Below are 60,752 nucleotides of genomic sequence, written 5' to 3'. Positions count from 1 at the left end.
GTTTCTACCGGTTAATGCGGTACCTTCGTGCATTTGGAAATTGCTCCCAAGGATGAACCAGACTTGTGGAGGTCTACATTTTTTATCCTGAGGTCTTGGCTGATTTCTTTTGATTTTCCCATGATGTCAAGCAAAGAGGCACTGAGTTTGAAGGTAGACCTTGAAATACATCCTTGAAATACATCCACAGGTACACCTGCAATTCTGCTACTCTCTGTTTATCATATATGCATAGTCACTTTAACTATACATTCATGTACATACTACCTCAATTGGGCCGACCAACCAGTGCTCCCGCACATTGGCTAACCGGGCTATTTGCATTGTGTCCCGCCACCCACCACCCGCCACCCGCCAACACCTCTTTTACGCTACTGCTACTCTCTGTTCACCATATATGCACAGTCACTTTCACCATATCTACATGTACATACTACCTCAATCAGCCTGACTAACTGGTGTCTGTATGTAGCCTCACTACATTTATAGCCTCGCTGTTGTATATAGCCTGTCTTTTTACTGTTGTTTTATTTCTTTACCTACCTATTGTTCATCTAATATCTTTTTTTGCACTATTGGTTAGAGCCTGTAAGTAAGCATTTCACTGTAAGGTTGTAAAACCTGTTGTATTCGGCGCACGTGACAAATAAACTTTGATTTGATTTGATTTGACTCAAATGATGTCATTTAGCCTAACAGAAGCTTCTAAAGCCATGACATCATTTTCTGGAATTTTCCAAGCTGTTTATAGGCACAGTCAACTTAGTGTATGTAAACTTCTGACCCACTGGAATTGTGATACAGTGAATTATAAGTGAAATAATCTGTTTGTAAACAATTGTTGGACAAATCACTTGTGTCATGCACAAAGTAGATGTCCTAACCAACTTCAAAAACTATAGTTTGGCAAGTTATCAGCCGCAATTGTTGCAACCCCTATTACTATCCTGTTCAACCTCTCTTTCGTATCGTCTGAGATCCCCAATGATTGGAAAGCTGCTGCGGTCATCCCCCTCTTCAAAGTGGGAGACACTCAAGACCCAAACTGTTACAGACCGCAGCAGTTTTCCTACCCTGCCTTTCTAAGGTCTTCGAAAGCTAAGTTAACAAACAGATCACCGCCCATTTCGAATCACACTGTACCTTCTCCGCTATGCAATCTGGTTTCCGAGCTTGTCATGGTTTGCACCTCAGCCACGCTCAAGGTCCGAAACAATATCACAACCACCATCAATAAAAGACAGTACTGTGCAGCACTATTCATCAACCTGGCCAAGGCTTTCGTCTCTGTCAATCACTGCATTCTTATCGGCAGACTCAACAGCTTTTGTTTCTAAAATGACTGCCTCGCCTGGTTCACCAACTACTTCTCAGACAGAGTTCAGTATGTCAAATTGGAGGGCCTGTTGTCCGGACCTCTGGCAGTGTCTATGGGGGTACCTCAGGGTTCAATTCTTGGGCCGACTCTTTTCTCTGTATGCATCAATGATGTCGCTCTTGCTGCTGCTGATTCTCTGATCCACCTCTACGCAGACGACACCATTCTGTATACTTCTGGCCCTTCTTTGGACACTGTGTTAACTAACCTCCAGATGAGCTTCAATGCCATATACAACTTTCCTTCCATGGCCTCCAACTCCTCTTAAATGCAAGTAAAACTAAATGCATGCTCTTCAACCGATCGCTGCCCGCACCTGCCCGCCCGTCCAGCATCACTACTTTGGACGGTTCTGACTTAGAATATATGGACAATTCAAATACCTAGGTGTCTGGTTAGACTATAAACTCTCCTTCCAGACTCACATTAAGCATCTCCAATCCAAAATTAAATCTAGAATCGGCTTCCTATTTCGCAACAAAGCATCCTTTACTCATGCTGCCAAACATACCCTCGTAAAACTGACTATCCTACCGATCCTTGACTTCGGTGATGTCATTTACAAAATAGCCTCCAACACTCTGCTCAGCAAATTGGATGCAGTCTATCACAGAGCCATCCATTTTGTCACCAAAGCCCCACATACTACCCACCACTGCGACCAGTATGCTCTCGTTGGCTGGCCCTCGCTTAATATTTGTCGCCAAACCCACTGGCTCCAGGTCATCTTTAAGTCTTTGCTAGGTAAAGCCCCGCCTTATCTCAGCTCACTGGTCACCATAGCAGCACCCACCCATAGCACGTGCTCCAGCAGGTATATTTCACTGGTCACCCCCAAAGCCAATTCCTATTTTGGCCGCCTTTCCTTCCAGTTCTCTGCTGCCAATGACTGAAACGAATTGCAAAAATCACTCAAGCTGGAGACTCATATCTCCCTCACTAACTTTAAGCATCAGCTGTCAGAGCAGCTTACACATCATTGCACCTGTACATAGCCCATATGTAAATAGCCCACCCAACTACCTCATCCCCGTATTGTTTTGTTTTTTTGCTCCTTTGCACCCCAGTATCTCTACTTGCACATTCATCGTCTGCACATCTATCACTGCAGTATTTAATTGCTAAATTGTAGTTATTTAACCACTATGGCCTATTTTTTGCCTTGCCTCCCTAATCTTACTTCATTTGCACACACTGTATATAGACTTTTCTATTGTGTTATTGATTTTACGTTTGTTTATTCCATGTGTTACTCTGTGTTGTTGTTTGTGTCGCACTGCTTTGCTTTATCTTGGCCAGGTCACAGTTGTAAATGAGAACTTGTTCTCAACTGGCCTACCTGGTTAAGTAAAGGTGAAATAAAAATTAAAATAAAATAGTTTTTTTAGAAAATATTTGTGGAGGGGTTGAAAAACAAGTTTTATTGACTCCAACCTAAGTGTGTGTAAACATACAACTTCAACTGTAGGGTGTACATTGTGTAACATTGTCTTGGTAGTTTCATAACTTGAATATTTCAATTCTTATGGCAGGCCCTGATTCGTTATGGGGGTGCTTAGCCACTCCTAGCCCCCGTAATCAAATGAAATTGTTCTCACTCTCTATATACATTGGTCAGCTACATTGTCAGCATGCATTTTATATGATTATAAACACCAAAAAGTGAATCCAGTACTAAGCAGGTAAGGGTATGACTTTACTTTCTTTGGATTTTATCATTATTCCCACTTTCCAAGTTACACCAGATGTAAATTTGGGAGATTCATCCTCACAATAGGTAACCAAAACAAAAAAATGTAATCGTCAACCTCAAAGGATAATAAGAGGATGAGGTGACATTAAAATCACAAATGATAAGAAAAAGGTCACAGGTCAGGAAGAACAGGCAAGGTATGGTAAATTTACACAATACACTAGATGGCGCTATATTCTTACCGTCATACATCAGTCCCGTCTTTCATCTTCCTGTCCAGTGTGTCGCACAGTTTCCGTTATGGCGGCGTCTATCAAGATGTTTTGCTTGTACATCTCGGCATGATTCTTGTATTATTTTTGATAAACACACTCCCATGTGTAACGTTACAGGTTTCTTCGCTCTGCAACAGCCCAGATTGGATGTATATTATCTCTAAATAAACGGGGCATTTTGAAGGATGGTTTCACTGAAAAATCAGCCCAAGATCAACTTCCTCAGCTACTGTAGTCTTGTTGCCAGACCGGGTACTGCGGATTCGACCCCACGGCAGACAGCCTTCATGTGGGTAATTTACTCGCCATCATCGGGCTGAATTTTCAAAGCGCAGGACACCTGGCGTCGCTCTAATCGGTGGTGCAACAGCACTGGTAGGAGACCCAAGCGAGAGAGAGCGTGCAGCGAATCTTCACCAACCATGAACTGACTTTTCCACAACGACTCTAATACGTTTGGCACTGTAACTGTATTGAACAAGTTAACTTTGTACAAAGACTGGAATGCTTGCTTTTCTGGCAGAAGTTGGCAGACATTTCCGAATGGGGAATCTGCTCAGTAGGCATGCAGTGTCCAGTCCAGGTTGAAGAGTGCAGAAGGCATGAGCCTTTACTGAGTTCTCTTACCAGCTGTTTCAAGCCTATGACTCCTACCACCTGAACCAGAATCACAGCTGGGAGGGACAGACCAGCTGGGCAACTTGATGTCTGGGCACAAGTTCATACACAAGTAATGTTGCGTCATTCATTGGGGACACACACATTTCCAAATATGTTGACCAATTATCACATTGATTCCGGATATTGTAGCCAAGCCTCTAAAGGATGCATCAGACACTAAAGTGATGCATCATGCCCATTAATAACCTATAATAATAATAACACAAATGAATATAATAAACATGCACATACTTGCCTCAACATTAACTGACCAGTGATGGTCTCTTTGATGTCCATTGTAATCAATTTCTCCATGACAGGGTGACTGGACAGGAGGTGTATGGGCTTACCCTCCCACTGGTGGTCAGCTCTGTGTTGAACAAACTGGGGGAGACGGCAGGCGATGCAGTGTGACTGGACAGGAGGTGTATGGGCTTACCCTCCCACTGGTGGTCAGCTCTGTGTTGAACAAACTGGGGGAGACGGCAGGCGATGCAGTGTGACTGGACAGGAGGTGTATGGGCTTACCCTCCCACTGGTGGCCAGCTCTGTGTTGAACAAACTGGGGGAGACGGCAGGCGATGCAGTGTGACTGGACAGGAGGTGTATGGGCTTACCCTCCCACTGGTGGCCAGCTCTGTGTTGAACAAACTGGGGGAGACGGCAGGCGATGCAGTGTGGCTGAACAGGAGGTGTATGGGCTTACCCTCCCACTGGTGGCCAGCTCTGTGTTGAACAAACTGGGGGAGACGGCAGGCGATGCAGTGTGACTGGACAGGAGGTGTATGGGCTTACCCTCCCACTGGTGGCCAGCTCTGTGTTGAACAAACTGGGGGAGACGGCAGGCGATGCAGTGTGGCTGAACAGGGTCAAGACGTTTCCGTTTGTCCTTTGTCAGTTCTTCCTCAGGCAGCCTTGTCAGCAGTGTAGAATGGTAGGTGGCTGGAGAGCAGGGTTGCCAGGCGGCCCATGACCACTCAAAACCCACATACAGGCCTTAAAATTAGCCCCCTCAAAATGTTCATAGGAAGAGAGTAGTAGCCACATGAAGGGAGAAGTATGTAGCTAGCTAGTGCTGTGAGTTGCTCTCACATCACTTGGCATTACGTGTGTGCGTGCTGGTGCTGTTCTCACTCACTCAGCTGCCTGTGGCCTGCAACACAAAAATCACATCCTTCCGGCCCTCCCCACCACTCACTCAGCTGCCTGTGGCCTGCAACACTCTCAACTCACATCCTTCCGGCCCTCCCCACCACTCACTCAGCTGCCTGTGGCCTGCAACACTCGCCTCACACCATTCTGGCCCTCCCCACCACTCACTCAGCTGCCTGTGGCCTGCAACACAAAAATCACATCCTTCCGGCCCTCCCCACCACTCACTCAGCTGCCTGTGGCCTGCAACACTCTCAACTCACATCCTTCCGGCCCTCCCCACCACTCACTCAGCTGCCTGTGGCCTGCAACACTCGACTCACACCATTCTGGCCCTCCCCACCACTCACTCAGCTGCCTGTGGCCTGCAACACAAAAATCACATCCTTCCGGCCCTCCCCACCACTCACTCAGCTGCCTGTGGCCTGCAACACAAAAATCACATCCTTCCGGCCCTCCCCACCACTCACTCAGCTGCCTGTGGCCTGCAACACAAAAATCACATCCTTCCGGCCCTCCCCACCACTCACTCAGCTGCCTGTGGCCTGCAACACAAAAATCACATCCTTCCGGCCCTCCCCACCACTCACTCAGCTGCCTGTGGCCTGCAACACAAAAATCACATCCTTCCGGCCCTCCCCACCACTCACTCAGCTGCCTGTGGCCTGCAACACAAAAAAATCACATCCTTCCGGCCCTCCCCACCACTCACTCAGCTGCCTGTGGCCTGCAACACAAAAATCACATCCTTCCGGCCCTCCCCACCACTCACTCAGCTGCCTGTGGCCTGCAACACAAAAATCACATTCTTCCGGCCCTCCCCACCACTCACTCAGCTGCCTGTGGCCTGCAACACAAAAATCACATCCTTCCGGCCCTCCCCACCACTCACTCAGCTGCCTGTGGCCTGCAACACAAAAATCACATCCTTCCGGCCCTCCCCACCACTCACTCAGCTGCCTGTGGCCTGCAACACAAAAATCACATCCTTCCGGCCCTCCCCACCACTCACTCAGCTGCCTGTGGCCTGCAACACTCTACTCACACCATTCTGGCCCTCCCCACCACTCACTCAGCTGCCTGTGGCCTGCAACACTCTCAACTCACACCATTCCGGCCCTCCCCACCACTCACTCAGCTGCCTGTGGCCTGCAACACTCTCAACTCACATCCTTCCGGCCCTCCCCACCACTCACTCAGCTGCCTGTGGCCTGCAACACAAAAATCACATCCTTCCGGCCCTCCCCACCACTCCCTCAGCTGCCTGTGGCCTGCAACACTCTCAACTCGCATCCTTCCGGCCCTCCCCACCACTCACTCAGCTGCCTGTGGCCTGCAACACTAAACTCACACCCTTCCGTCCCTCCCCACCACTCACTCAGCTGCCTGTGGCCTGCAACACTAAACTCACATCCTTCCGGCCCTCCCCACCACTCACTCAGCTGCCTGTGGCCTGCAACACTAAACTCACACCATTCCGGCCCTCCCCACCACTCACTCAGCTGCCTGCCTCACTGCCTGATAGTTTGCAGCAGCAGGTCACAGTGAAATCAATCATGTTTTTTTAAGAGAAATGCCATGGCAGCTGCGGTGCAATTTCGAAGTAGCCCAAAAAAATTTAACTAATACATTTTGACCCGCAACATCTTTTTTAAAATAGCCAACTTTAGCGGGAAACATGCGGACATGGAAACCCTGCTGGAGAATCCAGTGGAACTGGTCCTGCTTATCAGAGCCTTCTATTTAGAACTAAACAGAGGGGTGTCCTAGGTTTGAGGAGTTAGAGTTGACCAAAGTTACCTCGCTGAGTACAATTCGGGATATCCGGTTATACGAAAGTAACTCACCTTTTAGCCAGCAAAATTTCTATGGCAACAAATCCTTTAGAACTCACCTGCTCCGGGGCAGGCTAACTCCGCTTAACCTGAATAAAATTACTTTTCCGCGAGTTGAGGACCAATGAAATCAGATTCCCTGGAGGATTAAGTGCTTTGCTTAAGGAGATAGCGTTAGATTTTTTGGCTCCGGTATTCGAACCAGTGACCTTTCTGTTACTGGTCCAATGCTCTAACCTTGAGGATACCTGCCGCTGATCTAGGATCAGCTCTCCCCCTCTGATTTAAAAGGCCAACTCAATCCGCACACCTCTTAGGCTGATAAATCAGACTGTGATATAATTTTCTGGTGTACAGCCTGAAACTAAGTAGTGGAAAGTTTCCTTAACAAGCCAGACTGTTCAATAGAATTACATTACCATCTAACAGTTTGTGTGTTTGGTTCTTCAGTGGGTCGAATTTGGTGACAAATTATCCACAAGAAAGTATTACTTACCTGACTTCAGAGCCCAGAAAGTATTACTTACCTGACTTCAGAGCCCAGAAAGTATTACTTACCTGACTTCAGAGCCCAGAAAGTATTACTTACCTGACTTTAGAGCCCAGAAAGTATTTCTTACCTGACTTCAGAGCCCAGAAAGTATTTCTTACCTGACTTCAGAGCCCAGAAAGTATTACTTACCTGACTTCAGAGCCCAGAAAGTATTACTTACCTGACTTCAGAGCCCAGAAAGTATTACTTACCTGACTTCAGAGCCCAGAAAGTATTACTTACCTGACTTCAGAGCCCAGAAATTATTACTTACCTGACTTCAGAGCCCAGAAAGTATTACTTACCTGACTTCAGAGCCCAGAAAGTATTACTTACCTGACTTTAGAGCCCAGAAAGTATTTCTTACCTGACTTCAGAGCCCAGAAAGTATTACTTACCTGACTTCAGAGCCCAGAAAGTATTACTTACCTGACTTCAGAGCCCAGAAAGTATTACTTACCTGACTTCAGAGCCCAGAAAGTATTACTTACCTGACTTCAGAGCCCAGAAAGTATTACTTACCTGACTTCAGAGCCCAGAAAGTATTACTTACCTGACTTCAGAGCCCAGAAAGTATTACTTACCTGACTTCAGAGCCCAGAAAGTATTACTTACCTGACTTCAGAGCCCAGAAAGTATTACTTACCTGACTTCAGAGCCCAGAAAGTATTACTTACCTGACTTCAGAACCCAGAAAGTATTACTTACCTGACTTCAGAGCCCAGAAGGTATTACTTACCTGAGAGCCCAGCACTGCTGAATAAATTTATATCACTTTCACGTCATTTAGCAGACGCTCTTATCCAGAGCCACTTACAATAGAGTGGGTGCATTTTCATACTCTTTAATACTGGTCCCACATGGGAATCGAACCCACAATCCTGGCGTTGCAAGCACTTCGGTCAGCATGCATGCACAAGGCAAACGCATTTTGCTTGCCACACACCGTCCTGTCATTGTTTATGACAGACAAGGGGAGCGTTTTAGGTTATTTTTCTTTGTAAATGTGTGCGGCAAACCTACTATGAGACACTTTGTGAACACAGGACCTGATATTAGTACCCGAGTTTAGCCTATTCATGGTGATGTTGGAGACTGAGTCGGGGTTGGTTTTGCTGCCTGCACGTATCTGAAGCTGTTCACCTTCCTACCCCTGGCCGAGGTGGAGCGGGTGATGGAGCAGCAGAGACAGGAACCAGGCAAACGGGCCGCACACAAACCTCTCGCCGGCAAAGTCACCAAACTGTAACACGGCAATGAGGGCAAAAGGTGCTCTGTGTGTGTGTGTGTGTGTGTGTGTGTGTGTGTGTGTGTGTGTGTGTGCGCGCGTGTGTGTGCGCGTGCGTGCGTGCTCACAAAAAGATAAGGCCTAAGTAACTTCAGACTAATGGATTGAATTGACTCCTTCACAAAGTCAAGATTATAAATTGCCTTGGGATTGATCTGATGAAATTTGGTAGTGAAAGTGTGCATCTTGACAAATGTGTGAAAATGATGCAATAGATAATTAGTTAGAGAAAGACTGCATATGTAATTTGGGTGTCACTAATGAGGTGTCGCCTGGTACAATTAGTAATGTTGTGTGTGTGTGTATTTCTCTCCAGGTGCACCAATGCCCGGTACCACAGTAACCTTCAGGCCCTGGAGCTGATGCGTGATGCTGAGCTGCAGGAGCTCTTCAGAGATGCCCCATTCCATGAGTTGCTGCTGGAGCCAGGGCCCACAATACTGGATGCCTGCCGCAGGGCAGAGGACATCCCTCGGGGGCCCAAAGGGTAGGGCTCTCCCTTTATATTCCTCTGTTCCTTGTCATCCCTGACATGACTACCTCACACGGAGGGTCACTCACTCTATTTCACCACTCCCACCCCATTGGCTTTTTCACACTTTCTCTATATTTCTCCTTTCCCCTAATTTCTCTTTATTGCTTTCCATGTTTGTTTCTTTCGTTCCCTCTCTTCTCTCTCAAATCTGTCTTGACTTTAAAACATACAGTGCATTCGCAAAGTATTCAGACCCCTTCACTTTTATCACATTTTGTTACATTACAGCCTTATTCTAAAATTGATTCAATTGTTTTTTTTCCCCCTCATCAGAGGTTCTGAGAGCTCTGAAGCAGGATTTCATCAAGGATCTGTCTGTACTTTCACCCCGTTCATCGTTCCCTCGATCCTGACTAGTCTCCCAGTCCCTCCCGCTGAAAAACATCCCCACAGCATGATGCTGCCACCATGCTTCACCGTAGGGATGGTGCCAGGTTTCCTCCAGATGTGACACTTGGCATTCAGGCCAAAGAGTTTTTTTTTCTCATGGTCTGAGAGTCCTTTAGGTGCCTTTTGGCAAACTCCAAGCGGGCAGTCATGTGCCTTTTACTGAGGAATGGCTTCTGTCTGGCCACTCAACCATAAATATCTGATTAGTGGAGTGCTGCAGAGATGGTTGTCCTTCTGGAAGGTTCTCCCATCTCCACAGAGAAACTATGGAGCTCTGTCAGTGACCATCGGGTTCTTGGTCACCTCCCTGACCAAGGCCTTTCTCCCCCGATTGCTCAGTTTGGCCAGGCAGCCAGCTCTAGGAAGAGTCTTGGTGGTTACAAACTTCTTCCATTTAAGAATGATGGAGGCAATGTGTTCTTGCTGCAGAATTGTATTTGGTACCCTTCCCCAGATCTGTGCCTCGACACAATCCTGTCTAGGACCTCTTCGCACAATTCCATCAACCTCATGGCTTGGTTTTTGAACTGTCAACTGTGGGACCTTTATATAGATGTAACAGGGTTATATTGGTGATTCCCCTTGCCACTTTATTGTTAAGCCAATGGGTTTTTGGTTTGAGTTTGTCTTGCCTTCACCTACTCAACATGGCATCTTATTGGCTGGTTTGTGTGGCTTGCTTACGAGGGGGGATGTTCCAGTTAGAATCGTCCCCGTGAACAAGCACCAAACCAGCGTTAAGTTGTTGGTTGCAAAGCACTGTACATCAAAAGTGATTTTTATACTCTCAAGTGATGATTTAAATGTACAATTTATATCAAATTGTTTGTAAATGTTATTCGAACATCACACACAAGGTGCAGCGGTTTTTGGAGAATATTTGTTGTGCATTTTGTTGTAAAGAATTCCCGGCAGTACTAGCTAGCAACTTACTGTGTCTGGTGGGGGCGGTTCATGTATTTTGTACAGTGCTGATTGTATACAATGCAAGAAGAGTGCTGTTACATAGAAAGTTGTGTGCCTTTCCAAATCATGTCCAATCAATTGAATTTATCACAGGTGGACTCCAATCAAGTTGTAGAAACGTCTCAAGGATGATCAATGGAAACAGGATGCACCTGAGCTCAATTTCGAGTCTCATAGCGAAGGGTCTGAATACTTATGTCAGACTTGTATTATTATTATTATTTCGGGTGTCAGGCAGCCTAGTGGTCTGAGTGTTGGACTAGTAACCGAAAGGTTGCAAGATCTAATCCCTGAGCTGACAAGGTAAAACTCTGCCATTCTGCCCCTGAACTAGGCAGTTAACCCACTGTTCCTAGGCCGTCATTGAAAATAATAATTTGTTCTTAACTGACTTGCCTAGTTAAATAAATTATGTTTATTATTTTGAATAATTTAGTAACATTTTCAAAAAACCTGATTTCGCTTTGCCATTATGGGGTATTGTGTGTAGATTGAGGATTTTTTTTAATTTAATACATTTTTTGAATAAGGCCGTAACGTATCAAAATGTGTTAACTGTTTTTCTGTGTTGTGTTGTCTCTGTGATGTGTTGTGATGTCTCATGAGGTGTGTTGTCTCTGTGATGTTTTCTCTGTGATGTTGTCTCTCTGATGTTGTCTCTGTGATCTTGTCTCTGTGTTGTATTGTCTCTGTGATGTGTTGTGATGTCTCATGAGGTGTTGTGTTGTCTCTGTGTTGAGTTGGGATGTCTCTGTGATGTGTTGGGATGTCTCTGTGATGTCTCTGTGTGGTGTTGTCTCTGATGTTGTTTCTGTTGTCTCTGTGATGTTTTTAATGTTGTCTCTGTGATGGGTTGTCTCTGTGTTGTGCTGCAGGTATCGCATGGTTTCAGAAGGAACTGTATGGATCAACCAGAGTGAGACAGACAACCCAGAACAGGTACTCATCCCCGGCCAGCACATCCTGACCAATGTACTGTCTCTCCTCAAAGTGGGAAAAAATAACTTCCATGTCATCAGGTGGCTCAAACTGTGAGTGGAGCTCGGACCATATCACTTATATGCACTGTTTGTATACTGGAGGTAGGACAGCAAGCTGGGAGACATAGGTGAAGAGAGCTGGATATTGGAAATAGACCTGCATTGTTTCAATATATCCCTGCTGATATCTAGGAGAGGATTTAGTGCACCAAATGTGTGTGGATTCAATGATGCTGTAATATATAACATATATTTGGTGAAAGGCTTTTGTCTTGTTAGTTGTATGTTACGTACTGTGTATGTAAACGGTTTTATTTTTGTGATTGTTAGATATTAGATAACCGATTTGCCTAATCCCTAATTTCACAACAAGGGGTCAGTGCAGTCTTCCCTTTAAATGAGAACTGAGTAAAAGCTCCTTCAGACACCCTGTACCAAAGCTCGATTTATAAGACCCTAGTTACATCCAAGAATTAAATTTAAATAGCAAAATATCTTACAGCTAAAATAGATGAATATTTTGACATTTTAAAATGGGCAAAAGCAATAGGTAATTAAAAACAGGTGGACAAGATGTGTAGTGTTGTCACATTTAGATATGGGTGAAATAAAAAATGATTCACTCTTACTGTAGTCGTTCGATTGCAAATGGCCAATGAGTTATAATTTAAGTAGTTATTAATTGATGTTTGATAATAAATTGTAAATTGTCTAATTGCGTTATCCTGCAGAAAATATTGTTTTCCCAATGAGAAATGCTTGCCACTACTCTTAATACCATCCCTCCTTTTGCTGGGGTCTACACTGGTGACCTTGACTGAGCTCAGATAAGTCAATATTCACATCTGTATCATAGAGAGAAAAAACTGGTCACCACCATGCAATATAATGAAAATGTTAAGATTTTATTAGCCTTTTAAATGGTTGACAGATTCATGACAATGACAACCTACTCCAACAACAAAATGCTTCACACTGGCTTGTGTATTTTCAAATGTTTCAAATCATTATGGTGGTATTACAATTCCACATTTATTGAAAAACTACTATAATGTTCAAATAAAATTAGATTTCCCTCTATATTTATTGTTCTATTTTGGTGCTAAAAAACAATGACATGAAGATCGAGACCACTGATGTTAAAATATTTTCTCAACATAAACAAATGAATAATGCATACAGTAAGTTTCCTTATAATGGCCCTTTTTTATTTACATCCATAGCTAAAATGGTAGATACCTATAGTGATTATGGCTATAGCCGTTACAAAGTAACATGTATAGAAATGTGACAATGTTGCAAAGCCTTTGTAACGTGCATGATATGATCGCCTTAAGAGAATTGGGCGGGCCTACGTTTTTTTAAACCAATGAATTCCCTTCTTCGTTTTAAATAGTTCTCTGTGTCAATCAGTTTTTTCCCCAGTCAGCCTCCCCTCAATCGCCATATTGGGTACTGAAAAGGTTTGTCTGTTATTTCTTCTCTCTTACTACGAGAATAAATTGACAGGAGTGGCTTCAGTTACTGCACATTGTTTTGATGATCTGACTACTTTAGCTCGCATTGCCATATTGGAAATTACAGTTTCTATCCAGACCTATGCATGGCATAAAAGTGTTGATCATTCGTTTTACGCTTGTTTTGGATCGCGGTGAGAAAGGAGGAAATACGAATTTTTAAGTGTTCTATTTGGACGTTAATTGATTCTCCGAAAATGTCAGATGTTCGACTTTCAAATGGTAGCCCGACGTTGGAAAGGACGGATGCTCGGTTGTCGGATCACCCCAAACCGTCAGCCTGCAGAATCATTTTCGGCTCGCCGGATCGCGAAGAGTTAAGGCGGGATTTAAAGGGACATTTGCAAGAGATGGAAGCGACGGCCTCAGCGAAGTGGAACTTCGATTTTTCAAGTCACACACCTCTATCGAACGGGAGATTCAAATGGGAATTAATGGATTGTAAAGACATTCCAAATTTCTACACCAGAACGCAACGATCAGTGAAAGACGTTTGCCCCTCTGGGAATAACACTATGGATCTAAATGGGAATCATAGTATTGTGATGGTGACTCCGCGGCAGCCCTCCGATAACACGGAGAGGTCAGAGAGCCAAATGGAGAGTAAAGAGCAGTGCACCGGGCGGAGAAAAAGACCAGCCAGCCATGAATGTAGGCCTACGCCTTTATGAATTATGTAAATTATAGATAATCATCAGTCTGGCTACTTTGTCTTTCTGCCTACTGTTTGACGTGCTGGCCTATTCAGCTATGTAAAATTGTAGAAGACTGTAGGCCTAGTTACCAAATAGATGTGCCCACTTATCAGTTATTCTAAAGAAAAGCGATACAACCATTCTAATCGTTTTCATTAATGTTTTCAGTAAGCAAGTTGTAAAGATAAGACCTGATAAGGCAAATCACTATAGAGGAATGTAACAGCCTAAATTGTCTTACTCATTTAAATGATGTAGAGTGGACTATTCACAATACTTCATTTTCGAGAATAACATTTGAAGCTATATTCTTATTAAAATTGTCTTTCTCTTCCAGACCCCTTGTCCCAAAATAAAAGGTCGCACAGTAGTTCGAATGAAGTTACTCCTTGCCCAGGCTTAGAATACACACCCAGGAAAGCCAGTCCCAGGACTCAAACGTGAAGATGACAAAGGTGAGATAGTTATCTGCTACTTTTGTCTGGCTTTAGTGAGAAATGTTATACTGGTGTGGACTTATTTTCCCAAATAACCCAATATATTTTTTATTGCCTACATAAATCAGTTTGTAAACTGTTAGGTTCGGTGAAGCTGAACACATCACGTTGGTATTCTTGTAAGCATTTCAGACGTGCTGTTTAAATAACGTGTTGAGCAGTTGTGATTTTCCCACCTTGTAACCTATGCGCAATTGCCAACTAAGTAGCTATTTGTTTTATCGAAGCTCGAAATGTGTGCTTAGCTATATCGTTGTGACGTTCAGTGCGGTCTCGTAAAGGGTTAAAGTCCAAAAGGCTACACAAAATATAGGCGACATTACTACAACCACTGCCACGGTGTGGTTCATTTTCCGACGAAACTGTAAACAAGTCCTCAGAACAACACTATAGTAACACGTCAGCAACCACTGCCCTCGTGAGAGGGAGAAGGGGCCGGTCTCCTCAGCAGTGCACTATGCACGCTAGTCCCCTATCAAAACATCTGGCCGTTCTAGTGAATGAAAGCACAGTATGCACGTTTTTGAATTGGCCTAAATGTTTACTCTAACTTGCAATGAAGTGTGTGTGTGTAGCTATGGATATAATTTATAATTTGGAAAATGAAAGTATTCTGCTGCTTTGAATGAGTCAGTAGGGTGTCTTTGACTAGCATTAGCCTGTTCTTAGCATTGTTTTGTCATGTCAAAGCTATTACATGTTGCTTGTCTGCAAAAAGAAATTGCCAGGAATGGTTTTGATGCATTTGTATGTGGTCATGTTTACTGGTGTAAATTAGCATTGGTCTCACAACGTTGTTTTTATTTCTCTCTGCAGAGCTGAAAATGTATTTCCCCTTTTTGTCATGGAAACCTAAGTGTTTGGTGATTTTGAAGAGGAACTACAAAGAAAACGAAACATATCAATTCTCCCTAAGGATGGGGACGCTGTGCAAGCACTGAATATAAACACTAAAGTTCTGGCACTCATAAAGTTACTGCCTCTAAAAGCAGTCGATGTAGCAGTGTGCAATTAGGTTTTATTTCCTTTTTTGCTCTTTTTTTCCTTTATTTTTTAACTACCTGTGTATATATTTATTTTCATATGTAGCACATAAAACATATTATGATTGGGGAGGGGGGAAAACTATGTAAAAGACATGAATTTGACTTGAAGAATTGCAGTGTAGTTTTGTTTCCAAAATGCTGTTTATAAATCCTGATCCATTTAAAAAATGATTGGATTAAATAATTGTTCCTCATCGAAGTATCCTCATAGGTCATCTGTATGTAGAGAGAGATTGATGGTACATAATGTGTAGCCTTGTATTTTGGGTCATTTAAGTGTCACAACGTGGGTTCTCAGCCACCCCACGAAAACAATGCCTCAAATAATGATACATTTCTGTTATGACTAAAAAAGTAATATGTGAAGTCAGCCAATATTTATTGTATTTTGTTGAAAATCTGTAGGCCTGTCGGTCACTTAAATTCTGGAATCTTTTTTTTTTTTTAACAAGTCTTCCTCTTCACCATTAAAAAAAAATTGTAGCTAATTTATTTTTCTGAAGTGGTATAGGGTACTAATTTGCTGAAGGATAAAATATCTGTTAACTGTACTGGTAGTATTAATCAACTTCATACTCGTGTTTAACGGTTCTTTAATATTTTTTTAAACAATTAGGCCTTGTTATGTTTGAAATGTCCTACAATACCAAATACATGGTTGCTTCAATACATGTCTACGCTTTCACCATCAGGTTGCCTTGGCATTGTACTCCTGTTTGATACAGAAAGATAATTTAATTAGTTAATCTCCCCCTTCTCCCAGACATTGTTAGTGCAGATCATGCAAATGTAGTTTCTAAAATAACTTTAATTTCGCCCAATCAGCCTTTGTTCAGAGGCTAAGAATTGTCTCAAAGTAGTCACTGCCCGTGTAAATCTATTAAGTGTACATAACTTTGTAAAAACACTGAGAAATTATACTAACTTATTTATGTCAAGCTTTTTTATGTAGAATAAAATGGGGTTTTGATCAAGGTTATCCAAAGTGGCATTTACATATATTTTTTTGTAAGCATATTTTTGGTAGTTTTTATTTTATCGAAAAAGGTTGCAACCTGAGCCTGATTTAAAATATTTGATGTGCATTTTTCAATGTGTGATTAAGATGTCTTGCAATCAATTAAAACAGAAGATAAATCGTTATCTGATTTGTTGGTCATGTTTGCACTGTTGAAAGGAACCTCTTCAGCCTGCACACGGTCACACTTTCTCTCAGCAAGTATACAGCATAACGATTTGAATGTATTTCGATTAAGCTAATACATAATCCATATCCGTGTCCTTCATAACTTGATGTTTCATACTATAAATTGCACAGAACCTGCATGTGCTCTCATGGGGCGGGAGGAATCGCATATGAGGTATGTTCCTATATAGCCCACTGGTGACTCACAAGTAAAAATGCCTCTCGGGTCTCCAGGCAAAACGACCTTAAATTTCAGTTTAATAGATTGATTGTCATACCTCGGTTCTCTTCATACCCACTGCTTTTCGGTTGGGAGTTTATACATTATCAACCTGGAATAAAGGCATGAAGAGATGTAACTCTTTAAAAACAGTTATTTTTGTAGTTCTAGTGCTTTTCATAGCAGTTAGGAGTAGATACAGTAATTGATGTCATTTTTTTATATCAATGTGGTGTATCCTCTTCGGCTCGCGGACAAACTGGAACTAACCCGTGCGCATTCGGTACTATTTGGCACATTACGCATGTTTCAAGCTTGAATTAGCACGTAATAGGGTCCGGTAAATACAAACTATGTTATTGCTTCTATGGTTGCAAAATCAGTCAATTTTAAAATAGTTTAGCCTGTGTTAATCCACTATAGCGCTGCAGACCAAATATGCCGCCGTCTGCGCAGTGGCACTCCCAATATGATGAAATCGGGAAGTATTTTGAAAAATGCCCGGTGATTGACGTTTGGGTCCTCCAATCCGGTTATGGCTAAGTAAAGCACACCACTGTTGCAGCCAGTTACAGTTGTCTTATGGAAGGTTTGAACCGGAAGGTTTGAACTGCAATGTTTCTAGCGGTGAAAAAACACTCCCCACAGGTCCACAGTTGAAATTATATAAGGTTAGTCACTGCATGAATGTTGTTATATTTGGTCACAGAGAATGCGCTAGTGTAGCCTTACATCCAACAAATACTGTAATTACATGCATGTAGATGATTTAACTGTAGTTTGAATTAATTATAGAAAAAAGGATGTAGAAATATATCCCTGATACTGTATTGAGCATTTTTAATAAAACAACTCTATGATATAGTTTCATTTTATTGATTTCTTTGTAGATCAAAGCTATGCAAACAATATTTTGATGTAGATTGTTCACTTGCCTTATGTTTTAGTATTTTTGCTAATGAGTTGAAACTAAAAATAATTTACTAATGTTTTTATCATTGAGGCACAATGGTGTATATTTATTCACATTTTTTACACCAGAATTATGTTTTGTCACACATTTTACTGGGCTACTTCAAATACAATTCCAGCCTCATTTGGAGAGTTGTTTGCAACAATTTATAGGCCTACTATTTTGTACAACTATAAGTTTTTTTTTACCAACATATTCACCTACACAAATAGCGGTCAGCTACATATAGGAATTCTATAGCAGCAATTATTATTATTATTTGGGGTATTTAATCTTTACACTGTAAAGATTAGCACCAAAGCAGAGCCATAAAAACATTCACTGCTGAATTACATTTTGTCTTTCTCTGACAAATTATCTATTGCATCATTTTTCATGCATTTGTTAAGATGCACACTTTCACTACCAAATTTTATCAGATCAATCCCAAGGCAATTTATAATCTTGACTTTGTGAAGGAGTCAATTCAATCCATTAGTCTGGAATTACTCAGGCCTTGTCTTGCGTGTGAGCGTGCGCGCACACAGACACACACACACCAAAGATGTATTTTTAAAGATAATATTTAGTGTTGAGTTGGTAAAGGGCTCCCTCCTCTCCTCACCCCACTACAGCCTTTGAGCACCATGAAGGCCTAACCTCCTCTCCTCATCCCACTACAGCCTCCGAGCACCATGAAGGCCTAACCTCCTCTCCTCATCCCACTACAGCCTCCGAGCACCATGAAGGCCTAACCTCCTTTCCTCATCCCACTACAGCCTTCGAGCACCATGAAGGCCTAACCTCCTCTCCTCATCCCACTACAGCCTCCGAGCACCATGAAGGCCTAACATTTACATTTACATTTAAGTCATTTAGCAGACGCTCTTATCCAGAGCGACTTACTAACCTCCTCTCCTCACCCCACTACAGCCTTTGAGCACCATGAAGGCCTAACCTCCTCTCCTCACATCACTACAGCCTTTGAGCACCATGAAGGCCTAACCTCCTCTCCTCATCCTACTACAGCCTTCGAGCACATTGAAGGCCTAACCTCCTTTCATCACCCCACTACAGCCTTCGAGCACCATGAAGGTCTAACCTCCTTTCATCACCCCACTACAGCCTTCGAGCACCATGAAGGTCTAACCTCCTCTCCTCACCCCACTACAGCCTTCGAGCACCATAAAGGCCTAACCTCCTCTCCTCATCCCACTACAGCCTTCGAGCACCATAAAGGCCTAACCTCCTCTCATCACCCCACTACAGTCTTCGAGCACCATGAATGTCTAACCTCCTTTCATCACCCCACTACAGCCTTCGAGCACCATGAAGGCCTAACCTCCTTTCATCACCCCACTACAGCCTTCGAGCACCATGAAGGTCTAACCTCCTCTCCTCACCCCACTACAGCCTTCGAGCACCATGAAGGCCTAACCTCCTTTCCTCATCCCACTACAGCCTTCGAGCACCATGAAGGCCTAACCTCCTCTCATCACCCCACTACAGCCTTCGAGCACCATGAAGGCCTAACCTCCTCTCCTTACCCCACTACAGCCTTCGAGCACCATGAAGGCCTAACCTCCTCTCAACACCCCACTACAGCCTTCGAGCACCATGAAGGCCTAACCTCCTCTCCTCACCCCACTACAGCCTTCGAGCACCATAAAGGCCTAACCTCCTCTCCTCACCCCACTACAGCCTTCGAGCACCATAAAGGGCCTAACCTCCTCTCCTCATCCCACTACAGCCTTCGAGCACCATGAAGGCCTAACCTCCTCTGCTCATCCCACTACAGCCTTCAAGCACCATGAAGGCCTAACCTCCTCTCCTCATCCCACTACAGCCTTCAAGCACCATGAAGGCCTAACCTCCTCTCCTTATCCCACTACAGCCTTCAAGCACCATGAAGGCCTAACCTCCTCTCCTCATCCCACTACAGCCTTCGAGCACCAGGAAACAGGATGCAACAGGAAGACACCTGCAGCAGCTCTTAGGGGGCTCCTGATTCATTCTGAAGTGTGCAGGTGGGTAACCTTAGCTCTGCTGTTTACCCCCCACTCAGAGCTGGGCCCATTGTCCTTTGTGTTTGGCTTTGTGCAGAGGGCCATTGTGAGGTGCGGGCGCTCAGCACTGTTGTGTCTGGGGCTCCCATTCAGACAAAGGGCCTGCCGGCTGAAACACTGGAGTGGATGAAGGGGGAAAAGGAAGTGGTGTCTGCAGTTTGAGAATACCACACTGAGAGTACCGTTGGGGGTGGTTTGTGTCATTAAGTCATATTGACATGGATATTGGTCAAGCTCAATGTGGGGTTATAGGTGGAAAACATTTATTACACTAATTGGTTGGTTCATTTAAAACAGAAGCCCCTGTGTTTTTTATAAAGCTTACCAGCAATAAATTGTATAATTGGAATTGTATCATTTCTGTATAATACATTTCTATCCATCTAAATGGTATGTTTGACCTTGCAGTTGATCCTGGCTATTCTCCGGAGGCCCAACCAAAGGCTGGACTGGAAATGTTCAACATAAAAGTAGCTTACACTGTTATTACATTGTTATTATCTGTGGTTTGACAAACAAGGTTTTAAGTTTAGACAAAGACAGTCATCCAATGAGCCATACCTGATGGGTCCAAATATATTGTATCTGAACTGCTGTCAACTGGCTGCCACCTTTCATATACCCAGAGCCGTGGAGGCCAAATAATATAGTCAATTTGTCCTAACTTTCAGCTTTGCCATCTTCCTGAAATGTTTTAAATTCACACACAAAACAACACAGATTTTTAAAAACTTTATTCTTATTCACTTTGACCACCACAACTATGAAGTTGGGTAAATAGCAGACATCCAGTGTATCAGAAATTGAGAAAATGTCTTTGTCTCAGTGTTATATGTACCAAGCTAGACAGACAATCACACTTCCTAGCTATATCAACAGCAACAGGTTATCTTTTCCTGTTAACCACCCCAGCACTTAATATAAAACCACGGGTTCCTCCCCATGTTTCCTGGACTGGCCACAACCAACGTCATAACCCAATTCGCTGGCACAATTTCCTACGAAGGAAGAGCGCCTGCAAACACGTATGTTCCCTTTTCTCTGAAACACAGAGCACAATGATGACAAATCAGTTGTTGGAAATGAGTGATTGGAGAGAGAGAGGGGCAGACAGACAGGGATGTATGCTGTGTAGAAATGAGATGCTGTATAGCATCAAATGGTAGATGTACAGATGCGTCTGTGGCATGTTTGGCTTTGGGGGGAGCAATGGGTAGGTCATAATGCTCATTAAAAGAGCGCACCTGCCGCTTCATCAAATAGCCTTTATCTGTTATCGCCGCACATCTGCTCAAACTCTCAGATAGAACGCGAAAACAAGTTAGGCCCTCTCCTACATACCTCCTACCCCATGACCAGTATGTCTGTCTGTCTGTGGTACCTGGCCTAATCTCGTCAGGAATGTGGTACGGATGCATTCAGATGCTGTTGGCCGGAAAGGAGAGCCTCTCAAACATCTGTGAAGTGCAGATAGGCAACAGAGTTCTGACAGACAGGGATTGGAGGGAGCTAAAAGCTAATGAAGTTGCAAGCTCATGGATATCATCAGGGGTGAAGACCTGCAGATGACTGCTAGAGAGAAGGACCACACCTGATACAACCAGCTGTTCTACAGTACATATACAGGGCAGAGATATTTGAACAGGTTGTAGTCAAAGGAACTATTTGTTCAGCAGTAGGTGGGGTGGGTGGAGGGTGCACTGTTCACATTTTGAGAAATGTCCACGCTACTGAAGCGATAAGAGGTTCAACCATTGTGTATTACTATGCTGTATACAGCTGTTTGTTGAAGATACATTTGACAGAGGTTAAATGTAATCAGAGTTGACATGCTTAGCTGGTCTGTCGTTTACTGGGCATGATGATGAGACAGAGTGTGGTGGTGTGTGACATCACTTCACCACAATTATGCAAAACGCAGCAACATTCTGAAGAAGTGTATGTGGCAATCATTCCTGTCAGTCAAATGCTATTACACAGCAGTAGTAGTAGTAATAGTAGTCATAGTAGTAGTAGTCATTACAGTAGTAGTAGTAGGAGGAGGAGAAGTAATAGTCATAGTAGTAATAGTAGGAGGAGTAGTAGTAAAAGTAGTAATATTAGTCATAGTAGTAGGAGGAGGAGTAATAGTAGTAGTCATAGTCGTAGTAGTAGGAGGAGTCATAGTAGTAGTAGGAAGGAGGAGTAGTAGTCATAGTAGTAGTCGTAGTCATAGCAGTAGTCATAGTCATAGTAGTAGTAGCAGGAAGGAGGAGTAGTAGTCATAGTAGTAGTATTAGTAGGCATAGTAGAAGTGGTCATAGTAGCAGCAGTAGTCATAGTAGTAGTAGTAGTCAAAGCAATAGTCGTAGTAGTAGTAGGAAGGAGGAGTAGTAGTCATAGTAGTAGTAGTAGTCATAGCAGTAGTCGTAGTAGTAGTAGTAGGAAGGAGGAGTAGTAGTCATAGTAGTAGTTGTAGTCATAGTAGTAGTAGTCGTAGTCATAGTAGTAGTAGTCGTAGTCATAGTAGTAGTAGTAGGAAGGAGGAGTAGTAGTCATAGTAGTAGTATTAGTATGCATAGTAGTAGTGGTCATAGTAGCAGCAGTAGTCATAGTAGTAATAGTAGTCATAGTAGTAGTAGTAGTCATAGTAGTAATAGTAGTAGTAGTAATATTAGTCATAGTAGTAGTAGTAGTCATAGTAGTCATAGTGGTAATAGTAGTAGTAGTAATATTAGTCATAGTAGTCATAGTAGTAGTAGTAGTCATAGTAGTAATAGTAGTAATATTAGTCATAGTAGTCATAGTAGTCATAGTAGTCATAGTAGTAGTAGTAGTCATAGTAGTAATAGTAGTCATAGTAGTAGTAGTAGTCATAGTAGTAATAGTAGTCATAGTAGCGGTAGTAGTCATAGTAGTAGTAGTAGTCATAGTTGTAATATTAGTCATAGTAGTAGTAGTAGTCATAGTAGTTATAGTAATATTAGTCATAGTAGTAATAGTAGTCATAGTAGTCATAGTAGTAATAGTAATATTAGTCATAGTAGTAGCAATAGTCATAGTAGTAATAGTAGTCATAGTAGTACTAGTAGTCATAGTAGTAGTAGTAGTCATAGTAGTAATAGTAGTAATAGTAGTCATAGTAGTAATAGTATTCATAGTAGTAGTAGTAGTCATAGTAGTAATAGTAGTCATAGTAGTAGTAGTCATAGTAGTAATAGTAGTCATAGTAGTAGTCATAGTAGCAGTAGTAGTCATAGTAGTCATAGTAGCAGTAGTGGTAGTAATAGTAGTCATAGTAGTCATAGTATCAGTCATAGTAGTCATAGTAGTAGTAGTAGTAATAGTAGTAATAGTAGTCATAGTAGCAGTAGTAGTCATAGTAGTAGTAGTAGTCATAGTCGTCATAGTAGCAGTAGTAATAGTAGTCATAGTTGTAGTCATAGTAGTAGTAGTAGTCATATTAGTCATAGTAGTCATAGTAGCAGTAGTAGTAGTAATAGTAGTCATAGTAGTCATAGTAGTCATAGTATCAGTCATAGTAGTCATAGTAGTAGTAGTAGTAATAGTAGTAATAGTAGTCATAGTATCAGTCATAGTAGTCATAGTAGTAGTAGTAGTAATAGTAGTAATAGTAGTCATAGTAGCAGTAGTAGTCATAGTAGTAGTAGTAGTCATAGTCGTCATAGTAGCAGTAGTAATAGTAGTCATAGTTGTAGTCATAGTAGTAGTAGTAGTCATATTAGTCATAGTAGTCATAGTAGCAGTAGTAGTAGTAATAGTAGTCATAGTAGTAGTAGTAGTCATAGTAGTAATAGTAGTCATAGTAGCAGTAGTAGTAGTAGTCATAGTAGTAATATTAGTAGTAGTCATCTTAGTCATAGTAGTCATAGTAGTCATAGTAGTAATAGTAGTAGTAGTAGTCATAGTAGTCATAGTAGTCATAGTAGCAGTAGTAGTATTAATAGTAGTCATAGTAGTAGTCATAGTAGTAGGAGTAGTCATAGTAGTCATAGTAGCAGTAGTAGTAGTAGTAGTAGTCATAGTAGCAGTAGTAATAGTAGTCATAGTAGTAGTAGTAATAATAGTCATAGTATTTATAGTAGAAGTAGTAGGAGGAGGAGTAGTAGTTATAGTAGTCATAGGGGTAGTAGTAATAGTAGGTATAGTAGTAGTAGTAGTCATAGTAGTAATAGTAGTCATAGGAGTAGTAGTAATAGTAGGCGTAGTAGTAATAGTCATAGTATTTATAGTAGTAGTAGTAGTAGTAGTCATAGTAGTAATAGTAGTCATATGAGTAGTAGTAATAGTAGTCATAGTGGTAATTGTAGTCATAGTAGTAATAGTAGTAGTAGTAATAGTAGTCATAGTCATAGTATTTGTAGTAGTAGTAATAGTAGTAGTAATAGTAGTCATAGGAGTAGTAGTAATAGTAGTCATAGTCATAGTATTTATAGTAGAAGTAGTAGGAGGAGTAGTAGTAGTTATAGTAGTCATAGGGGTAGTAGTAATAGTAGGTATAGTAGTAGTAGTAGTCATAGTAGTAATAGTATCCATAGTAGTAGTAGTAGTCATAGTAGTAATAGTAGTCATAGTAGTAGTAGTAGTCATAGTAGTAATAGTAGTCATAGTAGTAGTCATAGTAGCAGTAGTAGTCATAGTAGTCATAGTAGCAGTAGTGGTAGTAATAGTAGTCATAGTAGTCATAGTATCAGTCATAGTAGTCATAGTAGTAGTAGTAGTAATAGTAGTAATAGTAGTCATAGTAGCAGTAGTAGTCATAGTAGTAGTAGTAGTCATAGTCGTCATAGTAGCAGTAGTAATAGTAGTCATAGTTGTAGTCATAGTAGTAGTAGTAGTCATATTAGTCATAGTAGTCATAGTAGCAGTAGTAGTAGTAATAGTAGTCATAGTAGTCATAGTAGTCATAGTATCAGTCATAGTAGTCATAGTAGTAGTAGTAGTAATAGTAGTAATAGTAGTCATAGTATCAGTCATAGTAGTCATAGTAGTAGTAGTAGTAATAGTAGTAATAGTAGTCATAGTAGCAGTAGTAGTCATAGTAGTAGTAGTAGTCATAGTCGTCATAGTAGCAGTAGTAATAGTAGTCATAGTTGTAGTCATAGTAGTAGTAGTAGTCATATTAGTCATAGTAGTCATAGTAGCAGTAGTAGTAGTAATAGTAGTCATAGTAGTAGTAGTAGTCATAGTAGTAATAGTAGTCATAGTAGCAGTAGTAGTAGTAGTCATAGTAGTAATATTAGTAGTAGTCATCTTAGTCATAGTAGTCATAGTAGTCATAGTAGTAATAGTAGTAGTAGTAGTCATAGTAGTCATAGTAGTCATAGTAGCAGTAGTAGTATTAATAGTAGTCATAGTAGTAGTCATAGTAGTAGGAGTAGTCATAGTAGTCATAGTAGCAGTAGTAGTAGTAGTAGTAGTCATAGTAGCAGTAGTAATAGTAGTCATAGTAGTAGTAGTAATAATAGTCATAGTATTTATAGTAGAAGTAGTAGGAGGAGGAGTAGTAGTTATAGTAGTCATAGGGGTAGTAGTAATAGTAGGTATAGTAGTAGTAGTAGTCATAGTAGTAATAGTAGTCATAGGAGTAGTAGTAATAGTAGGCGTAGTAGTAATAGTCATAGTATTTATAGTAGTAGTAGTAGTAGTAGTCATAGTAGTAATAGTAGTCATATGAGTAGTAGTAATAGTAGTCATAGTGGTAATTGTAGTCATAGTAGTAATAGTAGTAGTAGTAATAGTAGTCATAGTCATAGTATTTGTAGTAGTAGTAATAGTAGTAGTAATAGTAGTCATAGGAGTAGTAGTAATAGTAGTCATAGTCATAGTATTTATAGTAGAAGTAGTAGGAGGAGTGGTAGTAGTAATAGTAGGTATAGTAGTAGTAGTAGTCATAGTAGTAATAGTAGTCATAGGAGTAGTAGTAATAGTAATCATAATAGTAGTAGTAATAGTAGTCATAGTAGTCATAGTCATAGTATTTATAGTAGTAGTAGTAGTAGTAGTAGTAGTAGTAGTAGTCATAGTAGTAATAGTAGTCATAGGAGTAGTAGTAATAGTAGTCATAGCAGTAATTGTAGTCATAGTAGTAATAGTAGTAGTAGTAATAGTAGTCATAGTCATAGTATTTATAGTGGTAGTAATAGTAGTAGTCGTAGTAGTAATAGTAGTCATAGGAGTAGTAGTAATAATAGTCATAGTAGTTATAGTAGTAATAGTAGTAATAGTAGTCATAGTCATAGTATTTATAGTAGAAGTAGTAGGAGGAGTAGTAGTAGTTATAGTAGTCATAGGGGTAGTAGTAATAGTAGTCATAGTAGTAGTAGTAGTCATAGTAGTAATAGTAGTAGTAGTAGTAGTCATAGTAGTAGTAGTAGTCATAGTAGTAATAGTAGTCATAGGAGTAGTAGTAATAGTAGTAATAGTAGTCATAGGAGTAGTAGTAATAGTAGTCATAGTGGTAGTAGTAATAGTAGTCATAGTGGTAGTAGTAGTAATAGTAGTCATAGTAGTAGTAGTATTAGTCATAGTAGTCATAGGAGTAGAAGTAATAGTAGTCATAGTAGTGATAGTAGTCATAGTAATAATAGTAGTAATAGTAGTCATAGTAGTAATAGTAGTCATAGTAGTAATAGTAGTCATAGTAGTAATAGTAGTCATAGTAGTAATAGTAGTCATAGTAGTAATAGTAGTCATAGTAGTAGTAGTAGTCATAGTAGTAATAGTAGTCATAGTAGCAGTAGTAGTAGTAATAGTAGTCATAGTAGTAGTAGTAGTCATAGTAGTAATAGTAGTCATAGTAGCAGTAGTAGTAGTAGTCATAGTAGTAATATTAGTAGTAGTCATCTTAGTCATAGTAGTCATAGTAGTCATAGTAGTAATAGTAGTAGTAGTAGTCATAGTAGTCATAGTAGTCATAGTAGCAGTAGTAGTATTAATAGTAGTCATAGTAGTAGTCATAGTAGTAGGAGTAGTCATAGTAGTCATAGTAGCAGTAGTAGTAGTAGTAGTAGTCATAGTAGCAGTAGTAATAGTAGTCATAGTAGTAGTAGTAATAATAGTCATAGTATTTATAGTAGAAGTAGTAGGAGGAGGAGTAGTAGTTATAGTAGTCATAGGGGTAGTAGTAATAGTAGGTATAGTAGTAGTAGTAGTCATAGTAGTAATAGTAGTCATAGGAGTAGTAGTAATAGTAGGCGTAATAGTAATAGTCATAGTATTTATAGTAGTAGTAGTAGTAGTAGTCATAGTAGTAATAGTAGTCATATGAGTAGTAGTAATAGTAGTCATAGTGGTAATTGTAGTCATAGTAGTAATAGTAGTAGTAGTAATAGTAGTCATAGTCATAGTATTTGTAGTAGTAGTAATAGTAGTAGTAATAGTAGTCATAGGAGTAGTAGTAATAGTAGTCATAGTCATAGTATTTATAGTAGAAGTAGTAGGAGGAGTAGTAGTAGTTATAGTAGTCATAGGGGTAGTAGTAATAGTAGGTATAGTAGTAGTAGTAGTCATAGTAGTAATAGTAGTCATAGGAGTAGTAGTAATAGTAATCATAATAGTAGTAGTAATAGTAGTCATAGTAGTAGTAGTAATAGTAGTCATAGTAGTCATAGTCATAGTATTTATAGTAGTAGTAGTAGTAGTAGTAGTAGTAGTAGTAGTCATAGTAGTAATAGTAGTCATAGGAGTAGTAGTAATAGTAGTCATAGCAGTAATTGTAGTCATAGTAGTAATAGTAGTAGTAGTAATAGTAGTCATAGTCATAGTATTTATAGTGGTAGTAATAGTAGTAGTCGTAGTAGTAATAGTAGTCATAGGAGTAGTAGTAATAATAGTCATAGTAGTTATAGTAGTAATAGTAGTCATAGTCATAGTATTTATAGTAGAAGTAGTAGGAGGAGTAGTAGTAGTTATAGTAGTCATAGGGGTAGTAGTAATAGTAGTCATAGTAGTAGTAGTAGTCATAGTAGTAATAGTAGTAGTAGTAGTAGTCATAGTAGTAGTAGTAGTCATAGTAGTAATAGTAGTCATAGGAGTAGTAGTAATAGTAGTAATAGTAGTCATAGGAGTAGTAGTAATAGTAGTCATAGTGGTAGTAGTAATAGTAGTCATAGTGGTAGTAGTAGTAATAGTAGTCATTGTAGTAGTAGTATTAGTCATAGTAGTCATAGGAGTAGAAGTAATAGTAGTCATAGTAGTGATAGTAGTCATAGTAATAATAGTAGTCATAGTAGTAATAGTAGCAGTAGTCGTAGTAGTCATAGTAGTAGTAGTAAAAATAGTAGTCATAGTAGCAGTAGTCATAGTAGTAATAGTAGTCATAGTAGTAGTAGGCATAGTAGTGGTAGTGGTAGTGGTCAAAGTCATAGTAGTAGTAGTAGTCATAGTCATAATATTTATAGTAGAAGTAGTAGGAGGAGGAGTAGTAGTGTTCACAATAAACTAGTCATAGTAGTAGTAGTCATAGTAGTATTAATATTAGTCATAGTGGTAGTAGTAATAGAAGTTACAGTAGTAGTAGTAGTAATAGTAGTCATAGTAGTAGTATTGGTCATAGTAGTAGTAGTAATAGTAGTCATAGTAGTAGTAGTAGTCACAGTAATAGTAGTAGTAGTCATAGTAATGGTTGTAGTTGTAGTAGTAATAGTAGTAGTCATAGTAATAATAGTAGTAGTCATAGTAGTAGTAGTGGTACTAGTAGTCATAGTAATAGTAGTAGTATTCATATTAATTGTAGTAGTAGTAGTCATTGTAATAGTTGTAGTAGTCATAGTAATAGTAGTCATAGTTATATAAGTAGTAGTAGTCATAGTAATGGTAGTAGTAGTTGTAGTCATTGTAATAGTAGCAGTAGTCACAGTAATAGTAGTAGTAGTCATAGTAATAGTAGTGCTTGTCATAGTAGTAGTAGTAGTAGGAGGAGTAGTAGTAGTAATGATGGTTGTTACATTATTGTCCCAGATAGAAAGTTGATTGTGGAATACAAAAAAAATGAACATTAAAAAGAAAATTTCAATAAGATTGAGATGTATACATAAATACATGACTATATATGAGCATAAGGAATATAAACATAGTAATCCAGTAAGCGTTGAACATGTCATAATGAAACAGAAGCCCTGTTTACACCTGGTTCTAACATGTCCTTTGTTCTGATCTTATCCACATTCTGATTGTGCCCACACATTTTGACAGGTGTAGACGATTACAATCCGCTTTGGGGTAAGATTGTGATCAGATATTATAAATAGAAATGTACAAGATCAGTACAATGTCAGGATGAAGGACGCATGTTAGAACCAGGTATAAACGGAGCTTGAGACACCAATAAATAAATTACCTCACATCTGGCACATCCATAGAGGAAGAAGGGCCAAGGCACACTAAAAAGCCACTCTCTCTCTTCCCCCCTAAACACCACAGCCAATCTGTTTTGTGTCACAATTAAAATAAATCAGCATTTCTTGAAACTGCATTTAAACACTTGAGTGTTCCTTTGATCAATCAAGCAGCCAATGACTCTAGCTGATTCAGGCTATAACTGAGGCCTTCCCAGGCTACCAGGCAGCACTTCAAAAGATAGTAGAGGTTTATGACACACATCTGCAGCACTCAGAAGAAGGCTTTTCTTATACATGCGGGTCTCTTGCATCTTTGTGTCCCTAGGAGCCTCAGCAGGCCTGAATCCTGGCTTAGTGGGGTCCAGAGAAGATGGCTGTTGTCGGGAGGAATGAACATGTTCTCAAACACACAGCATGATGAGAAAAATAGAACACGCTCCTCACCTTTCTGTGTTTGGACTTATCTCCATTGGCCACAAGTACTTCAATATTCACTCTGTTATGTGTTGGCAGCAACCTGTATGCATCAATACTTATGCCTTCTTAGTAATTTTACATAATGGGAGGGACATGGAAACATGGAGGTAAAGCTTGCAGAATAACTCTTGTATATTTCTTGGCTATTGTATCAGAATGTGTTGTGTGTGACATAACGCCATGCCTCATCCTAGCCTATGGCTCCCTGTCCCTTCCTCTCCTCTCTGGCCCTGCTCAGTCTCTGACTCCACTGAAGCTCCGAGCTGCAGCTGTCCTCCAAGCCTCACATACTGTTCTGGCTGGCCAAACCCCACCACACCACTGAAGTCCTTCCAGTTCCAGCCAGGAATCTCAGGCTGTCTGGAGGAAAAGTCCCCAATACTGAAACCAGGGGCGCAACTTTGGTTTTAGAAATGGGGGGGACATAATATATTTCATCAAATAGGGCTATCTTCCTTACACCACCCCTACCTTGTCACAACACAACTGATTGGCTCAAACACATTAAGAAGGAACACATGTTCATTGAAATGCACTGAGGTGACGACCTCATGAAGCTGGTTGAGATAATGCCAAGAGTGTGCAACGCTGTCATCAAGACAAATGGTGGCAACTTTGAAAAATCTGTTTAACACATTTTTTGGTTAACATGTGATTCCAAATGTGTTATTTCATAGTTTTTATGTCTTCACTATTATTCTACAATGTAGATAACAGTAAAAATAAAGAAAAACCCTTGAATGAGAAGCTGTGTCCAAACATTTGACTGGTATATATATATATATATATATATATATATATATATATATATATATATATATATATATATTTATATTTAAATCCAGTCGGATAAACACTCTGACCGTTCTGAGCCACCCACATGGTCCTAAAGCACACCGTTGCCTCGTTTTGTATCACATTCCATTGATAAAACTGGGGAGACGTCCCCAGTGAAAGTTGCGCCCCTGGCTGTAACCTAGAATAGCAACGGACAGCCTCTCTGTCCCCTGCCCTCTTTACATAGCATGTGTACACTACCCCGGACCTCTCCTTCTCCTGCACCTCCTTCTCCTCGGCAGCTGCTGTTGGCTTACTTGGCCAGTCTTGGGTGGGGTTATTGAGGCCGGCTGGCATGCCCTGGCCTGGACATGAAGCAGAGCAGCGTGGGACGCTGCAGAGGGATCTTGAGATCTGATGGTTGTTGTTGTTGTTGTACTTACCCTGGTTACTGGGAAGGACGAACACCAGACATATGGCCGAAGGAAATCTCAGAGGGCGAAGGTCACAGAGGGTCAAACTAACCCTTTAACCTCTTGGTGATTTGTCTCCCAGGGGTGATGTAGCAACTAGCTATACCAACCACAGCAGAGGTCAAAGCTCATGCACTGTATCGGTTCCTCTTGTAAATGATTACATGGAAAACCATTATCCTGTGCTCAGCAGGAGGAGGCTGGGGCGAGGGAGGCCTCTTTTTAAGTTGTATTGGGTCAAAGGCCAGGTTCCCTGAGGACAGTACTTACTGCGGCCTGCTTTACACATTACTATGTTACACATATTCCTGAACAGTGTATGCCATTTTTATTCCCCTTTACTTACTTTTTTAGCATGAAGCACATTGTCCTGCACTGGTTTTATGTGACATTTATATATTTTGAAGGAGCCCTTGGGTGAGGGGATTTTGAATGGGAATTTGAATTATGCTTCAACACTAACTACTACTACTACTACAATCAGTAGCAAGAAAACCAACTGTCCCTAACCCAACTGTTCCCTTCCACTATCTAGGGACTCTCGATGGAGTGTCTAGCATCAGCTGCTGCTGACACTGTCTGTGTCCCTCTCCTACACACATGCAGGCACACACACACACACACACACACACACACACACACACACACACACACACACACACACACACACACACACACACACACACACACACACACACACACACACACACACACACACACACACACACACACACACCTGTTCTCTGGTATCTGCTTTCATATGGCATTGATGGGCCTCCATAATGCCTGCCTACCAGACAGGTGGCCCTGCTGGGGCCTCACTGTGGGCTATCGTGGCCCCTTAGGGTGCTGCAAGGCCCCTCCTCCCGGTAGACTTAAAAAACATATTGCATGTCTCCACTGTTCTCTGTCCAGCCTAACATGCATAAGGAGATCTCACCTACAATCTAATGTTAGTGAAGACTACATGACTACACAGGAATAAAAACAATTGGTAAAGGAATGTTTGGGAATTAAAGGAATGCAACGTCTACTTGGTAGCTGGGAGTGGTGAATCTCCACAGTATACTTCACGTGACAACCCATAGATATAAATATACAGTAGCTTTCTCAGATTCTGTAACATTCCATCATGAATATGGGGTAGAGGGTATCTATGAGGGTATAGGGTATATATGAGGGTATAGGGTATATATGGGGTATAGGGTATACATTTTTATTTATTTAATCAGGCCAGTTGAGAACAATTTCTCATTTACAACTGCGACCTGACCAAGATAAAGCAAAGCAGTGCGACACAAACAACAACACAGAGTTACACATGGAAAAAACAAATGTACAGTCAATAACACAATAGAAAAGTCTATATACAGTGTGTGCAAATGAAGTAAGATTAGGGAGGTAGGGCAATAAATAGGCCATAGTGGTGAAATAACTACAATTTAGCAATTAAACACTGGAGTGATTGATGTGCAGAAGATGAATGTGCAAGTAGAGATACTGGGGTACAAAGGAGAAGAAAAAAAAATATGGGGATGAGGTAGTTGGGTGGGCTATTTACATATGGGCTATGTACAGGTGCAATGATCTGTAAGCTGCTCTGACAGCTGATGTTTAAAGTTAGTGAGGGAGATATGAGTCTCCAGCTTGAGTGATTTTTGCAATTCGTTTCAGTCATTGGCAGCAGATAACTGTAAGGAAAGGCAGCCAAAGATGAGTTGGCTTTGGGGGTGACCAGTGTAATATACCTGCTGGAGCGCGTGCTACGGATGGGTGCTTCTATGGTGACCAGTGAGCTGAGACGAGCCAACGAGAGCATGCAGGTCGCAGTGGTAGGTGGTATATGGGGCTTTGGTGACATAACGGATGGCACTGTGATAGACTGCATCCAATTTGCTGAGCAGAGTGTTGGATGCTATTTTGTAAATGGCATCGCCGAAGTCAAGGATCGGTATGATAGTCAGTTTTACGAGGGTATGTTTGGCAGCATGAGTGAAGGATGCTTTGTTGTGAAATAGGAAGCTGATTCTAGATTTAATTTGGGATTGGAGATGCTTAATGTGAGTCTGGAACTAGAGTTTACAGTCTAACCAGACACCTAGGTATTTGTAGTTGTCCACATATTCTAAGTCAGAACCGTACAGAGTAGTGATGCTAGACGGGCAGGCAGGTGCGGGTAGCAATTGGTTGAAGAGCATGCATTTAGTTTTACTTGCATTTAGCAGTTGGAGGCCAGGGAAGGAGAGTTGTATGCCACTGAAGCTCCTCTGGAGGTTAGTTAACACAGTGTCCAAAGAAGGGCCAGAAGTGTACAGAATGGTGTAGAGCAACATCAATGAGCAAGAGCGACATCATTGATGTATACAGAGAAACGAGTCGGCCCAAGAATTGAACCCTGTGGCACCCCCATAGAGACTGCCAGAGGTCCGGACAACAGGCCCTCTGATTTGACACACTGAACTGTCTGAGAATTAGTTGGTGAACCAGGTGAGGTAGGCATTTGAGAAACCAAGGCTGTTGAGTCTGCCGATAAGAATACGGCGATTGACAGAGCCGAAAGCCTTGGCCAGGTTAATGAATACGGCTGCACAGTATTGTCTTTTATAGATGGCGGTTTTGATATCATTTAGGACCTTGAGCGTGGCTGAGGTGCACCCATGACCAACTCGGAAACCAGATTGCATAGCGGAGAAGGTACGGTGGGATTTGAAATGGCCGGTGATCTGTTTGTTAACTTGGCTTTCGAAGACCTTAGAATGGCAGGTAGGATAGATATAGGTCTGTAACCATTTGGGTTTAGAGTGTCTCCCACTTTGAAGAGGGGGATGACCACTGCAGCTTAACAATCTTTGGGGATCTCAGACGATACGGAAGAGATTTTTACAGGCTAGAGGGTAAAGTGGATAAATGGGGCATAGGGTATACACTACTGTTCAAATGTTTGGGGTCACTTAGAAACGTCCTTGTTTTTGAAATATTTTTTTTTTTGTCCATTAAAATAACATCAAACTGATCAGAAATACAGTGTTGACATTGTTAACAGCTGATTTTTAACAGAATATCTACATAGGCGTACAGAGGCCCATTTTCAGCAACTATTACTCTGGCTAGGCCACTCCAGGACCTTAATGTGCTTCTTCTTGAGCCACTCCTTTGTTGCCTTGGCCGTGTGTTTTGGGTCATTATCATGCTGGAATACCCATCCACGACCCATTTTCAATGCCCTGGCTGAGGGAAGGAGGTTCTCACGCAAGATTTGAAGATACATGGCCCCGTCCATCGGCCCTTTGATGCGGTGAAGTTGTCCTGTCCCCTTAGCAGAAAAACACCCCCAAAGCACAATGTTTCCACCTCCATGTTTGACGGTGGGGATGGTTTTCTTGGGGTCATAGGCAGCATTCCTCCTCCTCCAAACACGGCGAGTTGAGTTGATGCCAAAGAGCTCAATTTTGGTCTCATCTGACCACAACACTTTCACCCAGTTGTCCTCTGAATCATTCAGATGTTCATTGGCAAACTTCAGACGGGCATGTATATGTGCTTTCTTGAGCAGGGGGACCTTGCGGGCGCTGCAGGATTTCAGTCCTTCACAGCATAGTGTGTTACCAATTGTTTTCTTGGTGACTATGGTCCCAGCTGCCTTGAGATCATTGACAAGATCCTCCCGTGTAGTTCTGGGCTGATTCCTCACCGTTCTCATGATCATTGCAACTCCACAAGGTGAGATCTTGCATGGAGCCCCAGGCCAAGGGAGATTGACAGTTCTTTTGTGTTTCTTCCATTTGCGAATAATCGCACCAACTGCTCACCAGGCTGCTTGGCGATGGTCTTGTAGCCCATTCCAGCCTTGTGTAGGTCTACAATCTTGTCCCTGACATCCTTGGGGAGCTCTTTGGTCTTGGCCATGGTGGAGAGTTTAGAATCTGATTGATTGATTGCTTCTGTGGACAGGTGTCTTTTATACAGGTAACACGCTGAGATTAGGAGCACTCCCTTTAAGAGTGTGCTCCTAATCTCAGCTCGTTACCTGTATAAAAGACACTTGGGGGCCAGAAATCTTTCTGATTGAGAGGGGTCAAATACTTATTTCCCTCATTAAAATGCAAATCAATTTATAACATTTTTGACATACGTTTTTCTGGATTTCTGTTGTTGTTTTTTTCTCTCTCACTGTTCAAATAAACCTACCATTAAAATTATAGATGGATCATTTCTTTGTCAGTGGGCAAACATACAAAATCAGCAGGGGATCAAATGCTTTTCCCCTCGCTGTATGAGGGTTTAGGGTATATATATAGGGTATAGGTTTTATATGAGGGAATATGGTATATATGGGGGTATAGGGTATAAATGAGGGTTTGGGGTATATATGGGGTATATTGTAACGGATTTCCTCCTCTTCGTCTGAGGAGGAATAAGGATCGGACCAAAACGCAGCGTGGTAAGTGTCCATATTGATTTATTCAAAAACACAACTGAACACTGCAACAAAAATAATAAACGTGAAATGTACAAAACTGAAACAGTACCGTGTGGCCCAAACACTCACACGGAAACAAACACCCACAAACCAAAAGTGAAACCCAGGCTACCTAAGTATGATTCTCAATCAGCGACAACTAAAGACACCTGCCTCTGATTGAGAACCATACTAGGCCGAACACAAAAACCAACATAGACTGCCCACCCCAACTCACGCCCTGACCATACTAAAACAAAGAATAAAATAACAGAACTATGGTCAGAACGTGACATATAGGGTATGTATATATGAGGGAATACGGTATATACAGAGCCTTGCGAAAGTATTTGGCCCCCTTGAACTTTGCGACCTTTTGCCACATTTCAGGCTTCAAACATAAAGATATAAAACTATATTTTTTGTGAAGAATCAACAAAAAGTGGGACACAATCATGAAGTGGAACGACATTTATTGGATATTTCAAACTTTTTTAACAAATCAAAAACTGAAAAATTGGGCGTGCAAAATTATTCAGCCCCTTTACTTTCAGTGCAGCAAACTCTCTCCAGAAGTTCAGTGAGGATCTCTGAATGATCCAATGTTGACCTAAATGACTAATGATGATAAATACAATCCACCTGTGTGTAATCAAGTCTCCGTATAAATGCACCTGCATTGTGATAGTCTCAGAGGTCCGTTAAAAGCGCAGAGAGCATCATGAAGAACAAGGAACACACCAGGCAGGTCCGAAATACTGTTGTGAAGAAGTTTAAAGCTGGATTTGGATACAAAAAGATTTCCCAAGCTTTAAACATCCCAAGGAGCACTGTGCAAGCGATAATATTGAAATGGAAGGAGTATCAGACCACTGCAAATCTACCAAGACCTGGCCATCCCTCTAAACTTTCAGCTCATACAAGGAGAAGACTGATCAGAGATGCAGCCAAGAGGCCCATGATCACTCTGGATGAACTGCAGAGATCTACAGCTGAGGTGGGAGACTCTGTCCATAGGACAACAATCAGTCGTATATTGCACAAATCTGGCCTTTATGGAAGAGTGGCAAGAAGAAAGCCATTTCTTAAAGATATCCATAAAAAGTGTCATTTAAAGTTTGCCACAAGCCACCTGGGAGACACACCAAACATGTGGAAGAAGGTGCTCTGGTCAGATGAAACCAAAATTGAACTTTTTGGCAACAATGCAAAACGTTATGTTTGGCGTAAAAGCAACACAGCTCATCACCCTGAACACACCATCCCCACTGTCAAACATGGTGGTGGCAGCATCATGGTTTTGGCCTGCTTTTCTTCAGCAGGGACAGGGAAGATGGTTAAAATTGATGGGAAGATGGATGGAGCCAAATACAGGACCATTCTGGAAGAAAACCTGATGGAGTCTGCAAAAGACCTGAGACTGGGACGGAGATTTGTCTTCCAACAAGACAATGATCCAAAACATAAAGCAAAATCTACAATGGAATGGTTCAAAAATAAACATATCCAGGTGTTAGAATGGCCAAGTCAAAGTCCAGACCTGAGAATCTGTGGAAAGAACTGAAAACTGCTGTTCACAAATGCTCTCCATCCAACCTCACTGAGCTCGAGCTGTTTTGCAAGGAGGAATGGGAAAAAATTTCAGTCTCTTGATGTGCAAAACTGATAGAGACATACCCCAAGCGACTTACAGCTGTAATCGCAGCAAAAGGTGGCGCTACAAAGTATTAACTTAAGGGGGCTGAATAATTTTGCACGCCCAATTTTTCAGTTTTTGATTTGTTAAAAAAGTTTGAAATATCCAATAAATGTCGTTCCACTTCATGATTGTGTCCCACTTGTTGTTGATTCTTCACAAAAAAATACAGTTTTATATCTTTATGTTTGAAGCCTGAAATGTGGCAAAAGGTCGCAAAGTTCAGAATACTTTCGCAAGGCACTGTATGAGGGTATAGGGTATATATGGGGGTATAGGGTGTACTGTGCATTCGGAAAGTGAAAACAAATGTGGAAAAAGGGAAGGAGTCTGAATACTTTCCGAATGCACTGTATATAAGGGTATATATGGGGGTATAGGGTATGTATAGGGTATATATGGGGGTATGTGAGTGTATATGAGGGTGTAGGGTATGTATAGGGTATATATGGGGGTATAGGGGGTATGTGAGTGTATATGAGGGTATAGGGTATATATGGGGGTATAGGGGGTATGTGAGTGTATATGGTGTATATGAGGGTATAGGGTATACAGTATATATATAGTATGTGAGTGTATAAGGTAGATATGGAGGAATAGGGTATATATGAGGGTATAGGGTATATATGGAGGTATTGACTAGCATGTCTCACTGACCACACAGAGCTACATTCTATTCAACTTTCTTCCTGGCTCTCTCTTGATGTTCCCTTTTAGCTTGTGTTCTTGCTCTTGTGTTCTTCTGACATCAAACCCTCGTTTGAAGTGGGGAGTCAGAGATGAAAGTGAAGTAGCAGGATCTCAGTGGTATAGAGCTGAGCTGGCTCAGTAAACAGCAACTAGACCAGGGGGAGACCGTGATATAAACCAGGGGAGGACAAAGGCAGCATAACACCATGGCTGGGCTGTGGAGACAAGGCTCTCTGGGTAATTGAAAATGGCCCTGGGCTGCTCCTCTACTCCCTCCACCCCCTCCCAGTCAGCCTTCTCCTGCCCTTCTCCCCTCTATCCACCCCTCCCTAGAGACCTCTCTCTCCCCGCTCTGGCCGTGCTGTTTTTGGGACATCCCCAGTATTTCTTGGCCTTTGAAGGGAAATATAATTGAGTGGTAATTTGAGACGTATTCTCTTTCTTTCTCTCTGTGTCTCTCTCTCGCTGTCTCTCTGTTTTTCTCCGACATGCCTCCCTCGCTACTCAATGGTTATGGAATATTGAAGTTCAAAGTATGCACGGCAACAACAACAAAATATTTATTTTTCTCTGTCCCCTGATTGCAGTGTAGAACAATGATGAATTGAAGAATTCTAAACTTTGTGGGATTGAGAGGATATGGCTTACCTTGACCTGATGTGGCCTGCAAATCGAACAGACAGCCAAGAGAGAAGAGTTGAATCCAAGGAAAGGAAATTATAGACTAACTGGTAATCAAGACACACTGAGCCCAAGGAGAGCCCAGAAAATGAAATGGATTTTTATTTACACCAGATTTACAGAGGGTTGTGAATATAATTTACAGTCATTCCAATCCATTTTACAACACTTCTCTTTATTTCTCATCATCACTCTGCAGACCAGGAGTATTCCCAGGTTGATCGTTCGTTCCACATGATAAGTCAATGTTGCTATTTACAACTCTTATAAAACTGTACAGGAGAATGGTCAGACAGCCAGTATGTGAAGCACTTATCTCAAAGAAACTGGCTTTAAAAAGCAGCCTGTTATATAAAATACATATTCCAAATCTTCAACCACGGCAAAATAATAAAACATACTGAACAAAAATATAAACGCAACAGTGTTGGTCTCATGTTTCATGAGCTGAAATAAAAGATCCCAGAAATGTTCTATACGCACAAAAAGCTTATTTTTCTAAAATGTTGTGCACAAATTTGTTTACATCCGTGTTAGCGAGCATATCTCCTTTGCCAAAATAATCTGCTCCTTCACCTGCGGGATTGTCTGAGACCAGCCACCCGGACAGGTGTGGCATATCAAGAAGCTGATTAAACAGCATGATTACACATGTGCACCTTGTGCTGGGGACAATAAAAGGCCACTCTAAATGTGCAGTTTTGTCACACAACACAAGTTTTGGGGGAGTGTGCAATTGGCATGCTGACTGCAGGAGTGTCCACCAGAACTGTTGCCAAATAATTTAATGTTAATTTATCTACCATAAGCCGAATCCAATGTCGTTTTTTTTAGAATTTGGCTGTATGTCCAACCGGCCTCACAGCCGCAGACCACGTGTAACCATGTCAGCCCAGGACCTCCACATCCAGCTGCTTCACCTGCGGGATCGTCTGAGACCAGCCACCCAGACAGCTGATGGAACTGATAAGTATTTCTGTCTGTAATACAGCCCTTTTGTGGGGAAAACTCATTCTGATTGGCTGGGCCTGGCACCTCAGAGGGTAGGTCTAGCTCCCAAGTGGCTGGGCCTATTCCCTATCAGGCCCACCTATGACGGTGCCCCTGCCCTGTCATGTGAAATCTATAAATTGGGGCCTGATTTATTTATTTAAATTGACAGATTTTCTTATATGAACTGTGACTCAGTAAAATCGTTGCATGTTGCGTTTATATTTTTGTTCAGTGTTTTTCTCTTCCTCCCCTCTCTCTCTCGTTTCACCCCTCCTTTGTGTTGCCATCTTTCGAGGAATGTGCACACTATAATTATGGAAGGGATTGCACACATAGCTTAGTTATTGTTCTCTATTTTCAACTGGCTAAACCCAGCTGGGTCCTGGCTGTACGACAAATACATGGAGTGAGAACAAAAAAAGAGACATTAATTATATTCAACGCTTTAAAGGGCTTTAAAGTCAAAGCTGAAGCTGAAGCTTGGTACGTCCCTCTCTCTCTCTCTCTCTCTCTCTCTCTTAGAGGTAACCTGATATTTCAGAACCTTCACACTGAATTATGGAGTGAGCCATTCAAAGCCTACTGTTTAAATTGTACACATTTTCCAGTGTCCTTTTCATTAGTCAACTCACATACATTGTTAACTCCTCTTACCAGGAATTCAGCACTTAATTAGCAATAGACAGATAAATAATTAGTGCTCTAATGGGGCAAATTAATTACAAATTGCACACTGCAGTTTAAGTCCAAAGAGGGAAAATGAAAGTGTTTTAGCATTGAGAAGGATGGGTGGTGGGGTGAAGTGGTTCATTGGAATATCCTAGTGAAAATCTTGGCACGGGGTGTTGAGTCAACTTTAACTTCTTACCATAACTCTCCATACTGTTCTTTCCCTCACTGTATTTCTGTAATACTGAGTTCTGCCTTGTCACGACTGTTCTGCTATTTTTATTAGCTTAAACCATAGCCGTAAATCAGCGGCAGATTAGTTCCTGCAGAGCTGTTTCACCACTATTCTCTGCTCTAGCAGCCTCGGCCCAGCCACTAACAGAGGCAGACCCTATCAACAGTCAACAGATAGTCTCCTGGTCCTTCTCTATGTCACTCGATTACTACTAACAACCATACGCCGGCAACTAAATACAGTAAGGTGAGAAGAATTGGTGGCTATAAAGAAATAGTGGTGCTGTATTTTGGTTTGAATGGTGCCAAGATCAGGATTTGAACTTTGCTGGTCTCCGCATTCTCTGTGCTGCACCCTTTAGCAAGTGCTTTAGCACTTTGACTGCACAATCGCCAAATAATATCATTCGTGTGATGGTTTGGAAATAATATTTTAGTGCTTGGATGTGCCTCACTGAATGAACACAGTTGAATACATTCTCATATCTTACGTGATAATGTGCTGAGGAGTGAAAGTGTCAGGCTAATCTTGTAAAACAAAATGGAATTGACGTATGCTTTCGCTACAATGTATGCTGTGGAAGTTTCAGTACTCTTAGAAAAAAAGGTTCCAAAAGCATTCTTCGGCTGTCCCCATAGGAGAACCCTTTTTGGTTCTACCTGGAACTAAAAGGGTTCTACTTAGAACCAAAAAGGGTTATTCAAAGGGTTCTCCTATGGGCACAGTCGAAGAACCCTTTTAAGCTTCTAGATAGCACCTTTTTTTCTAAGACTCTAGTATGTTTTAGAGCCTCCCGGGTGGCGCAGTGGTCTGCATTGCAGTACAAGCTGTGCCACCAGAGACTCTGGGTTTGAGCCCAGGCTCTGTCGCAGCCGGCCGCGACCGGGAGGTCCATGGGGCGACACAATTGGCCCAGCGTATGTTTTCATAGTGCTGATATTAAAGAGGGAGAAAGAAGCTTCTCTATGCCCATTCACCATGATGGGGGAGGGAGGATGGACGGCATCACCGTACGTCTCTAGCTGTTAGTAAACTGCTGCCATGTCCCCTCTCATAGTTCTCTATAGCCCTCACTTTCAGACAAGCATGCCTCTTCAGCAGAGGAGAACAGAAGCAGGAGCTGAGTTGTTCACGTTCTCTCTCTAAGGTCAGCGGTCAAAGACAGTGATGTAAAGGTTTTGGGGGTTATAAAACAGGGGGCAAAAGTAGCCAAATGACACCATCTTTTTAATAAGGTAAGAAGAGTGCTCCCTTTTCTTTATTGGAGTCTGTGCCCTCCTGGTCAAGCAGCTGACAATGAATTTAAAAATGATTGATCTTCTCATTGCAACTGATATCTCACGGTTGGTCATACTAGTCCCTGGTGGTTCCATCCCTGGCGCCTGTCTGCCCACTGTGACATCACCGTCCCTCGTCCAAGCTGATGCCCATGTTCTGACGCCTCATGATGCTGATGCGAGAGCTGTAGGGGGCTGAGAGTGGAGGGGCTGGGGCCCTCTGGAGCAGCTCTGCCTTGGGTTTGTACTGGTCCACCAAGATCTTCAGCACCGCCTCCATCTTATGGCTCATCTGGTCCATCTATTTATACAACACACAGCATACAAAGGCACATGTTTTAGGTTATAGATGGGTGACTATAGTGAGGACATTTCACAAACAACAGGGAGGGCCATGTTAAAATGTCTATTCTACTGAGACATTTACTTTATGTTCCTATTCTTATTTTTGACTATTTCTTATTGTTGTTGCTTTGTCAAGAAGGAACCTGCAAGTCAGCATTTCATTGGACGGTCTATACCATGTGTCTCCTGTACATACGACTAAAATAACTTGAAACTTGAAAGATGTTATATACATTTGTGACTGTAGAGATATACTGCTGTAGTAATTATATGTGCAAGACTAAAGTCAGTCAGTGAGGACATTTAAATGGGTGAAGCATTTGAGTAGTGTCACTGAGTTTCAGCCTTTCTTTTGTCTGCCAGGCCTCCAATACCGAATACACTTATTCAAGTCCACACTAAAGATACACCTCTTCACACAGGCTTATCCGGATTATTTGTCATCTTAATTTTTATCCTCCCTCTAGTTCACTTCCTGATTAGTCTGTCCTTATTCTTTTATATACTTATGTGACTTTGGGTTTGGTGAAAAGCGCTTAAAATAAAATGTATTATTATTATTATTATAATATGGCCCCATCCCAATGACAGACCTCTAGTGTATAATAACATGTTTGTCTGTCTGTCATGGTATACCTGCAGAAGCCACTCATTAAAGCAGCTAGCCCGGCTCAATGATCCAGGAGTAGGAGGGAGGACTTTAAGTACACATGCATATACACACACACGCAAGTACACAGACACACGCATGCACACGCACGAACGCATGCACACACACACGCATGCATACGCACGAACGCATGCACACACGCATGCACACACATGAACGCATACACACACGCTTGCACACACATGAACGCATGCACAAACGCTTGCACAAGCACGAACGCATGCACACACGCACACACGCATGCACACGCACAAATGCATTCACACACACGCACGCACACACATGAACGCATGTGCACACACAAACGCATGCACACGCACAAACGCATGCACACGCACAAACGCATGCACACACACACCAGGGACTCAACTGTAAACACAGGTGTGTCTGTCATCCGACAGACAGAAGCATCTCAAGCAGGGAACCTCCTTAGTATTTCTAACCCCTGTGTGTACAGATCAGCGCACACGCCCTGTATGGCAGAGGTAAACAAGCTGTCTGCCGACACACAGACAATCACGCCCTGTATGGCAGAGGTAAACAAGCCAGGCTGTCTGCCGACACACAGACACACACGCTTGCGCGTACACACCTTTCTTAACATCAAAAATCTTTTTACAGATCTTTATCGTCCTGCCCTCTGCCTTGACATTGAAGTTATGTAGTTATTCTTTCAGGAATTAATTATCTTTGGCTTAACTTATCACTACTTGTTAACCTGATTTAAAAATGTAACAATCATTGAGATAAGTGGTAATGGTAATGGTAATGGATTCCGATAAAGTTGGAGAGGTTATGTGTACATCATAGTTCATGAAAGAGCCATGGCATCTCACACAACAGACAGGCAGACAGACAGGCATTTGCCGACGTTCATTCCAGTCATAACTGATACTGAGGAACTGCAGTATTTTGTCTGACATTCACATCGCAGAATCCACTGGTATGTTTGTGTGTTGAGGATTGGGCTCCTCCCTCTTTTAGTGAGTGTGGCCATGAAAATTTTACAGTACAACAGGACATTGAGCATCAGTCATTGTTCTTGAGATATGAAACCATGGATGAAGCCTATTCAATTAGATCAAATAAGATCACTCCATACCAATGACTCACAGGTATCATAGACTCATCGTAGGAGGAAGTAGGAGGAGAAGGAAAAAAACGAAATAACAAAAAGTTAGAACAAGCCCTGGATTAGACTACAAGGTTTATCATGACATAAATAGCTGTTTTAAGAAAATGGAGTACTCGCTGCCTGGTCAGGGGGCAGAACATACACTATATATACAAAGTATGTGGACACCCCTTCAAATGAGTGGATTCGGCTATTTCAGCCACACCCATTGCTAACAGGTGAATAGAGCACACTGCCATGCAATCTCCGTAGACAAACATTGGCAATAGAATGGCCTTAGTAAAGAGCTCAGTGACTTTCAATGTGGCACCGTCATAGGATGACACCTTTCCAACAAGTCAACTCGTCAAATTTCTGCCCTGCTGAAGCCGACCCAGTCAACTGTAAGTGCTGTTATTATGAAGTGGAAACGTCTAGGAGCAACAATGGCTCAGCCGCAAAGTGGTAGACCACACAAGCTCACAGAACAGGACTGCCAAGTGCTGTTATATGTCCTCGTTTGCAACACTCACTACCAAGTTCCAGCTGCCTCTGGAAGCAAGGTCAGCAGAAAAACTGTTCTTCGGGAGCATTATTTACATTTGGTAATTTAGCAGATGCTCTAATCCAGAGCGATTTACAGTAGTGAGTGCCTACCTTTTCTTACTGGTCCCCCGTGGGAATAGGACCCTCAACCCTGGCATTGCAAGCACCATGCTCTACCAACGGGACCCTGAAATGGGTTTCCATGCCCGAGCAGAAACATACAAGCCTAAGATCAACAAGTGCAATGCCAAGCGTCGTCTGGAGTGGTGTAAAGTTCACTGCCGTTGGCGAGTGATGAATCCCGCTTCACCATCTCAGACCAATCTGTGTTTGGTGGATGCCAGCAGCATGCTACCTGCCCCAATGCATAGTGCCAACTGCAAAGTTTGGTGGAGGAGGAATAATGGTTTGGGGCTGTTTTTCATGTTTTGGGCTAGGCCCCTTAGTTCCAGTGGAGGGAAATATTAATGCTTCAGCATACAATGACATTCTAGACGATTCTGTGCTTCCAACTTTGTGGCGACAGTTTGGGGAAGGCTCTTTCCTGTTTCAGTTTGACAATGCCCCTGTGCACAAAGCGAGGTCCATACAGAAATGGTTTGTCAAGATCGGTGTGGAAGAATTTGACTGGCCTGCACAGAGCCATGACATCAACCCCACCGAACACCTTTGGGAAGAATTGGAACACCGAATGCAAGCTAGGCCTAATCGCCCAACACCAGTGCCCGAACTCATTAATGCTCTTGTGGCTGAATGGATGCAAGTCCCCACAGCAATGCTCCAACATCTAGTGGAAAGCCTTCCCAGAAGAGTGGAGGCTGATTTGGCAGCAAAGGGGGACCAACTCCATATTAATGCCCATGATTTTGGAATGAGATGTTTGACGAGCAGGTGTGTAGTGTCTTTTGGCAATGTAGTGTATAACAGTGTAATAAACATGCCAGCAGTAATCTACTTATCAGCATTCCTGTGGTTTTTAGCATGGATCAGGAAACCATTTAATTTATTTGGGCTGAACAGGGTTAGAATCTTCAACAAGGTTAAGGTTAGGGCAAAGGTAAGAGCTCTGAACAGGGTTAGGGTTAGGGCTAAGGTAAGAGGTCTGAACAGGGTTATACTCTTCAACAAGGTTAGGGTTAGGGCAAAGGTAAGAGGTCTGAACAGGGTTATAATCTTCAACAAGGTTAGGGTTAGGGCAAAGGTAAGAGCTCTGAACAGGGTTATAATCTTCAACAAGGTTAAGGTTAGGGCTAAGGTAAGAGGTCTGAACAGGGTTATAATCTTCAACAAGGTTAAGGTTAGGGCTAAGGTAAGAGCTCTGAACAGGGTTATAATCTTCAACAAGGTTAGGGTTAGGGCAAAGGTAAGAGGTCTGAACAGGGTTATAATCTTCAACAAGGTTAGGGTTAGGGCAAAGGTAAGAGCTCTGAACAGGGTTATAATCTTCAACAAGGTTAAGGTTAGGGCTAAGGTAAGAGGTCTGAACAGGGTTATAATCTTCAACAAGGTTAAGGTTAGGGCTAAGGTAAGAGCTCTGAACAGGGTTATAATCTTCAACAAGGTTAGGGTTAGGGCAAAGGTAAGAGGTCTGAACAGGGTTATAATCTTCAACAAGGTTAGGGTTAGGGCAAAGGTAAGAGCTCTGAACAGGGTTATAATCTTCAACAAGGTTAGGGTTAGGGCAAAGGTAAGAGCTCTGAACAGGGTTATAATCTTCAACAAGGTTAAGGTTAGGGCTAAGGTAAGAGCTCTGAACAGGGTTAGAATCTTCAACAAGGTTAGGGTTAGGGCTAAGGTAAGAGGTCTGAACAGGGTTAGAATCTTGAACAAGGTTAAGGTTAGGGCAAAGGTAAGAGGTCTGAACAGGGTTATAATCTTCAACAAGGTTAAGGTTAGGGCTAAGGTAAGAGGTCTGAACAGGGTTATAATCTTCAACAAGGTTAAGGTTAGGGCTAAGGTAAGAGGTCTGAACAGGGTTAGGGTTAGGGCTAAGGTAAGAGGTCTGAACAGGGTTATAATCTTCAACAAGGTTAGGGTTAGGGCAAAGGTAAGAGCTCTGAACAGGGTTATAATCTTCAACAAGGTTAGGGTTAGGGCAAAGGTAAGAGCTCTGAACAGGGTTATAATCTTCAACAAGGTTAAGGTTAGGGCTAAGGTAAGAGCTCTGAACAGGGTTAGAATCTTCAACAAGGTTAGGGTTAGGGCTAAAGTAAGAGGTCTGAACAGGGTTAGAATCTTGAACAAGGTTAAGGTTAGGGCAAAGGTAAGAGGTCTGAACAGGGTTATAATCTTCAACAAGGTTAGGGTTAGGGCTAAGGTAAGAGGTCTGAACAGGGTTATAATCTTGAACAAGGTTAAGGTTAGGGCTAAGGTAAGAGGTCTGAACAGGGTTATAATCTTGAACAAGGTTAAGGTTAGGGCTAAGGTAAGAGGTCTGAACAGGGTTAGAATCTTCAACAAGGTTAGGGTTAGGGCAAAGGTAAGAGGTCTGAACATGGTTATAATCTTGAACAAGGTTAGGGTTAGGGCAAAGGTAAGAGGTCTGAACAGGGTTATAATCTTCAACAAGGTTAGGGTTAGGGCAAAGGTAAGAGCTCTGAACAGGGTTATAATCTTCAACAAGGTTAGGGTTAGGGCAAAGGTAAGAGCTCTGAACAGGGTTATAATCTTCAACAAGGTTAGGGTTAGGGCAAAGGTAAGAGCTCTGAACAGGGTTATAATCTTCAACAAGGTTAGGGTTAGGGCAAAGGTAAGAGCTCTGAACAGGGTTATAATCTTCAACAAGGTTAGGGTTAGGGCTAAGGTAAGAGCTCTGAACAGGGTTATAATCTTCAACAAGGTTAAGGTTAGGGCAAAGGTAAGAGCTCTGAACAGGGTTATAATCTTGAACAAGGTTAGGGTTAGGGCAAAGGTAAGAGCTCTGTGCAGGGTTATAATCTTGAACAAGGTTAAGGTTAGGGCAAAGGTAAGAGGTCTGAACAGGGTTATAATCTTGAACAAGGTTAAGGTTAGGGCTAAGGTAAGAGCTCTGAACAGGGTTATAATCTTGAACAAGGTTAAGGTTAGGGCAAAGGTAAGAGCTCTGAACAGGGTTATAATCTTCAACAAGGTTAAGGTTAGGGCTAAGGTAAGAGCTCTGAACAGGGTTATAATCTTCAACAAGGTTAGGGTTAGGGCTAAGGTAAGAGGTCTGAACAGGGTTATAATCTTGAACAAGGTTAAGGTTAGGGCTAAGGTAAGAGGTCTGAACAGGGTTATAATCTTCAACAAGGTTAAGGTTAGGGCTAAGGTAAGAGGTCTGAACAGGGTTATAATCTTCAACAAGGTTAAGGTTAGGGCTAAGGTAAGAGGTCTGAACAGGGTTAGGGTTAGGGCTAAGGTAAGAGGTCTGAACAGGGTTATAATCTTCAACAAGGTTAGGGTTAGGGCAAAGGTAAGAGCTCTGAACAGGGTTATAATCTTCAACAAGGTTAGGGTTAGGGCAAAGGTAAGAGCTCTGAACAGGGTTATAATCTTCAACAAGGTTAAGGTTAGGGCTAAGGTAAGAGCTCTGAACAGGGTTAGAATCTTCAACAAGGTTAGGGTTAGGGCTAAGGTAAGAGGTCTGAACAGGGTTAGAATCTTGAACAAGGTTAAGGTTAGGGCAAAGGTAAGAGGTCTGAACAGGGTTATAATCTTCAACAAGGTTAAGGTTAGGGCTAAGGTAAGAGGTCTGAACAGGGTTATAATCTTCAACAAGGTTAAGGTTAGGGCTAAGGTAAGAGGTCTGAACAGGGTTAGGGTTAGGGCTAAGGTAAGAGGTCTGAACAGGGTTATAATCTTCAACAAGGTTAGGGTTAGGGCAAAGGTAAGAGCTCTGTGCAGGGTTATAATCTTGAACAAGGTTAAGGTTAGGGCAAAGGTAAGAGGTCTGAACAGGGTTATAATCTTGAACAAGGTTAAGGTTAGGGCTAAGGTAAGAGCTCTGAACAGGGTTATAATCTTGAACAAGGTTAAGGTTAGGGCAAAGGTAAGAGCTCTGAACAGGGTTATAATCTTCAACAAGGTTAAGGTTAGGGCTAAGGTAAGAGCTCTGAACAGGGTTATAATCTTCAACAAGGTTAGGGTTAGGGCTAAGGTAAGAGGTCTGAACAGGGTTATAATCTTGAACAAGGTTAAGGTTAGGGCTAAGGTAAGAGGTCTGAACAGGGTTATAATCTTGAACAAGGTTAAGGTTAGGGCTAAGGTAAGAGGTCTGAACAGGGTTATAATCTTGAACAAGGTTAAGGTTAGGGCTAAGGTAAGAGGTCTGAACAGGGTTATAATCTTGAACAAGGTTAAGGTTAGGGCTAAGGTAAGAGGTCTGAACAGGGTTATAATCTTGAACAAGGTTAAGGTTAGGGCTAAGGTAAGAGGTCTGAACAGGGTTATAATCTTGAACAAGGTTAAGGTTAGGGCTAAGGTAAGAGGTCTGAACAGGGTTATAATCTTGAACAAGGTTAAGGTTAGGGCTAAGGTAAGAGGTCTGAACAGGGTTATAATCTTGAACAAGGTTAAGGTTAGGGCTAAGGTAAGAGGTCTGAACAGGGTTATAATCTTGAACAAGGTTAAGGTTAGGGCTAAGGTAAGAGGTCTGAACAGGGTTATAATCTTGAACAAGGTTAAGGTTAGGGCTAAGGTAAGAGGTCTGAACAGGGTTATAATCTTGAACAAGGTTAAGGTTAGGGCTAAGGTAAGAGGTCTGAACAGGGTTATAATCTTGAACAAGGTTAAGGTTAGGGCTAAGGTAAGAGGTCTGAACAGGGTTATAATCTTGAACAAGGTTAAGGTTAGGGCTAAGGTAAGAGGTCTGAACAGGGTTATAATCTTGAACAAGGTTAAGGTTAGGGCTAAGGTAAGAGGTCTGAACAGGGTTATAATCTTGAACAAGGTTAAGGTTAGGGCTAAGGTAAGAGGTCTGAACAGGGTTATAATCTTGAACAAGGTTAGGGTTAGGGCTAAGGTAAGAGGTCTGAACAGGGTTAGGGTTAGGGCTAAGGTAAGAGGTCTGAACAAGGTTAGGGTTAGGGCTAAGGTAAGAGGTCTGAACAGGGTTAGAATCTTGAACAAGGTTAAGGTTAGGGCTAAGGTAAGAGGTCTGAACAGGGTTAGAATCTTGAACAAGGTTAAGGTTAGGGCTAAGGTAAGAGGTCTGAACAGGGTTAGAATCTTGAACAAGGTTAGGGTTAGGGCTAAGGTAAGAGCTCTGAACAGGGTTAGAATCTTGAACAAGGTTAGGGTTAGGGCTAAGGTAAGAGGTCTGAACAGGGTTAGAATCTTCAACAAGGTTAGGGTTAGGGCTAAGGTAAGAGGTCTGAACAGGGTTAGAATCTTCAACAAGGTTAGGGTTAGGGCAAAGGTAAGAGCTCTGAACAGGGTTCGAATCTTCAACAAGGTTAGGGTTAGGGCTAAGGTAAGAGCTCTGAACAGGGTTAGAATCTTCAACAAGGTTAGGGTTAGGGCTAAGGTAAGAGCTCTGAACAGGGTTAGAATCTTGAACAAGATTAGGGTTAGGGCTAAGGTAAGAGCTCTGAACAGGGTTCGAATCTTCAACAAGGTTAGGGTTAGGGCTAAGGTAAGAGCTCTGAACAGGGTTAGAATCTTGAACAAGGTTAGGGTTAGGGCTAAGGTAAGAGCTCTGAACAGGGTTAGAATCTTGAACAAGGTTAGGGTTAGGGCTAAGGTAAGAGCTCTGAACAAGGGTAGGGTTGGAGTTAGGGTTAAGGTTAAGGTTAGGTTTAGGGACAAGCAGCTCTCATTACAGTGTTTTTCCTCCTTTAACAGGGCTCTAACCCTAGCTTTATGTCCCCATCCTGGTTCAACATTACCCTAGTCTCAACTACAAACATAACCCCAACCCTAGTCTCAACAACAACCATAACCCCAACCCTAGTCTCAACTACAACCATAACTCTAACCCTAGTCTCAACTACAACCATAACCGCAACCCTAGTCTCAACTACAACCATAACTCTAACCCTAGCTCCACCAGATCAATGTAGGGAGGGACATCTAATGATGACGCTGTCAACCTCCTTGTGTCAAAAGACATATGATACAGGGACAGCTGATACAGGGGCATCCTCAACTGTCCCCAACACCCCACCCTCCCAAACAACACATGACCACAAACAGCCTATCCCACTCATTCTCTGTGGCACAATTTATTTTTCTAGGGCAGGGCACCAAGGCCCTTAGGATAACACAGTAGCCTGAAAAACACAACCATTTTCAGTTGAAAGTTCAACTGAAATCAAGCGGGGCTAAACTACAACCAAAACCCCAACCTTAGTCACAACTACAACCATAACCCCAACCCTAGTCTCAACTACAACCAAAACCCTAACCCTAGTTTCAACTACAACCATAACCCTAACCGTAGTCTCATCAACAAACATAACCATAACCCTAGTCTCAAATACAACCATAACTCTAACCCTAGTCTCAACTACAACTACAACCCTAACCCAAGCCTCAACTGCAACCATAACCCTAACCATAGTCTCAACTACAACAACAACCATGACCCTAACCCTAGTCTCAACTACGACTACAACCATAACCCCAGCCTCAACTGCAACCATAACCCTAACTCTAGTCTCAACTACAAACATGACCCTAACCCTAGTCTCAACTACAACCATGACCCTAACTCTCGCCTCAACTACAACCATAACCCCAACCCTAGCCTCAACTACAATCATAACCATAACCCTAACCCTAGTCTCAACTACAACTACAACCATGACCCCAACCCTTGTCTCAACTACAACCATAACCCCATCCTGGCCTCAACTGCAACCATAACCCCAACCCTAGCCTAAACTACAACCATAACCCAAGCCTCAACTACAACCATAACCCCAACCCTAGTCTCAACAACAAACATAACCCCAACCCTAGTTTGAACAACAACCATAACCCTAACCCTAGTCTCAACTACAACCATAACCCCCCCACCCCGCCAAGCCTAAGCAGAGGTAGGTAAAACACTGTTCTGAGAATCATTGTGGCCCAACCCTCCCTCTACAACCCTGTCTGTCCCAAAGTGTCTCCTCACATGGGTATAACAGTGGTGGGAACATGGGCTTGGTGGGGACTGACTGGAGACAAGGGACCAGGACACAATGGCTGTTAACAGAGGAACACCCTTCCATTCCTAGCTTACCTTCCGCCCTCTCCTTGGACCAGCTGTATTATCTGCAGGGCAGTCTAACCCAGCCGCTAAACAGTGCTGAACGCCAAACACCCCTTTCTCTGTTTGTTTGTGCTTGTTTGTCACTGAGAAGACAACAACAACAATAACAGCGAACCATTCAGTCCAGTCCAGAGCTCAGGCTTGTCACAATGACTTGGGACTCAGTTTATCCAAATCATTCTCATGTGTGACCCTAGCCACCCTACTAAACACTAGTAAACAAAAATAAACAAGAGACAAAAACAGTCTAAAATGATAGTCGCTGTTGCTACAGTTAATTAGCCCATCTAACATACGTCCTCAGGTCAGTTCTCTACTCACAGACTGGACACTAAAAGACTGGTCCGCCTCGTCTAATCGGATGGTTAAATTTGAGTCTAAATAAAGGCCATGTGTGCGTCTGAAATGCCACATTATGTCGGTGTTATTGGGTGAAATCATAAAGTAGGCTCTTATTCAGGAGTAAAACACAGGATTGAACAGGAACAAGGGTGTCATATATATTGGGGTCTTGGCTAAGTGAGCAGATAACTCACTGAATATATACCAGATGAATGAAACTACAATATCCACTCTCTTTCTTTCCCACTCACCCTCTGTGCCTTTATTTTTCACTCTCTTCTCTTTCTTTCTCTTCTTTCTTTCTTTCTTTCTTTCTTTCTTTCTTTCTTTCTCTCTCGCTCTTTCTCTCTTTCTCTCTCTCTCTCTCACTCTCCAACCTCTCTCTGTGACTCTTAACAGTCAAATAGAGAGGAGAAGACTGCAAGGGGGAAACAACCATCTCCAGGAATTTCTTGGAATCTAATAGGAGTCAGCCTCATTCAAAAACAAGATTCCCATCATGGTATACGTGACATTTATTTTCCCTCTGGTGACCCTTGACTGGAGCCCCTGCGTATCAGCCTAGCCAGCCACATCCAACAACCGGTGCCCCCCCCCCCTCTCCACTCTCTCTCTCTCTCTATATATATATATCTCAACCCTGGGTCTGAAGCCGAGGGAATGTCAGTGGAGCTTCCTGTAAAGAACAACAACACAAGGTCAGGTCAGGTAAGTTCGGCACAGCCCTGAGGGAGCTTCTGCCCAGGCCTACACTGCCCTGGCTGCCTCCTCATTGTGTGCAGTTTCCCCGACCACAGCCCCTGACCAAGCCTTACCTCCCCCCATCTCCCCGCCTCCCACCTCTCAGCCTCCCGCCTCCCAGCCTCCCCACCTCCCAACCTCCCAGCATCCCAGGGTTGGGCCTTGAGAAGAGCAATGGAGTGAGGAGAGAGGCCGAGCACAAATGAAGCATCAGATAACCTATGGGATCTAGTGTACCATATTACTTCCTAGACATCTGACTTCTCCCTCAGCATACACACACACAGAGAGAGAGAGAGAGAGAGAGAGAGAGAGAGAGAGAGAGAGGGAGAGGACGGGCTGTTTTCTGATGTCTGCTTCTCTCTCGGAGCATAGGGCAGAAAGGGCAGAGGGAGGGGGTGATGGAGGGAGGAGGGGGGAGGGAGGGAGAACAGACAGATTCACATCAAAGCAGACCTGGCCCAGCGTTCGTCTGGCTTGGAGTTAGTTCTTCCTCCTTTCTGTGTGTTGACTGGGAGATTGTTTGTCATGAGATTTTTCAGATACTCATATCTCATCACTTGTGTATATTTGAAGTGTGTGCATGTGTGTGTGTATGTTGATAGTGTGTTGTGTTTTGTTAAAAAGCTGGTACAATCTGGTTAAAGTGTGTGTGTACTGTACGTGTGTGTGAGATTCAGAAGACTTGTGTCAAGGGTTGTATTTTGACTTGAGCAATGCATCTGCATGTTTTGTGTGTTTATTTGAGTCCAGTGCAGGAGAGAAAGGATCCTAAACAAATGTGTGTGTTCACAGATCCAATTCACTAACAGTAACAGTAACTACGTAACTGGAAGTAGCAGTAACTACGACCAACTGGAAGCCGAAGGAGTACAGCTCAGATTCACAGAGCCGGCCGAACCCTGCCAAGATAAATGGATTCAGTTTAACATTGGCAGTTACAATATGTTCTTTGTATTTGTAAAAAGGAGAAAGTGGAGGAGGAGGGAGGGAGAGGGGAGGGAGGGTGGTGTAGTGTTTGAGCAGAGGGATTTGGTGCTGGGGGTGCTTAAAAGAACAGGAAATCAAGCGAGAGCACCTGACGCACATGATAAATATCAAGGCCTTTGCCACGTGCCATTACACTGTAACCAAAGCCTTTCCAGGGGGGAGGAGCAGGCACTCGCCACCACCTAATCTCCTTTGCTGAGTGGGCGTGCTCTCAAAGCTGCTTTTGTTTCAGAGCGTTTCAGAGCTACTTTCACAAGGAGGTACAATCACCGTCCATAAGGGGAGTGTGGCCTCTCTCTCTCTACCCCTCATCCCTCTCCTCTCTCCACCGACCGTAGCACTCTGTTGTTGGGAGTGCCCTTTTCCTAGTCCCCAGGTCTGTGCCATCAGGGCCCATACACAGGGTGCACAGAGGGACAGGGGTGTTTTACTTTATTTACTGATCACCCTGTTCAGACATGATGGAGGAGCTATGAGAGGGAATGTGTGGAAACAGTTAAGACTTTCATGTAGAGTAAATTCAGATGGAGAGAGAAGTTTGATGGCCTCCAAGTCACGGTGGTGGTCCATTTTTTTTACCTTGAGGGATGTGAGAGACGGCGAAATGTTACTGAACACCAAATACATGCGGCTGAATAAACAGGCTCGTAGCTGGATGAAGAGGTGAATTATGAGAAGTGTTCGAACTGATGAGGTGGTGGTGTGTTAGGGAACGCTTCATGCTGTTGTTGTTCTCACAGTAATGTGGATGCATGTCGACTTGTAGGTCTGCATCACTGAATGAGAGTCTGTTATGGCCCGATTCAGACTTAGGAAATTTGCGCCTTTTTTATGCACAACTTACCTTATGCAGATGCATAATGGGCTTTGCAGGCGTGGTTCCCTTGCACGCGCTGATTACATTTAATTAAACCTGAAAACGCTCCCACTTGCTGGCCAACAGGTTTTCTTGTGGCGTTTTCATTCAATAGGCTTTTCATTACAATAATCTAAAGCCATCCCTTTAAATGTGGTATACCTTTAATTTTAATATTCTTGACTGATTTACTAGAATAAATAGAGAGAACAGTTCCGAATATTAGGGATCAATGACAGAAAGCCATGTAGGCCTAAATACACACATATTCATCTCCTTTAAAACACACATTGGTAGATAAAAAATACTCTGATATTGTATATTATTTAGGGTTAGGAAAGTATTTCTGGATAATAAAAAAAACAGGTCTGGAGAGCCGTTATAAACAAAATATATTGGAGAATCAAAAATGTTGATCCTGAATGTTGCCAAATTCAATTGTTCAATCCATGAAATATTGGAAGGAGAGAAAAGTGGACAACAGGGATTGAACAGTCGTCCTTTAAATCTACCCTAATAATCCTCACTACTCATGGATCTTTGATGACGACAGTCCAGTCGCTGTGAACTGTGCGCCAGGTAAGTATGGTCTGTGTTCCATAATGATTCAAATAGGCTACAAGTCCCAAATTATTGCACAACTTGTAATACGTTAGCCTAATATGATCCACTATTGCTAGCGATCCTCAGGAACAACCACACGAATGTGGCAGAGGAAAGAAAGGTAAACTAATTATGTAATGCAGTTATACATAATGAAAGGAAAGTTACACTAAAGTGACAATTCTAAATTTATGTGGGTTTCACTGACGGTGGCTAAAGGTAGTGAATAATATTTCACCTCTGCGCGGGATGAAATTCGACAACATACGGTGATCGCTACATAAATAGTCATATTAAACATTAATAAAAATACAAGTGTCACACATGTTTCGAAAGCCTAGAATCTTGCTAATCCAACTGCATTGTCAGATTTAAAAAAGGATTTACTGCGAAAGAATATGATGAGATTATCTGAGGATAGAGCCCCATAAAAAACAACTATTTCAACCAGCACAGGCGTAACAAAACCACTAACTGCAATAAAATAAATTGTTTACCTTTGACAATCTTCCTCTGTTTGCAATCCCAATGCTCATTGTTACACAATGAATGGTCTTTTGTTTGATAAAATCCATTTTTACAGACTAACACGAAACATTTTGTGAACCACTTGTGTCGTGAATTCCGTCTCATTCCATTTTCGCCGACACATTCGATGTAAATACACACACTAAACGTGACTGAAGCTGGTTCATCCAGCTCTTGCCACAAGTGGTGTTCATCTGCCCAAATGTATTTCTGCAGGCATGGATGTGCCTCAGGGCGAAAAGGGCACAGCATGGAGGTGTCGCCGTGTTCTTTGCAAATTGAAGTCCCCCATTACCTGAACACATGCTTGGTGACCCTCTGCTTTACAGCAGAAAGAGACTGCTGTGGCACCTGGCATCAGCAGCACAATATTGTGTAGAGGACTGAGGGTCTTCCAAATATTGAAAGTGTTACTTTGTAAATGTATATTTTTTTTGGTCATGTTTTTTCTAAAAAAAATAATTTCGGGGGGGTGTGTTAGAATACCATTTTGGTATTTTGTATATAATTATTCCATTCAAAATGTATAGCTTCACCAATTTGGCCACTTGGGTACATTCGGGGTACTTGTGTGGGACACCTGGGGGGCTTCATGATAAATGTCATGTAGCACACTCATTTTGGAAGTTATCATTCTGAAACTTTGCACAAGTACTGTTGCCCTCTTATGTTTTTCACTGGAATTGTCCGCATCATCCTATCTGAATGTTTGTTTTGTCTTGTTATTTTTAAAGATGATGATACAACAATAAAAATGGAAAAAACGTATGGTGTTATATTCTCCTACATTCAATTCACATTTACACAAACTTCAGAGTGTTTTCTTTCAAATGAAATCAAGAATAGGCATAGCCTTGGTTCTGAGTCTGAGCTACAGGCAGTTAGATTTGGGTATGTCTTCAGGCGGAAATTGAGGGGATAGCTGTAAGAGGTTTTAATTAAACATGATACAAAGTGTTTAAAAAAATACAGTGACTAAATAATTAAAACATTTTAGAATCATACATTAACTCAGTAGGTTTGGCACTATACTGTTATTTGCTAATGGCTACATCCTTGCAAGTTAGAAGGCCAGCATAAACTTCACAGTGGAAAAAGGGATATGTTGATATGCTTCAGTTTGCTGCCACATGACTGGTTTCACATTTGTCTCCAGCAATCATAAGGTAAAATAGATTTGTCATTTATATTTACAATCCCCTTATACAAACGGCTTAATCATGTACCTAGCTCTTATCATTAGCTCTTATCAACTTGTATATTACAGTGCATGGAGAACGGTGTTATTTCTATTGGAACAAATAAAGCAGATGTTGTTCCACTTGGAACCAACAGGTTGCTCGACCTTATTCATGGTTTCATCGTGCGTGAAGGTGGTGGAATTACGAGGGAATTAAGTGAAGGTCAGAAGAGGGAGTATCTGTAGACACCTCCGCCACACCTTCCATTTCTTAGATCTCCACCCCAAAAGAACAGCGGGTGAATAGCATCATATTCTCATGCTTAAGTTCAAAATCAGAATACGAGTAGAGAGAAGTACATAAAAAGGGAATTTATGTTCCATTTACACACGCTTAACTCGGGTCGGAATTCCCCTGCCATGTTAGCGAATAAATATATACTGTACCTCTCGGCCACAGAATGAAATAGAACACCCAGACCAAGTCAACCTCCATTTACTGGGCTCCACCAAGCTGTCACCACACATGGGGATGCCACTCCAGTCTGGCTGTCATAAAATGTATCATAATCGTTCTTATTTCACAAAGCTGCCCGTAAAGTTGTGTGTATGTGGAATAAAACCAGGGACCTGGGAGAGGGGTCCTGGAAAATATTGGGCCAGATGCCTTTTTTAACATGTGTCCTTAGTGACAGCTGGGAGTCCTCCTCTCTTTACTGGTCCCCAGTGTGGTGGTCCAGGGCGGCACACACACACACCAAACACACACACACACACCAAACACACACACCAAACACACACACACACACACACACACACACACACACACACACACACACACACACACACACACACACACACACACACACACACACACACACACACACACACACACACACACACACACACACACACACACACACACACGGCTGTCTTTCTAGGACCATGATGTTTCTCCATAGAGCCTTTACAATGCTACTACACTTCAATGTGTATTCAGGTCTGAAATTAAACTTTAGTTGAGTCAACCTCCTTGATGAAACTGACAAAAAGCATTTCAACCATAACTAATATCAGAACTGTGTTGAGAGGAAACAATTTGTTCAGCTAATGTCACAATGACTCCTGACACCTCTCTCCGCCGTCATCAACATGAATTGGACAAACGTCACGTCATCTGTTCGCCAGCCTGACCACTAAGCCCTGCCCTACCCTGGCAACCTGTTGCTGGGCCTGTCTGTGATTCACTCTGTCTGTCTGTCTGTCTGTCTGTCTGTCTGTCTGTCTGTCTGTCTGTCTGTCTGTCTGTCTGTCTGTCTGTCTGTCTGTCTGTCTGTCTGTCTGTCGCCAGAGTCACAAGGTCTGTTGGCAGCTGGCAGCTAAACCACTGTTACCAACCAGACATGCGCGTGCCACAACAAGGGAGAGACACAGGGCTGGTCTGTCAGCTGACTGCAGTGCCACAAGTGCGGTTTAAATGTCAAAGTACAGGGACACATGGGGCTTGGGGGCCTGGAGGCTATTTGACTGTGGGCCTGGGGTCCAGGGCGTCACCCCGAGCTTGTCCTGAGCCCTCCTGTGTGGCGAACAGGAGAGGCTTTATAGGGTGAGGTGGCCCCTGGACCAGCTGCTACCACACATTATGTGCCAACAACAACCAGTCGTGGTAGCTAGCCACACCACATGCCTGGTGACAAGGGACGTGGCTGTTTAAACAAAATAGTGTTTGGGTGACCACCCGGTCGCTTGCATGCCACAAGACTGCACTAGCTTGCTTATGTGTCTCTGAATCACCTCTTGTCTTCCCTCACTAGTCTTTGTCTTGTTGGCCTATTATAGTAAATATTATGGAATAAATGGCATCACTTAGCTACAGGTCAAAGGTTAATGAGATACTGACTGCTACATCTGTTGGGCGTCATTAGCAACAAAGGGACTCTTGTCAGAGATGATATCAGACACAGATAATGCCTGCCTGCCTGGCGTTATCTGACTGCTCTGAACACCCTGACTGATCTGAAGGGAGTTACAAGTCAAACACAGTGAAGTACACAATCTAGTCAGAGCCAGTCAGTGTAGGGTAAACAGTCAGAGCCAGTCAGTGTAGGGTAAACAGAGTCAGAGCCAGTCAGTGTAGGGTAAACAGAGTCAGAGCCAGTCAGTGTAGGGTAAACAGAGTCAGAGCCAGTCAGTGTAGGGTAAACAGTCAGAGCCAGTCAGTGTAGGGTAAACAGAGTCAGAGCCAGTCAGTGTAGGGTAAACAGAGTCAGAGCCAGTCAGTGTAGGGTAAACAGAGTCAGAGCCAGTCAGTGTAGAGTAAACAGAGTCAGAGCCAGTCAGTGTAGTGTAAACAGAGTCAGAGCCAGTCAGTGTAGGGTAAACAGAGTCAGAGCCAGTCAGTGTAGGGTAAACAGAGTCAGAGCCAGTCAGTGTAGGGTAAACAGAGTCAGAGAGAGACAGTTGTTTGGGGGACAGAGGAATGGTGATGCTGCTGGGACCTCCAGACAGACAGAGTGGGGTCTGGGTCTGGGTCTGGCGTGTGCCCGACCATCAGCTGTCACCTACTGACTCTAGGCAGAGACGTGCCCAGACTGTGACCCTGCCTGGAGCTCAGGTCGGTGCCAAGGCCAGCCAGCATGCCAGCAGATACAGCCCACCCGTCGCCACTGGAGAGCTAGTTTTCTGCTGTACGTCCTCCCAGGTACAGCTGGTCCAGAGAGAGCCAGAGAGAAAATGCACAGTGGAACCAGCATCCATGTACATTTTGTTTTCTATTCATTAGCCATTCCTTCTTTTTCTTATTTTATACATTAGTATATTGTACTGTATTTACTAAATGACAATTTCTAGATATTGCCAAAGCAGTATGTCATGCCAATAAAGCAATCTGAATTTGAATTTGAGAGAAAGAGAGCAAGAGAGAGAGCTAGAGAGTGAGCGAATGAGAGGGAGAGAGAGCGAGAGAGAGAAAGGGAAAGAGAGAGGGAAAGTGTGAGAAAGAAAGAGAGAGAAAGAACGAAAAAGAACTGGAGACAATGGAGGAGAGAGAGAGAGAGGGAGAAAAAGAAAGAGAGAGAGAGAGAGTGAGTGAGAGAAGAGAGAGAAAGAGAAAGAATGAGAGAGAGTGAAAGAACGAGAGAGATAGATAGAAAGAAATAGCGAGAGTGAGGGAGAGCGGAGAGAGAAAGAGAGAGAGAGCGAGAGAAAGAAAGAACGTAAGAGAGAAAGAGAAAGCAGAGCGAGAGAGGAGAAAAGAGAGCAGAGAGAGAGAGAGAAAGAAAGAAAGAGAGAGAAAGAACCAGAGAGAAAAAAAGAACCAGAGAGACCTGTCCTCCGCTGGTTCCAAATATAGTATACTCTGTTTTTGTTATTGTGGCTTTTTTTATTCATTAAAGACGCAGACATGACAAAATCCGTTTTCGTTCGGAGCATTGCTTTGTACAGACGTTTGTTTTGCTTCTATTGGGTGATGTTTTGGTTGCGACTCAGATGGTGAAAGGGCAGAGGAAGATAATTATACATCCTGGAGTCGTCTGGTTGGATGGTAACAGTCTGACGTTGACTGGTTGGCTAGTGACAGTGTTCTGAAGTCTTTTGGTTGGCTAGCTTCAACTCAATTTTCCAAAAACAACCCCACCTCCAAAATAAACGTGAACATTTTTGCAGAACTGAATGAAATAATAGACCAATATGTTACACAACTCTAAGGTGTAATGGCGTACTGTTAAAATTACTATTCACTTTACTACATGTCCAAGATGTGATTTCAAACTCTGTCACCTCTATCACAACCCTACATTCTTCCTGTAAGACCAACAACCACAATGCAGACAAAATATTGAATGGAACTGATAGGGCTAAATGAAACTACTCCAGATATTTTGCTACACTGGCCAGTAACATTACTGTTACCGGCACAGCGGTAATATCAACATACAAATACAGTCATTGCTTTGTTTCACCCACACACACAAAAAAAGTGACTATTCT

The 60,752-nt window shown here is 42.3% G+C and overlaps 2 protein-coding genes across 6 annotated transcripts in view; one reads left to right on the top strand and one right to left on the bottom strand.

The window, feature by feature from the left end:
• Nucleotides 1–3,362: 3,362 nt before the first annotated feature.
• LOC135556562 (tyrosine--tRNA ligase, mitochondrial-like) lies at nt 3,363–16,582 on the top strand. 5 transcript variants are annotated; one of them, XR_010458009.1, is made up of 4 exons: nt 3,363–4,076; nt 9,130–9,300; nt 9,622–11,643; nt 14,234–14,329. XR_010458009.1 is itself a non-coding variant. In XM_064989867.1 (4 exons), the coding sequence occupies exons 1-4, from the start codon at nt 4,051–4,053 to the stop codon at nt 14,297–14,299; spliced, it is 327 nt and encodes a 108-aa protein (XP_064845939.1). In that variant the 5' UTR covers nt 3,363–4,050; the 3' UTR covers nt 14,300–14,329. The 5 variants fall into 5 exon arrangements, 3 of the variants coding, with proteins under 3 accessions (XP_064845939.1, XP_064845938.1, XP_064845937.1); XM_064989867.1 differs by having other exon boundaries at nt 11,580–11,643; XM_064989866.1 differs by lacking the exon at nt 14,234–14,329 and having other exon boundaries at nt 11,580–11,739.
• Nucleotides 16,583–38,512: 21,930 nt separating this feature from the next.
• LOC135556560 (potassium voltage-gated channel subfamily KQT member 1-like) overlaps nt 38,513–60,752 on the bottom strand; it is a 311,677-nt gene continuing 289,437 nt past the window's right edge. Inside the window, exon 19 of the mRNA XM_064989862.1 lies at nt 38,513–41,932. Coding sequence (XP_064845934.1) covers nt 41,756–41,932 — 177 coding nt within the window. The 3' untranslated portion in view covers nt 38,513–41,755. The remainder of the gene's footprint in view (nt 41,933–60,752) is intronic.

Source organism: Oncorhynchus masou, chromosome 15 (genome assembly GCF_036934945.1).
Source record: "Oncorhynchus masou masou isolate Uvic2021 chromosome 15, UVic_Omas_1.1, whole genome shotgun sequence".
Classification (NCBI taxonomy): Eukaryota; Metazoa; Chordata; class Actinopteri; order Salmoniformes; family Salmonidae; genus Oncorhynchus; species Oncorhynchus masou.
The sequence above is the reverse complement of the archived record's forward strand: the minus strand, read 5'-3'. Positions and strand labels throughout refer to the sequence as shown.

Bases quoted from the DNA above. Each gene is read 5' to 3' on its own strand.
- LOC135556562 (XM_064989865.1), top strand. From the start codon at position 13,399: ATGTCAGATGTTCGACTTTCAAATGGTAGCCCGACGTTGGAAAGGACG. The intron at 13,853-14,233 runs GTAGGCCTACGC...TTTCTCTTCCAG, and splicing joins AAGACCAGCCAGCCATGAAT to ACCCCTTGTCCCAAAATAAA.